Source organism: Balaenoptera physalus (genome assembly GCF_965194825.1).
Source record: "Balaenoptera physalus genome assembly, chromosome: 2".
Classification (NCBI taxonomy): Eukaryota; Metazoa; Chordata; class Mammalia; order Artiodactyla; family Balaenopteridae; genus Balaenoptera; species Balaenoptera physalus.
This window is the reverse complement of record NC_138883.1, coordinates 2,442,205-2,510,963: the sequence shown is the minus strand read 5'-3', so window position 1 is coordinate 2,510,963 and position 68,759 is coordinate 2,442,205. Positions and strand designations below refer to the sequence as shown.

The window sequence follows — 68,759 nt, the reverse complement described above, 5'->3', positions numbered from 1 at the left end:
GGCTCACTGTGGTTTCAGATGCATGCAGCAGTGTGCGTTAGCTTGCAGTAAGCAGCGACTGGAAGCAAGACCTTAGTTCCCTGACTGGGAATCAAACCCAGGTCACCTGGATGGAAACCAGGATCTTAACCGCTGGCCCACGGGGCCAGAGGCTAGAACCTAAGCCCCCAGTCCTTTGTCTACCTTGAAAGGAGGACTCTGATGAGGAGACGGAAGGTATAGAAGAAAATATAAGTGTTTATTAGAAAAGCCGAGTACATGTGGGAAGACACACAGGCGAACTCAGCGAGAGAGTCGTGACAGTATCACCATTGGGAAGTCTAAATCCTTTATAAGGGGGCAGTCTTCCATGTCTTTGTCTTCTTCCTGGCCAACTGTATTGTTTTGACCCCATGGCTAATCTGTCTCAGGACCCTCCCCTGTGTGCGCATGCACCCCTCAGGCAAGATAGATTTTATCCCAAAGGCTTCTGGGAGGAAGATAGCAAGACTCACTATGGTCTGGCCTCCTCTGCCTTTTTGACCCTGCAAAGCATTTTGCGCACTTGTGGTGTCTCTCTTGCCCCAAGGATGGGAAATGTATGACCTCTTGATCTTTTAACAGGGTTTAGCCCCTCTCTGTTCCTGCCATAAAAGTGTCCAATGTCTGGTTATCTACCCTATTCCTGTTGTTTCTTATATCGAAGTGCAGATCTCGAAATGTAGACAAGAGTCCAGTTATAAATACGTAGCCCGGAGCCCATTTGTCTCTTGCCTCAGGAAATGTGAATAGGGGGCTGGTAGTGAATGTCCGGGCTGGAGCCCATCTCTTCTCACCCCAGGAAGTGTGAACAGGAGGCCATTGTAAATGTCTAGGCTGGAGCCCATCTATCTCCTGTCTCAGCTCTTGAATTCTTTCCTGTGTGAAGCCAAGAACCCACACTTGGCAGCCCATCCCAGGGACTCGCCTGAGACCTGGGATGTGACCATCCTCTCGTGCCCCACTCTGCTTCCTGCAACAGCACCTCCTAGTACAAGAAAACAGCTCCAGCGTTTCCTGGAGATGGCTGGGTTCTGCTGCATATGGATTCCCAACTTTGGCTTAATTGCTAAGCCCTTGTATGAACAATTAAAAGGGAAGGACCTTGATCCTTTTGAGTGGACCCCTAGTTGTGACCAGGCATTCCTGGAACTGAAAAACCATCTCATGGGAGCCCCCGCATTAGATTCACCTGACCTGAGCCACCTCACCCATCTATATGTACATGAGAGAGGAGAAACTGCCCTAGGGGAGCTTCACAAAAAACTGGGACCTCGGACTCAGGTTGTAGCTTATTTTTCTAAGCAGTTAGACCCCATGCTCACGGGGGCTTTGCTGCTACTTCTCAGCTCCTCAAAGAGGCTAACAAATTAACCCGTGGGCAGCTCCTGACCATCTGGACCCTGCACCACTTCCAACCCCTCATAAAGGAAAGGGGGGCAGATTGGTTATCCCCTGGCCGAGCCCTCCAAGTCCAAGCCATGCTTCTACACAACTGGTCTGTGGATCTGATGCCCTGTAATGTCCTTAACCCTGCCTCCTTGCTACCCCAGACTGGTCCAAAATTAACTCACGATGGTGAGGAAGTTATGGAACAGGTTTATTCCAGCAGGCCTGACCTGAAGAGCTCCCCTGTAGAGAGTGCAGAATTGGAATGGTTCACTGATGGGAGTAGTGGAAGATAAAGCTTTGCCCTCTGGCTGTTCTGCTCTGAAGGCTGGATTAATTGCCTGGAGCGCTAGAACTGGGGAAAGAAAAAGTTGCCAATATCTACACTGACTCTTAATATGCCTGTACAATCCTACATGCCCGTGGGAAATTGAGTGGCTGCTAGAAGCTGCAGAGGCCATCAAAAGGGAGAAGCAGACATAATAAGAGGAAACAACTGGTGGACATGGCAACTAAACAAGAATACAAGGATGGGAACAGACTCCAAATGCCACTCCTGCTAGCTCCCCCAGACCCTGACTCCTATATGCACCCCAGGAGAAAGGAAATACCTGGGGTGCATGGTTAACGGTCATGGGCAACTGATCCTCCCATCGGCCCTTGCACGGCAGGCCATCCCGGAAGCTCACCAGAGCACACATTATGGGCAGGAGGCCCTATATCAATGGCTCATCAAGTCCATGACTACCCTCAGTTTCTGGAGTCTCCTTAAACGGGTGGTTGAAGCTTGAGCTATCTGCCTCCAGAATACCCCCAACACTCACCCCCCAAAGGTCAAGGGAGTGACCCCTAACCCCTATAAACGCACATATCCAGGTCAATATTGGCAAGTTGATTTTACAGCAACTCCCCAGGCACAAGGAAATTTTAGATATTTGCTGGTTTTAACTGATACTTTCTCCAGCTGGATGGAGGCGTTCCCAACTAAAACTGCCTTGGAAGTCTCTAAGGCCCTGCTCAGGGATTAATCCCTAAATGCATTCAACGTGACAATGGACCTGCCTTTGTTTCCCAAATTACTAAGGGACTCTCTGGAGCCCTAGGAATTACATGGAGTTTACACTCCAAGCTTGGAGGCCACAAACCTCAGGAAAACTAGAAAGAACAAATCAAACCCTCAAAAGAAACTTAGCCGAACTATGTCAAGAGACTCATCAACCCTGGATCTCCCTTCTCCCCATAGCACTTTTGAGAATGCGAATAGCCCCTAAAGGAAAGCTCTGATTAAGTCCATATGAGCTCATGCATGCGAGGCACTTTCCCGAAGGACCTGGCTACAAAGCCAACCTTAGGGATATGGACCGACTGAAATATACCTTACGGAGAGGGGAAATAGTCAAAGCTTTACATGCCTATGGGACTCAGGAATTGCCTTCCCCTTCTGACATGGTTTTACGTCCTTTCTCCCCTGGGGATTGGGTTTGTTTGAAAACTTAGGAGGCTGGAAACCCATAAGACCAGTTAGACCCCAAGTGGACAGGACCTTACCTAGTAATCTTTTTTTTTTTTTTTTTTTTCTTTTTTTTTTTTTTTTTAAGGCAGTGGCATTTATTGATTGATTGATTACTATGTTGGGTCTTCGTTTCTGTGCTAGGGCTTCCTGTAGTTGCGGCAAGCGGGGGCCACTCTTCATCGCGGTGCGCGGGCCTCTCACCATCGCGGCCTCCCCTGTTGCGGAGCACAGGCTCCAGACGCGCAGGCTCAGCAGTTGTGGCTCACGGGCCTAGTTGCTCCGTGGCATGTGGGATCTTCCCAGACCAGGGCGCGAACCCGTGTCCCCTGCATTAGCAGGCAGACTCCCAACCACTGTGCTACCAGGGAAGCCCTTACCTAGTAATCTTGACCATTCATTCTGCCTGACAATGACAGGGCACAAGCCCGTGGACCCACCATACCAGAGAGAAGACAACACCTACGCCTGAGGAAGAAGTTACTGAGCCACCCACTCAATACACCTGTGAACCTGTCATAGACCTTAAGTTACTCTTCAAAAGGATGAACTTACCCGTAGGTAAGTAATGTGGTGGACAGACTTAGCTGGCCTTGTCATTGCTCTTGTCTTACTTAGCTTCTGCTGTTCTGCCAAAGCCCCTCCCCTGGCAAACATCTCTTCTGTCCATGCTGGTTATAGGGAATACTATTATTGGAAGCAGGATGAGTGGTTATATTATCTATTCTTTTTAACACTCTCTGCTCTATCTCCTACAACTGTCCACGCAGAATGGGAATTCAATGCAATAGTAAATTTCTCGAGAATTATAGCCCATGGACAAAACCTTTCCCAGTGCTGGATCTGTCACCCCCACCCACAAAGTGACACCAGTGGATTAAAGGTATTACATTTTACCCCTCAGAATGACCACCTCACTCTCACCTTGGCTGACAGGTCTGCTAAACCCACTCCTCTTGAAGTGTACATCCCATCCCTAAGACAGCTTCCCAGCTTGGACCTCGCCCCCTACATTAACATCTCTGATGAACACAAAAGCATTCAGTCTAAAGTGCCATCGTTCTAACCAGTCTTGCTGCCACTGCCCCTATTAACAGCCCCTACCAAAGCGGGGGACTTGCAATAACACCCCGGGCTGCTCTGGACTCTGACCACTGCTTCTTCCATCACCCCACAGTTTAAGTGCCCCGGGATTGACTCCTGTGGAAATCTCACCCATTGGTGCCCTCTGTACCGACTCGATGGATACATACAGGGACAAGACGGGAGATGTACTTATTGGGGAGGGAAGATGCCGGTTGTCTGGCATTTAGTGTATGGCCCTCCTGAGGCCTGGGGAAAAGCCACTAGTCAAGAATCCCCCAGTGACCCCTACTATGCAGGTGGGCCTCTTTCCCCACACTGCAAGGGCACCCCCTCTTGGGCTAGCCTCTTATGAAGGTGATTCAGTTCCTCAGAAGTGCGCCAGGCATGCACTCCCCCTGGGTACCTATTGCTTTTTGGCCCAAGAGTAAACCAATTGTCCATCAGAACAACCCCAACTCCTCCTTCCCTTCTCCGGGGTGGGCTCTAGCCTATCCTTGTTTAGATAATGCCCAACTGGGGACAGTGCACACTAGGCCAGCTAAGTTCCCGGGACCTCGGTATGACCCTTCATAACATCACCCAACCCCGAGATTAAAGGGCAATAGGACTCATTCTGGCAGGAGTAGGGCTCGCTCTCAGACTGGCGGCCCCCTGGGGAGGTCTCCCATACCATGAAGTCACTTTACAAAGTCTCACATGGCCCTTGAGGAATTATCCAAAAATACAGGGGATGACTTACAAAGACTCCATACTTCTCTGGACTCACTAGCAAATGTTCTCAACAGTAGGCTAGCCTTTTACTATGGCCTGGCTGAGCAAGGGGGAGTTTTTGCAGTTATTAATAAAACCTGCTGCACATATGTCAATAACTCTTCAAACACAAAAGAGATACATGAGCAAGCTCAGCGGTTACATAGATATAACACACAAGGTCCAGATCCAAGCTCCATCTGGGATATGGTCACATAGAGCCTCCCCAGCTGAACCTGGTTTTTTCCATTTCTCAGCCCACTAATTGCTATCATTTTCCTGCTCATCTTCGGGCCTTACCTCCTTAACTGCCTTGTCAACTTCGATAGTAAACGGCTTGAAGCCATCAAACTTCCGAAGATACTAACGCAAGGGTATGAGCAACTGCGACTGCAGCCTGACAGCAATCAGACGTATTTTAGGCTTGTCAGGGAACAGTTCTGCTCCTCTAATCCAGGGAAAAACTATGCCCATGTTCAGCAGGAAGCAGCTTCGGAAGATAGACCTTCACCCTTCAGCACCCCTCAAGAATGAGGAGTAGTGGGACTTCCCTGGTGGTCCAGTGGTTAAGACTCCATGCTCCCAATGCAGGGGGCCTGGGTTCGATCCCTGGTCAGGGAACTAGATCCTGCATGCCACAACTAGAGATCCCGCATGCCACAACGAAGATCCTGCATGCCACAACTAAGACTCGTCACAGCCAAATAAATAAATACTAAAAAAAAAAAAAAAAAAAAAAATGAGGAGCAGTAACAAGAAAAGGGGGGAGTTTGTTGTCAGAGATGCTCCAGGTCCTTGCTCAAAACCCACAAACCCCCACCTTTAGCAGGAGTTAACATAAACCTTTAAGTCACAAGTTCTAGAGATAAGAAAGAAAACTATAGGGAGAAACAAACAAAAACCAGATGGAACCAGCTGGGACTAAGATGTCGATGAATCTGACCTCCAACAGACCCTCAGTCTCATTATATGCTGATTTTACTACATTAGCGTATTAAATGACACACCTATCGGCAGTCATGACTGGATATTAAGGACGAAAAAAGGATAAAAAGACAGTGGCCCCCCACTCCCCCAGAAAGCCCTGCCCTTTCCCCGTAGACTAATGCATATGCCTCCCCACCATTAGCCTCACTACTCCTCCCTTTGTCCTTACTCTTTAAAATCAAATGCCTCTCACCACGTGGGCGAGAACTTGATCTGTGAACTAAGTTCCCGCTTCTCCATTCTTTGGCCACTGAATAAAGCTTGTGCTGCATCAATCTCAACTTGGATTTCATTATTTAGCTATGCAAACCCAAACAGAAAAAGAGACTTTTCCCGCCAAGACAGAGGGCCTTGGCTGGGCTAGGGCCCAAGCAGGGTCCATATGACTTAATTAGGTAAAAAAACCAAGTGTTGACAAGGATGTGGAGGAACTGGAACTCTCATACGTTGCTCATGAGAATGTAAAATGGTTCAACCACCTTGGAAGACATCTTGTGAATTCTTTAACAGTCAAACATACACCTACCATACAATCCAGACACTCCACTCCTAGTTAATTACCCAGGAGAAAAGGAAATACATGTCCATACAAAGATTTGTACACTAAGATTCATAGCAGCTTTATGTGTAATAGCCAAAAACTGTAAACAACCCAAATGTCAATCAATGGCTGAATGGATAAACTGCGGTATATCCATGCAATGGAATGCAGCTCAGCAATCAAAGGAATGAACCATGGATACACACAACACGAATGAATCTCAAAGTAATTATTCCCAGTGAAAGAAGCCAAACAAAACCCTGGAAATTGTAGTGAGGTGGATGGACCTAGAGTCTGTCACACAGAGTGAAGTAAATCAGAAAGAGAAAAACAAATACCATATGCTAACGCATATATATGGAATCTAAAAAAAAAAAAAAAAGATGGTACTGATGAACCTAGTTGCAGGGCAGGGATAAAGAGGTAGACATAGAGAATGGACTTGAGGACATGGGGTGAGAGGGGGAAGCTGGGACGAAGTAAGAGTAGCATCGACATATATACACTACCGAATGTAAAATAGTTGGCTGGTGGGAAGCAGCAGCATAGCACAGGGAGATTGGCTCTGTGCTTTGCGATGACCTAGAGGGGTGGGATAGGGAGGACGGGAGGGAGGCTCAAGAGGGAGGAGATATGGGGACGTATATGCACATGGCAGATTCGCTTTGTTGTGCAACAGAAACTAACACAATATTGTGAAGCAATTATACTCCAATAAAGATCTATTAAAAAAAAAAAAACCCTGGAAAATACAAACTAATATTTAGTGACAGAAACCAGACTTTAGGAATAATGAAGCTTTTCACTATCTTGATCATGATGATGGTTTCACAGACATAGGATATGTCAAAACTTATCAAATTGTACACTTTATATATGTACAGTTTACTGTATGTCAGTTATACCTCAAGAAAGCTGCTTTTAAAAGGATGCAGAATCTGATTCCACAGGTCCAAGGTGAGGGCTGAAATTCTGTAATTCTAAAACACTCCCCAGTGAGGCCAATTCTGCTGGTCACACTTGCAGAGTATCAGATGTAGAGGAAGAGAATTAGTGAGCTGGTAGAAAGTACTGGATGCTCTTTTGACCAGGTGGGTGGTGACCTTGGCCTCAGGCACAAGGCACAGGACCACTGGAGAATAAAATGGAACAGGAGTGGAGGGAATTTTGTGCCTGCTTCTCCCTGCATTGCCTGGAGGCTGCCAGGGCCTGGCTGGCCTCACTCTCATAGCCACTCCGGGAGCCTCAAGAGCGAAATCAGGGCCAGCAGGAGCCCTGAGTATGAGATACACTAAGAAAAACTGAGGGGGACAAACAAACTCCCAGCAGTCCTTCTGCAGCCTCCCCACCGTCACCCCCACTCCACCCGCACCTCCCCCACAAAAGACCCATGGCTGGGAATTACAGTCTTAGGCCTGTCTGCTGCACACCCTGACCCACCGAGTTGTTCCAGGGTTTCTCATGCCCGGGGCTCTCCATCCGGGGTTCATCCACCCACCCGCCAAGCCCTCTGGCCTCCCCCCGTTATGGGAAGCCTGGCAGAGTATCTGATGCCCCCCGGGGGAAACTGAGCACAGAGAGCAAGATACCCAGGAGTCTAAGTAGTTGGAGTTGAGGAACTCAAGAAACTGACAGAGACTGTGTCTGACGGCAGACAAAGTTGGAGAACAAGACCCTGAGTCGAAATAACACTTTGCAAATTCGGTTGGGATTTTCTACAGAACAAGACCAAGAAATGTTTTGTACAATTTTGAATTATTTCCATGAAAAAAACAAGAACATCTTCTTAAAATTTCAAAAAAAAAGAGCAAGATATCCAGACACTTGAAGAACATGACTTTTCTAAAGGAAACCCACAGCCTGTGTTACAGATTCTACCAAAAACAGATTAGGAAAGATGGATCGAGAGTTTGAAATTAGTTACTACACTTAGCAAACGAGATAAAGAGAGACATTAGCAATGCAAAATAATAATTGGAAAACATTTTTTTAAAGAGCCAAGCAGAGAGATTAGGTATGAAAAACAGAGTTGAAATTAAGAACAAAATTAATGGAATGAAGAGCAGACCAGGTACAGATGAGGAGCAAATCAGCAGATGGTAAGATCAGATGGAGGAAATTTCCTAGGAGGAAGGAGGAATAGGAAGAGAAATGGTGAGTATGTACAGAATTGCTAACACTGGAATAGAGGAGATCCAAAAGGAGACAGAGATAAATATCTGAAAGAATAAGGGAGATAAATTATTTAGAAAAATAAATAAAAGACCTGACATTGAAGACTCAGAGAGGGTCAAAGGCCCATACCCAAAGACTTCCCTGGTGGCACAGTGGTTAAGAATCCACCTACCAATGCAGGGGACACGGGTTTGAGACCTGGTCCGGGAAGATCCCACATGCCGCAGAGCAACTAAGCCTGTGCGCCACAACTACTGAGCCTGCGCTCTAGAACCCACGAGCCACAACTACTGAGCCTGTGTGCCACAACTACTGAAGCCTGCACGCCTAGAGCACAAAGAACAAATAGCCAAGACTATTTCAATAAATATGGGAAAATATATACCTATAGCAATGCAAAAGTAAAAGGCAATCGTGATGAATTTGAGAGGAATCAAGGCTTTGGGTAGACCGAAGGATGTGAAGGATGTGAGTAGTTGGTCTGTCCTTGTCTGTTTAGGGCAGCACACAGACATCAATTCCAAAAAACCGAAAGGACTAAAAAGAATACAGAAAGGGACTTCCCTGGTGGTCCAGTGGGTGAGACTCCACGCTCCCAACGCAGAGGGTCTAGGTTCGATCGCTGGTTGGGGAACTAGATCCCGCATGTCGCATCTAAGAGTTCGCACGTGGCAACAAAGATCTCGCATGCCGCAACTAAGACCCAGCACAGCCAAAATAAATAAATACATAAATAAATATTTTTTAAAAAAAGAATACAGAAAAAGTGGGACAAACTGATCAAACTGATTAAAATGGTAGAAACTGGTCCCAATAGATCAATAATTACAGTAATAAAAAATGGACTAAACCTATCAATCAGAAGGACGGCACAGGGACTTCCCTGGTGGTCCAGTGGTAAAGAATCCGCCTTCGAAAATAGGAGAGGTGGGTTAGATCCCTGGTGGGGAAACTAAGATCCCACATGCTACGGGGCAACTAAGCCCGTGCGCCACAACTACTGAGCTCGTGCGCCTCAACTAGAGACCCCACGTACGGCAGCTACAGAGCCCACGTACTCCGGAGCCCGGGTCACAACTAGAGAAGAGAAAACCTGTGCGCCACAACTAGAGAGAAGCCTGCAAACCACAGCAAAGATCCCGCACGCCGCAATGAAGATCTGTGTGCTGCAACAAAGACCCAATGCAGCCAAATAAATAAATAAATGAACAAATATTAAAAAAAAAAAGGACAGGCACTGACACACTGGTCTTTAAAAAAATCAAGATAAATGCTGCTTGCCAAAGACACATAAAACCTAAGGGCACACAAAGACTGAAAATGAAAGGTGGAGATCAACACATCAGGCAAATGCTAACCAAAGAGCAGGTGTTAATATCAGACGAAACAGACTTCAAGATGAAGTTCTACTAGGAATAGAGATGGTCATTAAATAATGGAAAAAAGTTTCAAATCACCAAGACAGTACTGTGATTTTAAACAAGTGTGTACCTGTAGCACAGCCTCAAGATCTCTGAAGTGAAGGTTGGGAGAACTTCAGAGAGAAACAGACGGAGCCAAAATCTTAGGGAGAGATTTCAACACATCCTTCAAATACTGGTCCCTCAGATACTGACAAAAAAGCAGCAAGGAGTTAAAAGATCTGGACCCCAATGGACAACATATATAGAAAGAGAGTTTTGCAACCTGTAAAGAAAGAATGCACACAGGGACCGTTTATAAAAACCTGTCGGGCTTCCCTGGTGGCGCAGTGGTTGAGAGTCTGCCTGCCAATGCAGGGGACAGGGGTTCGAGCCCTGGTCTGGGAAGATCCCACATGCCGCGGAGCAGCTGGGCCCGTGAGCCACAACTACTGAGCCTGCGTATCTGGAGCCTGTGCTCCACAGCAAGAGGGGCCGCGACAGTGAGAGGCCCCCGCACCACGATGAAGAGTGGCCCCTGCTCGCCGCAACTAGAGAAAGCCCTCGCACAGAAACGAAGACCCAACACAACCAAAAATAAATAAATAAATAAATAAATTTATAAAAAACAAAACAAACAAACAAAAAAAACCTGTCATGGGCTGCCATGTACCTGCCTGTCTTCTGCCTGCCCTACACAAGGTCCAGGGTGGCTTCAGAGTCCCTCACAGACCACAGGTCCTGGGGGTGGGGACAGCAGCCGGTTTGCTGGGATTTCCCAGAGCCAGACGCTGGGGGAACGGTCACCCCACACCCTGTGCCTTCCCCGTGTCCACCCTCCTGCTCCCCTGCCACACCCTGACTAAGGCCTGTTTCCTCTTGTCACTGCTGTGGCCCCCTCCACATGCCCGGGAAGGGCGTAACCTGCCCGGGACACTGCTCCCCTGGGCCACCGCTCTGCTCGGAGCCTTCAAGAGCCCTCCCCTCCACTGGTTTCAGGCGCACACCTGCAGTCACACTTCAGGGGCGACACACCACTTCTTCCTCTCCCAGGGGCCCGTGTCCTCCTTCTTCATTCTGAGCCTTTACACCAGCTGTTCCTTCTGCCTGGAAAGTCCCCCACTCTGTTCATCTGGCCCTTTCCTGCTCAGAATGTGCGGCTCCGTGTAACTGCTCCCCAAGCCAGCGCTCTGGACTCCCCTTTTCGCTGACTCGTCAGGCTCACCCTGGCCTCTTGTTTACACCCGTCCATGTGCTAATCTGCCCGTACCCCGAGAGCAAGGACCGCAGCCGTCTAGGTCATCACTGTATCCCGGGGGCCTAGCACACGGCCTGCACTTAGGAGGTGGCCGATAAATATCAATTACTTAATCAAAAGCAGTGGCTACGACACAGCACACACGTCTCTCTTAGCCAGTGGGCACCCCACAAGCAAGTGGCCGCACCTTCCTTCCCGACACACTCTAAGACATGCCTGCCGCTGGCCGGGGCTACTCACATGTTCTCTAAATGCAGTCTCTGCTTTCACACCTCCACCTCCGCACATTTGTTCCTGCTCTTCCGCACTCTGAGACAGATGCCAACACCCCTCCTTCTCCCTCCGCTGCTGGCACTCCTTTCCTGCCCGCCCTAGCCCACAATGCACATTGCTTCTCTGAAGGCAAGGTATTCATGATTTACCAGTTGTCACGTCGCATCATACATAGATAGTCGGTTTTCTTGGAGGCACGGGGTCTGGCACCGCATGCACGGGGGAGGCACTCAGGACGTGTTGCAGGATTAATGGGAAGCCAAAGCCACTAGAGGATATCCTTGAAAATTAGCGTCAGACGCCGTCTTGGCCCGTTGCCCCTGCCTGACGCTTTCCTGAGGGGAAAGGCAGCTGGGGATGACTTTTTCGCAGCTGTGTGAGTAGGAAGTGTTACCACGTGCCATTCCCTAAGGCGATGGGGTCTCATCACTGACCCTGATACTCAGCACTCAGTAGCCGATGCGGCAGGACACTGCTCGGGGTGCCACGGCAGCGCAGACGTCAACTGTAGCATCCCGTCACCAAGAGTCTGGCTGGAGAGCAACAGAGTATCCAAAAGAGCGTCAGGAGGACGTGCTGAAGGCACAGATGGAGCTGTGCTCTCCTTGGTCCCCTGCTAGCCCTTGGGAGGATGAAGCGCGATAAACAGCTCTTTCTGTTTCAAAGTCTAGGTCTCTCAAAGCAGCAAATTCTGTTGTTCAGGCTGGGAGGGTCATTGCCAATGGTGTTTCCCAAAAGAACAGCAGGAAGCTACCAGGCAGATGTGGGGCTCCCTAAACAGGCCATAACAGTCTATAAACAGGCCCCAAAACTAGGGCTCATCAAGGGGGAGGGGGGGACACGGGTGTTCTCCAGGAGGGGCGTGGCAAGAGCAAGAGGGGGCGTCAGGGCAGAGCGAAAGCACATGGTGTCACTGGAAGAAGATGTGCTACCCAGGCCAGTCCAGGGGCAGCCGGGACCCTGAATTCAGGAGCACAGGCTCCAGCCGAGGTGACCAAGCTCGACCGGCCAGGAAGCGACATCACGAGGTCACTTTGTGTGAAAGAGAAAGTGGCCAAGGGCGGAGCCTGACTCCTGAAGGCATCCTGACCTGTGCTGGGACCACCCTGGGAATTCCAGCTGGGCAAGAGAAAGAGCCAGGAGTTCCTTAGTGGGAGGCCCGGGGCCCTGCAGGAGTCTCCACGGAGCCCCAAAAGTTTACAGTGCCCACCCCTCCCCTGCCCCGAGGTCAAACCTCCATGCCACGAACAAGTCAACACAATGAACACAGTGATACCGAGGACTCTGCCCCTTGAAGCAGAACATGAGAAAATGGCCTCCAGGACAGGCCTTTGGGCCCTCGGCATCCCCACCTGCACCGCACACGCGCCAGCCGCGTGGTCAGACGCCGTCTCTGCCTTCCCCCAGCGGTTCTGGGGTGGCCGCCCCGCGAATCTTCCTTAACGAAGCCTGACCGTAACAGTGGGTGTGTTACTGCCCACACTGCAGGCACTGCGCCACCTGACTCCTAACCCAGCCCACGCGGGGGGCACCATGACTACCCTCTTCTCACTGCTGAGAAGCAGAGGCCCGAGGGGTTCCGTGTGCGCTGGGGTCCCACATCAGTGAGCCGCAGAGCAGGGGTCGAACCCAAACCCTCCCAGCCTTCCGAGGCCCCGTGACGCCCCGCCCTCCACCCGCCCACCCGTCCTGCCGTCCTCCCTCCGGGTTCCTGGCTGTCTCTTCAGTCCCTGCTTCTCGCGGATGTCCTCCCTACCCCAGAGAGCCCTTCCAGGTTCTCCCCAGCCTCATGTGCCCTTGGCCCTTCAACTCCAAGCAGAGTATCTCGACCGTCTGTCACCACGACCCAGTTAGGGAAGAGGCTTACTTGACAGCGCGGCACATGCATGTGTGCGTGTAATGAAACGAGTGATCTATTCTACTTCCTTTCATTTTCTTTGAGATGCTCTTGTGCGTAGAATGTCCACCAAGAGTTAACCCCAAAGTAAACTATGGACTTTGGGTGCTAATGATGTGTCAGTGAAGTTTCACCGACTGGAACAAATGTCCCACTTGGTGGGGGTGAGCACGGGGTGGGGGGGGAGGCGGAGGGGGGAGGCTTGTGTGTGGGAGGGGCATAGGGGAATTCTCTGTACTTTCTGCTCAATTTACCGTGAGTCTAAAATGGATCTAAAAGATAAAAAGTAAACATTTAAACAAACACTCTTCTCACCCCTCCACATTGCTTTTACTCCTGGCCACCACCTGCAGTGTGACCAACATGTCCTCGTGAACTTGATCGTTCTTTTGGCCCACTTTTTTTTATTCCACATTATGTTATACCAAGTAATTTAGATAAAATGTGTGCCCCTCCCCAGGGTGACTAACTGTTGAGGTTGCCTGGGACTGAGAGGGTTCCCACGATGAGGGACTTTCAGTGGGAAAACTGGGAAAGTCCTGAGCAAATTGGGACGAGTTGGTCCCTGGAGTTCCCCTCGCAGCCAAAGCTCTGTTAGTGCTGTGGATTCTGACTTCTAACCCTCGAAAAGAACCTTGCTCAGAACCTGCAGGAGCTGAATAGATGTGGGCCACTGTTTTATGAAGATTATTCATGTCGATGGACCCCACAGGGCCTGACGATGGGGATGTTTCCATAAATGCTGCCTGGGCTGCACTGGACCGGAATGGTTTTAAATTCCATTCCTAAATAGGGGGTCTCCTTTGCAGCTCCTCAGGGCTCACCCCTTCCATGAGAGCGCGGCTTCCAATGTTCTGGCTGAAGGCCACATGGCACCCCTGAACATGGCCAGAGGCAGAGCAGGTAAATGGATCCGTACCCTGTCCAACGGGCCAAATCCAATGACCACACGTGAGGCTGTCCAGGCAAGGTCAGATGACACTCTTGACCTCTGAACACTTCTGGAGAATCTCAGTTTGATAGCACTGCACTGTGATCTCCCTTGAGTGAGACAGATCACAACCTCACCTGCCTTCAGGGGCCAGGGAGGGGCAGTGCATGTGTGAAAGAGTCCTTATTGGGAGAGTGGGGAGCATGCCAGACTTCCCAGAGCACACGATGACCTAAGGCATTTCATTCCCCTCCTCCCAAGAAATGGTAGCCAAACACGGCACATGTGCAGGGACCATATTCATTCTAGGTCTGCCAGCTCATGCCCCTGGTTCAGAGTTTTCTAAAAATAATCTAAATTCTCACAGCAGATGTTAATAACCTGAGAGCCAGAGAAAAATCTATCTTTCTCAAGACATGTTAAATCTCACAGAAGGCCAGCAGAATCAGAGACATGAAAATGTCCACCAATGAACTCCTTTGGCATTTTAATCCAAAGAACTGAATACAAATAATTGCAATTTTGAAAAGCTAGTAGGCATATAGAAAGCACATCAAAATTTCTGCCGACCCTTGAGCGTTGGATTTTGTTGGGAAGTGGTAGCTGTTATTAAGATAGAAAAATACTAGGGGCTGACTTGATCTGGGCAGTAAGATGAAATTAAATAAATTTACCTATGTTAAAATAAAGATTTGAATTCAAACTTGGAATGACATATTATCTGGAAAAAAAAAAAGTTTCTAGCCAGCAGTGAGGAAGAAGCCTGAAATGATTATCTAAGAAGTAGATTCTGGAGCAGTTCTTTCTAAAACAATCCATATCTTCGTCATGATTTCCTCTTCTGAAAAATTAAGTGTTGGGACCAAAAGGCCTCCCATGTCCTCCCAGATCTAGAGTCTCTCACTCCAAAGCAGAAATTGCAAACTGGTGGCCCACAGGCTAGACACAACCCCTTCATGTTTTGTTTGGTCTGCATGAAGTTTTTGGTCCTGTTTTGTTTTCTTTTGTTTTTGTTTTTTTAAATAATCTTTTAATTAATTTATTTATTAATTTATTTTTGGCTGCATTGGGTCTTCGTTGCTGTGTGCGGGCTTTCTCTAGTTGCAGCGCGAGCGGAGGCTACTCTTTGTTGCTGTGCACGAGCTTCTCATTGCGGTGGCTTCTCTTGTTGCAGATCATGGGCTCTAGGCGCGTGGACTCAGTAGTTGCAGCACGTGGGCTCAGTAGTTGTGGTGCACGGGCTTAGTTGCTTTGCAGCATGTGGGATATTCCCGGACCAGGGATCGAACTGGTGTCCCCTGCATTGGCAGGCGGATTCTTTTTTTTTAAATTTATTTATTTAATTTATTTATTTTTGGCTGCATTGGGTCTTTGTTGCTACGTGTGGGCTTTCTCTAGTTGCAGCGAGCAAGGGCTACTCTTCGTTGAGGTGTGTGGGCTTCTCATTGCGGTGGCTTCTCTTGATGCGGAGCACGGGCTTTAGGCATGTGGGCTTCAGTAGTTGTGGCACACGGGCTCAGTAGTTGTGGCACACGGGCTTAGTTGCTCTGCAGGATGTGGGATCTTCCCGGACCAGGGCTTGAACCCTTGTTCCCTGCATTGGCAGGCAGATTCTTAACCACTGTGCCACCAGGGAAGCCCCTGTTTTGTTTTTTTAATTGAGTGTGAATGCCTTTATACAAGAGATCTCCAGTTTGCCACAGTCCCTACCATTCCTTATTGCCTGCTTCACACTATGCTATCACCTGCCAGGCCCTTGAAAGATTTAGGTTTACAACTCTTGCTCTATGGGACTAAGAAATTTCCAGAATTACACTTGATTCCATTACACCTTAAACCCTACTGAGGGGTGATCTCAGTTTACTTTGGTTTCTACTTGTGTTGCAGAGTAAATTTCATGTCTTTAAATCTTCATCGCCCCTTGGTAGCCCTGTAGATTTAACACTCCTAGCTTACAGGATAATAACAGCACGAAATGCTAAAAAGACTTGCACTAAGTCAAAGAGTCAGTAAGTCAGAGAGCTAAAATTATTTGTATTTGCCAAGGAAGTTTTTGACTTAAAAAATGTAGGAAAACACAAAACAGTAAACAAACTCTATAAAACTCTATGTGTGATTGTTAGTAATATTTACAATGTATGTCATATTTAGTTGCAGGAATGGGAGTTTTTAAATATTTTGTATATATTTAGATATGTTAGAAGTATATTATATATATTTAGAGTGGCTTAGGTTACTGTAGGGTTTTTTTCTTCTTGTGGTAAAATATACATAACATAAAAGGTACCATTTTACCCATTTTTAAGTGTATCATTCAGTGGCATTAAGTAACATACATTGTGTGTAGCCATCACCATCATCCATCTCCAGGACTTTTTCATCTTCCCAAACTGAAATTCTGTCCCTTTTATTTATTTATTTATTTATTTTTAACATCTTTATTGGAGTATAACTGCTTTACAGTGTTGTGTTAGTTTCTGCTGTATAACAAAATGAATCAGCTATATGCATACGTATATCCCCATATCACCACCCTCTTGCATCTCCCTCCCACCCTCCTTATCGCCCCCCCTCTAGGTGGTTGCAAAGCACCGAGCTGATCTCCCTGTGCTATGGGAGCTGATCTCCCTGTGCTATGCTGCTGCTTCCCACTAGCTATCTATTTTACATTTGGTAGTGTATATATGTCAATGTTACACTCTCACCTCATCCCAGCTTACCCTTCCCCCTCCCTGTGTCCTCAAGTCCATCCTCTATGTCTGTGTCTTTTTTCCTGTCCTTCCCCTAGGTTCATCAGAACCATTTTTGTTTTTAGATTCCATGTATATGTGTTAGCATACGGTATTTGTTTTTCTCCTTCTGACTTACTTCACTCTGTATGACAGACTCTAGGTCCATCCACTTCACTACAAATAACTCAATTTCGTTTCCTTTTATGACTGAGTAATATTCCATTGTCTATATGTGCCACATCTTCTTTATCTATTCATCTGTTGATGGACACTTAGGTTGCTTCCATGTCCTGGCTATTGTAAATAGTGCTGCAATGAATTCTGTCCCTTATTAGACACTAACTCTCTACTACTCCTTCCCTTCAGCCCCTGGCAACCACCCTTCTACTTTCTGTCTCCATGAATCTGCCTACTCTAGGGACCTAATGTAAGTGGACTTATGCAGTATTTGTCCTTTTATGACCGGCTTATTTCACTTAGCATGATGGATGAAACTTGAAGACATTATGTTAAGTGAAATAGGCCAGTCATGGCTTTAAATTCTGACTGTGGTTTTAAGGTAGCAAAAGTGTGTGTTAAAAATAGCCATGAACTTTGTAAATACCTAGCAAGAGGGTATGGAATGTAAAGACCTAGCCTGAAAGACTTCTTTCTGCATGAAATACCCAAACATACAAGCAGCCTTTATGAGCCAAACTAAAAAAGGAACTCTGAGCACAGGCTCCTTGCACATAAAGCTCAGAATAGCTAAGCCTACTTACCAAGTATAACAGTACAAAATGTCATGCTGGGAATATTGAATGTGGGAGTTGATCACCCAAGGAAAAAATCTCTCACCTAATTTAAGGAAACTCAAAATGAATCAATTCTTTCGTTCAGAACTCTGCATTGCAAAAGTCCCATCCGGTACTAACTATATGTACTTAGATAGATCAGTACCACAAAATAAACGTTATTTAGAGCATACTGTTATGGTTTCTGAATGATTCTTCCATCTGCGAGAGAATGCAACAGAGACACAGGAAATTTACACTAAATATGGACTAAATCTTGTTTAAATATAAGTGTAGAAACATCACTCTCTGGGTGAAGAAAATAATCAGACCTTTTATACATCATACACACAGTCCCTGCAATTGCCCTGGGAAGTCCACAGAGCAGCAGGGCAGCCTGCTTCACCTCACAGGGGGACTGTAAACGAGATAAGTACTAAGTTTCATGATGGTGGCCGAGATAAAGGCTAGCTTCAAACTGTCTGATGTCCGTATCACAAGGGGAAAAGCCTGATGGGGAAGGGAAAGTAGCTTGCTGAGCTTCACCCGCCCACTGGAACTCGCTGTTCTGTTTCCACGCATGAGCTCTGCTCCCTTGGTGACCTTGACCATACAGTGTAACCTCTCTGTGCCTCAATTTCCTCATCTACAGTGTAGAGTCACAACACAATCTATCTTGGAGGACTGTCTGAGGATTAGATGCATCAGTGTGTCTGAAACACTGAGACCACAGAGCTGTCTCACTGTACATGCTCCAGAAAGGTTAAATTGTCACTGGGGTGATTTGCTGACATTTTAGGAGTCTTGTCTCCCCAAGTGGATGATGAGCAAGGGCCATGTTGTAAATTTTGGGTTGTTTGAGGTTTTTTTTTTAATGTCTGTTGTGAGTTGAATTGCATCCCCTCAAAAGAGATGTTGAAGTCCTAACCCTGAACAAGGTGAATGAGGCTTTATTTGGAGCTACTGCTTTTCAGATGTAATAGTTAAGATGAGTTCATACTGAATTGAGGAGTAGGGTGGGCCCTTAATCTGTTACATCTGCTGTCCTAAGAAGAGAGGAGACACAGAGACAGGCACACATAGAGAGGAAATACCATGTGAAGACAGAGACACTCAGAGGGAAGAAGGTCACATGATGGAGGCAGAGACTGGAGTGATGCAGCTGCCAGCCAAGGAATGCCAAGGACTGCTGGCCACTACCAGAAGCTAGGAGAGAGGGCATGGCCCTGCCAACACCTCTGGCCTCCAGAACTATGAGAGATTAAACCTCTGTTGTTTAAGCCAAGCAGTCTGTGATACTTTGTTACAGCAGCCCTAGGAAACTACTGCAATGTCTTAAATGTTTAAATTCCCTAGAGCTGGCACATAGAGGGCATTTGATATATATTGGTTGAATGGATGAATAAATGAATAGATGAGTGAAGACCAACAGAGGTGAGGCAGGCAATGGGAGTAACAGGACAGGTATAGGTGCACATGCACACCTGGATGGGGGAGGGGACAGTGGCTCTCACCCATGAACACTCACACCCCATCTTGGGCTTTGAATGACAGATACTTTGTTCCTGGAAGAGCTGCCACATGGGAATATGTTCCAGTATGCCAGGGCTTCCAACTTTCCAAAGAACCAGAAATCTGGATTTTTAGGTGAAATCTCCCAAGTTCTTAGGTGTCAGTTCACAAAGAAAACAAGTGTACGAGCAGATACAGCACCTCCAGAAGCCCATCTGCATCTCTCATGTCTGAATCAGCCTTGGGCAGGAGGCACAGTGGTTGCCTGATGAAAATCAGTGGCATAAGATAGGCATCATTCATAGCCTGGCAGGACTTTCGGGAACAGACAGGGACCTAAAGATAAGTGTGTCCTTCCTTTCTTCCTTCCTTCCTTCTTCCTACTGTCAATGAAAATAATCAATAAGCAACCTATAATAGGTATTAAAAAAGAGGTTTATTTGAGCCAAACTGAGGACTATAGCCCAGAAGCCAGTCCCAGATTACTCTGAGAAACTGCTCCAGAGAAGCATGGTTTTCAGCATAGTTTTATGTGTTGTCAGAACAAATAACATCAAACAAGTCAAAGATATCTTCCTTCAAGGTTTCAAAAAAACAGATCAGCACATACCCAGTGAGTCAGTATGGCCTTGGCACCTGGGGAGGGAGTCTTATCACTGAAAGAGTACAAGTACTGGTGTTCCAGAAAGGGAGGCAGTTAATCTTTATTCTTAACATGGACGTTCTTTACTTCTGGTCAATGCACCCTTTTCTTTAATAACTAAAGTAGATGCAGAAGTATGTTTGATAGGCCACAAACAGGCTGTTCTAGTCAGCATAAAATTGAAGTTAACTCGTGTATAAGCCAGAATGACTTCCCCGTACCTCAAAATGTAAAATTCTCTTTATCATTTCTCCCATTTTGATTGTAAATCTTTCAATAGAAAGCACTGATGATCAAAATATTTGTCCCTCAATGCCAGGGTGGTTGCTGCCTGCCCTGGGTCTATCATGTCCCTTGGTCCTAGGTCTACCTCTTTCCTTTATTTTTATTTATTTATTTATTTACAGGAATAGAGATGCCTAGTTATCCTCACTGGGGGGTAATCAAGTGTAATGGATAAACCCAGAGCCATATATTGACACGGGAAGAATTTTATAAGCTATACATATTATCAACCATATTGAATTGTCACACAAACATAGTACATGTGCTTTTATTTTTTATTTTTTTAAAGATTTTTTTGATGTGGACCAAAAAAGACTTTTTAAAGTCTTTATTGAATTTGTTACAATATTGCTTCTGTTTTATATTTTAGTTTTTTGGCCATGAGGCACATGGGATCTCAGCTCCCCGACCAGGGATTGAACCAACACCCCCTGCACTGGAAGGTGAAGTCTTAACCACTGAACCACCAGGAAAGTCCCTACATGTGCCTTTAGCAGTAGACTTAAAGCAAGCAGTGATACATGTCATGAGTAGCTGATAGTTAGGAAAAGAATGATAACATATATTATGAAAATAATAATCATTTGTAAAGCAGAGTGAAAAAAATAGCTTATTCCTGAAGGGTACCAATTAAACAGGTCACTTAAAGGGTCAGTTTTTCTTACATCTTGTAACCACCTTGCCTTTGGGGAAGTTATTTCTAGGCACGTCTCAACTTCTCCAGTGGTATTGATATAATTACAACCAGTAGTATGAGCAATAGCAGAAACACCTCCTTGTTTAGCCAGTAGAACATCTAAGGCAAGGCAACCCTGTTATCTAACACAACTTTGGCTAAGGAATTTAGGGATGTCTGTTGTGCTGCAGTGTTTTTTGCAGTCTCTTCAGCTATTTGATGAATGGTAGCTGATAGATTTCTAATCATCTCTTTGTTTACATATATTCCTGCATTAGGAACCAAAGGATTGTGCCACCAGATATCTTGGTATCTTGCTAACATGGATCTCTTGCTTCTGTAATGAAGAGAGAAAGGAGATTCATCTATTTCCTGATGTATAGACAATGAAGTAACATAATGTCCTAATAAACATAAACCTTCTATTTGTCAGCTATTAAGACATTTATGAACCCATCCTTGGGAAGGTACGTCAGTTCCAATACCACATATGAAGACAAAACCTGGGGGAGCACAAGTGATCCCTCCCAGAGTGCTATCATTGATAGCCTCATGAATTGGGAGTTTTGTCAAAACAATTTTAAACTATGGATCACTTCTCTTGTAGGCTTTCCAAAAGTCAACTAAGTATTTGACATAAGGGCATTGCTGGCACAATTTACTCACATTTTTCTCTTTGAGACATTTTTCTTTTTTTTTTTAAGACATGTTTCAATTAAATAGGGAACAGAATGAGGGCATCCTGGGGTAAATTGTGTCCAGTCTCTAAGAACAGAGGATAGTAACAGAGAATGGATGGACATATTAATATGTTGAGGAATCTGAACCTGAAAGATTAGGTCAGAGGGAGGTTGGTCTGGGTGAGTGGTAACATTAGGAACATCTGAAAAGTCAGTGATAGATATTATGAGGGGATTATCCCAGTAGCTATACTTTATGACAACTTTACAAAACAATTTTCTTTCCATCATGAATACTGGGGCAAATGTATAGCTATAAGTAAAACAATAACTTTCAATTTTGATAGGGAGACAAACATTTGGTAAACAGTTCAATTAAACTAGTAGGATGGGTCTTACAGGTCTGGCCCAGATTCTTGGGTCAGCTGTCTACCACTGTTGTCATCTTCTCATCCTGGTGAGGGTGTCATTTGATATTAGTTAGTTGAAGCCAGGTGTCAGAAATAGGGGACAAAGTCCATTCAGGTGGAGAGGGCTTTTGTGTGTGTGTGTAAGTACAAAATTCTTTTTTTTTTTAATTGAAGTATAGTTGATTTACAATGTTGTTTTAGTTTCTGGTGTACAGCAAAGTGATTCAGTTATACATATATATTTTTTTCATACTCTTTTTCATTATGGTTTATTACAGGATATCAAATATAGTTCCCTGTGCTACACAGTACGACCTTGTTGCTTATTCATCCTAGATATAATTGTTTGCATCTGCTAACCCCAAACTCCCAATCCATCCCTCCCCCCTCCCCCTCCCCCTTGGCAACCATGAGTCTTTTCTCTATGCCTGTGAGTCTGCTTCTATTTTGTAAATAAGTTCACGTTTGTCATATTTTAGATTCCACATATAAGTGATATTGTATGATATTTGTCTTTCTCTTTCTGACTTACTTCACTTAATGTGATAATCTCTAGGTCCATCCATGTTGCTGCAAATGGCATTATTTCATTTCTTATGGCTGAGTAACACTCCAGTGTACATATATATATATATATATACCACATCTGCTTTATCCATTCATCTGTCCATGGATATTCAGGTTGCTTTCATGTCTTGGCTATTGTAAATAGTGCTGCTATGAACATAGGGGCGCATGTGTCTTTTTGAAATAGAATTTTGTCCGCATATATACCCAGGAGTGGAATTGCTGGATCATATGACAACTCTGTTTTCAGGATTTTAAGGAACCTTCATACTGTTTTCTATAGTGGCTGCACCAATTTACATTCCCACCAACAGTGTAGGAGGGTTCCCTTTATTATTATTATTATTATTATTATTATATATAAATATATTTTTTGGCTATGTCAAGTCTTAGTTGCGACAAGTGGGATCTTCGTTTTGGCACACAGGCTTCTCTCTAGTTGTGGTGTGTCGGTTTTTTGTGGGTTTTTTTTTTCCCCCTCTCTCTCTAGTTGTGGCGCATGGGCTTCAGGGCGCAAGGGCTCTGTACTTGTGGCGCGCAGGTTTAGTTGCCCTGAGGCGTGCAGGATCTTAGTTCCCCAACCAGAGATCGAACCCTCATCCCCTGCACTGGAAGGTGGATTCTTTACCACTGGACCACCAGGGAAGTCCCCAGGAGGGTTCCCTTTTAGAGAAGGCTTTTTAAAATGAGAGATGTGGATCCCCGAATCTGTGCCTTCTACTTTGGCAGCACATGGATTAGTTAATAATACCTGGTAAGGTCCTTTTTAATGTGGCTTCCATGAATCTTTTATATCTTTTCCAATAAACAAAATCTGCAGGTTGTAATCCATGATCCTTAAGGTTTTCATCTCCCAGGATCTCACTGTGAAAGAAGTTAGCTACTAATTTTTCATTTTCCTTAAGTGTTTTAATAAGACTTTGACAATACTGTAATGTAATATATCTCCTTGGAGTGAGGTTGGTTCATAATTCACTCATCTAATCACATAGGCCATCCTGTTATTATTTCAAAAGGACCAGCCAGTGTTTACCAAAAGGCACAGATCTAAGGTTGAGAAGCACTAGCAGAAGAGCTTTTGGCCATGAGAGATGAAATGCTTCTGAAAATTTTCCCAGTTGCATTTTGATAGCACCATTAGTCCTTTCTACGAATCCTGAAGATTGGGGATAATAAGCACAGTGAAAATGCCACATTATTGGTCAAATGTCACAAATAGATTTAATTATTTGTCCAGTAAAATGAGTTCCTCAGTCTGTGTAGTTCAGAAGGAATTCCCCAAATAGGAATTATCTTTTCTAATAACAATTTACCTACTGTTAAAGCCATTGCTCTCCTGCATGGAAAAGCTTCAACTCAGTGTGAAAACATGCAGATCATTACCAAGCTATATTTCTTTCCTTGAGAGGGTGGCATTTGGACAAAATCCAATTGCCATACCTCAAAGGGTCCCTTAGGAAGGGGAAAGTGGCCTTGTGACCCACGAAGTGACTTTCCAGGATTATATTTAGGACATATATTACAGCGAGCATATACATTAGAAACCATTGTGGGAGAAAGTTTCCAAACGTACTGTTTTCCCCATAGAATCATTTTCTCAGGTGCCCAGTGAGTTAAAGAATGTATATGCTGGAGCAATGACAATGGGGCTCCAGCAGGTGCTATAGGTTTCTTAACAGGTCCAAGCCATATTTGTGTGATGGGGTTAAAAATTCCCCCTTTTTATTGCTATATCTGTTTCTCTTCTTCAGTGGCAATTTCTTGAGCCTGTAGAAGGAAATCCTTCATTGAGTTGGCAGGGTTAACAGAGAGCAGTGGACATTCTCGAGACTGGAGAGAATGATTATTTAGAGCTGCTTGCTTTGTGACATCATCAGCAAGCTGATTTCCTTTATCATCCATAGTCTTAGATTTGGAATGTTCTGGTGTTTTAATAATTGCTAACTCTTTTGGTAATTGTATAGCATTTAATAACGCTGCAATCTGTTTTCCATTTTTTATAGGCTGTCTTAAAGAGGTTAAAAACCTCATTGTTGCCATAACATCCCAAAGTCATGTGCCACTCCAAAGGCATAACGACTATCAGTACAAATATTTGCTATCTGGTCTTTAGCTACTTGACAAGCTCAGGTTAAAGCAATTAATTTGGCTGATTGTGCTGACTTAATTTCTGGTAAATAAGAGCTTTCAATTACGTTCACTGTGGATGTTACTGCATATACAGCTCAGTTATGTCCTTGTTCATCTTTTAAGAAGGACTCATCTGTAAACCAAATTAGATCAGCATTGTCAATGGGAATTTCTTGTAAATCATTCCTAGACGCAAGAAGATAATCCATCATTGGAATGTAGTCATGGGTTTTTGATCAGCAGTCCTTTCTATAGACCAAGTCTAGTGCAGAGGCCCTTCTTAAGTAGAAGGTATAAATTTGAGTCAATTCCCCTCAGTTTTATTGTGCACGTGTTACTTAAGAGTATCTGAGAAGGGTCCTACCATCTAAGTTGGAGAAAGAGTCCTTTAAATGATGTATTTTCCAGTCTGCATAATCTCCCGGGTGCAGGTCATGGTGCATCTGATCTTCATCCAAAGATAGGTTACTGCGATCAGCTTCAGAAACAAGTTTAGAATATCCTCTTAAAGATTCAATTAAATACAAAACCTCAGTAGGTAGTATATACAAAACCTCAGCAGGTAGTATATACAAAACCTCAGCATATATAAAACCTCAATACCCATAAAGATATATTATCGAAACATAATTTTTTCTCTCTAAATTATCCTCTTTTTTACCAAATAGAGTCAAATTAAGACTAATTTGTTTAGTCTGGTTTCAATACACTTTGCCTGGTTATTTACATAGGTGTAATTGATTATATAGACTCTTTTAAATTTGGCTTTGTTGGAACTTTTCATAATTGATCTCAGATTGAGCTTTTTTTTTTTTTTTTTTTTTTTTTGGCCACACCACACAGCTTGCTTGCAGGATCTTAGTTCCCCAACCAGGGATCAAACCCGTGTCCCCCGCAGTGAAAGTATGGAGTCTTAACCACTGGACTGTCAGGGAAGTCCCACAGATTGAACTTTTAAAAGGTCTCACAAGGCCAGGAAAGCCATGCCAAGGATTTGCCATTAGAATCCACCTGCAATACCTACAGATTTAGGTGGGTCCCTCTCTTCTCAAGTTCCAAAATATCTTGAGGTTCTTTTTCATAAGCTTTTTAAAAAAGCTTATTTATTTAATTTATTTATTTTTTGCTGTGTTGGGTCTTCATTGCTGAGTGCGGGCTTTCTCTAGTTGCAATGAGAGTGGGGGCTACTCTTCTTTGCGTTGTGTAGGCTTCTCATTGTGGTGGCTTCTCTTGTTGCAGAGCACGAGCTCTAGGTGTGCAGGCTTCGGTAGTTGTGTCATGAGAGCTCAGTAGTTGTGGCATACAACTTAAGCTTAGTTGCTCAGCGGCATGTGGGGTCTTCCCAGACCAGGGCTCGAACCCGTGTCCCCTGCATTGGCAGGCGGATTCTTAACCACTGTGCCACCAGGGAAGCCCTATCTTAAGGTTCTTATATCTGCCAGGAGGTGGCCTTCCCTATTCACCTGGAAAGGCCACTGGGAACCTAAGAGTTTACAAATTCTGGAGGGATCAGGTAGAGGGAAAAGATAAATGCTTCAAATCTGTTTACAAATGTGTAATTTACCAAATTGATGTAAGTCATAATTAGCTTAAAGGGAAAGATTCCCTTATCTGGAAAATAAAGATTAAAAGTCAGTAATATTTCAGACAAAAGGTCATAAAAATTATAATCATATTTATCAGTTCATTCAATCCCATGTAATTAATTTTTGTTCTGCTTGAGTCCAGCTTTTCCATTAGTTTTTTTTTTTTTTGACCTTGCCTGATAATTGAGGATCATAGTGACAGTGATAATTTTAAGAAGTTTGTGAGGTTTTTGTTAAGGCTCATATGATTTGCCCAGTGACGTGGGTGCCTTGATCACTGGAGATTGTGGAAAGTATACCCCAAGTGGAAAAGCACATTTTTCTAACAGTTTGTCATTGGAGGGTATCAGCCTTGCAGCAAGGGAAGGCTTTAACCCACCAAATAAAACACAGTGTTTTCCAGGGAGCCAGGAAGAGCCAAGCGGCCATCTTGGGTTTCCCACAGCCCCAACTACTTAATTCACAGCTATCCTTTACCCATTTAATTTCTGATTTAGGAGCAGACTGTTGCCATGTTAAAAGCACATCAGGATGGCAAAAGCCTGACAAGGAGGGGTTAATTTTTTGTAGAAGCAGAATGGACTTTATCTACATGTGCCATGATCTTTACAGATTCTGTTGTTGTTGCCGTGGTGTGAAAGTCAGCTAGGGCGTTTCCCTAATACTTGGGTTTAGTCCCTTTAGTGGGGGCCTCAATTTTGATGACAGATAGCATTTTACGTCAGGACATATAAGATTTCCAGGAATTTCATATAATTTCTGGAATACTTATAATACGTATACTTATATAGATATAACATAAAGAAGGCTTAATGTCATCTCTTATTTGACAATGCTTCCCACATAATTTAATCTACAAAATAATCCTAGTTAAATATTTTTCTGAGATGCCTCAGGGGCCCTCTGAAGCATCCCAAAGTTAGCTGGAGGTCAAAAGAACTTTAATTAGAATTTGATATTTTGGAAGTTTGTCAAAAATATCAAAAAGTTTCAAAACACTTGGTCAAACAGGATCATAGGTCACTGTGAAACAAAACTTATTTACTTAACCAAAGTGACAAAAAATTTCAAAATCAAATACAGATCACTTAAAGGCAAAGAAATTCACATAATCTGTTATCAAAAGCAGCATTCCAAGAAAACTTTGTTCTCTTAACAGAGAGAGAAAACCAAATCCAGTCTTGCTTCAGCTTACTTTTAATAACAAATTTTATTTATCTAATTAAATTCAATCTAATCTTAATCAATTCTGACCATGTACAAAACTCTTTTCTCGTTTCCTTTTCCATAACCTTCCATCACTGTCTGTATCAATATTCGCTTGTTCCCCCCCCCCTTTTTTTTTCCATCCAGAAACAACCAGCTCTAGGAAAAAATTATTCTCCTTTTTTTCTCTAAACAAAGATATTTACATTTTTTATATCTTCTATCACTGACAATATATAGCCTACTTTTTAATACCTGAAATGCTTACTTTATTATTTTAGTATCTTTAATTACATATAATTTTTAACCCTTAAAAAATTTAATCTCTAGTGAAAATCAAGAAGCAAGTAATTTACTCTGTCATATCAGTATTTCCTGATTAGCAAACTTAAGAACATATTTCATAACCTTTAAAAACATACCTTTTCCTCATAGCATAATTTCTTTTTCCAATGTGGTACAAGACATGTGTCTAATAAACCCAAATATCTTCAGTTTTTCTCTTTCATAAGAAGACAAAGTGGGGACTTCCCTGGTGGTCTAGTGGTTAAGAATCCTCCTTCCAATGCAGGGGACGCGGGTTTGATCCCTGGTTGGGGAATTAAGATCCCACATGCCGTGGGGCAACTAAGCCCGCGTGCTCTAGAGCCCACGTGCCACACTTAGAGATCCCTCGCGCTGCAACGAAGAGCCCATGTGCTGCAACTAAGACCTGACGCAGCCAAATAAATAAATTAATTAATTTAAAAAAACAGAAGACAAAGTAGGTAAATTTAAACATGTTTAGTAATGAATGTTTCAGTATTTTTATCTTAATTGGAAATGATCTCGATATTCAATGAATTCCCATCATTTATCTCAATTGTACAAAACTCTAGAGTTTCAATTACCAAAAATCTGGAGAAACTGTTTTTAGGTATGTATACTATCAAACATAACCATTCTTTAAGAGTTCACCTAAAACTTTTATCCCATTTATCTCTACTTCATTACTTGTGAAAATATCATCATACCAAGTTAATTTTCTTGCTGACAAATTTTGTAACAGAGACAACATGAACTTATTGACTTTTAGTAAACCTAGGTACAATAAAAGTATTACACTTAATGTTGATGACACTAAAAACATGTCTGTATTAATCAAACCAACAACTTAAACTTGTTTCCCTTTATTCAAGAGTAATCCTAGATCACATCATCCTTTAAGCATTTGGATTCGTTTTTTCTACATTTAGAAATATTTGAGGGCTTCCCTGGTGGCGCAGTGGTTGAGAATCTGCCTGCTAATGCAGGGGACACGGGTTCGAGTCCTGATCTGGGAAGATCCCACATGCAGCGGAGCAACTGGGCCCGTGAGCCACAACTACTGAGCCTGCGCGTCTGGAGCCTGTGCTCCGCAACAAGAGAGGCCACGATACTGGGAGGCCCGCACACCACGAGGAAGAGTGGCCCCCACTTGCCGCAACTAGAGAAAGCCCTAGCACAGAAACGAAGACCCAACATAGCAATCAATCAATAAAATAAATAAAGCTTTAAAAAAAAAAAAGAAATATTTGATTTTTAAGTGCTTACTTTTTTAAAATTGAGGTATTGTCGATTTACAACGTTGTGTTAGTTTCTGGTGTACAGCAAAGTGATTCAAAGATAGATAGATACAGAGCTACATAGATATAGGGATAAAGAGATACATAGATAGAGATATAGGTATATAGGTATAGATATAGCATATATTCTTTTTCAGATTCTTTTCCATCATATTTTATTACAAAATATGGAATATAGTTCCCTGTGCTATACAGTAGGACCTTGTTGTTTATCTGTTCTATATATAGTAATTTGTATCTGCTAATCCCAAACTCCTAATTTATCCCTCCCCCATTTCGCCCTTTGGTAACCATAAGTTTGTTTTCTATGTCTGTGAGTCTGTTTCTGTTTTGTATATAAGTTCATTTGTATCTTCTTTTAGATTCCACATATAAATGGTAACATATGATGGTTGTCTTTCTCTGTCTGACTTATTTCAGCTGCACCAGATCTTAGTTGCAGCATATGGGATCTTCGTTGCGGCATGTTTTTAGTTGTGGCACGCGGGATCTTTAGTTGCGGCATGCGGACTTGTTTGCAGCATGCGGACTCTAAGTTGCTGCATGCATGTAGGATCTAGTTCTCCAAGCAGGGATCAATCCCAGGCCCCCTGCATTGGGAGGGCAGAGTCTTAGCCACTGAACCACCAGGGAAGTCCCGACCATCCTGCTTGAATTTTAAAAGGCTTTCCCCCCTCCTTTTTTTTCCCCCTTTGATTTTGGCTTCTACTATTTGAGCCAAGGCTGTAGTCTCTGGCAGTGTGGGCTGTGTTTGCATTTCAAGGACATGATGGGAGTTATAACTTTAAGCTTTCTCCTAGGAGTACTTATATTCTCTCAGGGTCAGAATTTTGAACAGATGTTTTATCAAGCTAGCTTTCTTTAATTGTGCATGTAAAAATCAGTTTTGGAATGTCAAAAAAGTTTCCTCCTGGCCATTTTAGGGTTAGAAAAGTACTTGCAAGTATTGGTTCCATACCAACTGTGGAAGCCAGCTGGAGTTCCAGTGGGTGGCTCCCTGTCTGGGAGTTGATAGGCTTTAGAAACACAATTTCCCCCTTTCTTTTAGATTCATTTTATTATAAAGTGCAAGTCTAAAATTAAATTTAAATTTCCAGTTTTAAGCCACATTAAAAAAAAAAAAAAAAACAGTCAGCCAACACACTTCACTCCAAAATTCCTTCCAGGCCTTCCTGTATGGAAATTTTCTCTAGATCCCTTGCCTAGAAATTCCCTCTAGGTCTTCTTCATGTAGGAGATGTACTGGTACCCCCTTAAGACTCCAAGTTGTGCAGTAGAGGCTAACACAACATTTTAAAGCAACCATACTCCAATAAAAATTAATTAGAAAAAAACAAGTTGTGGACCATCACTTAATACAAGGAGATCCAGGGGACTTCCCTGATGGTCCAGTGGTTAAGACTGGGCACTTCCACTGCAGGGGGCACAGTTCGATCCCTGGTAGGGGAACTAGATCCCACATGCCGCATGGTGTGGCAAAAAAAAAAAAAAAAAATACAAGGAGGTCCAGATATCAGGAAAAACTCACCGAATCACTTAAAGGGTGCTGTGAAGATGCAGGGGCTCAAGGGACCGTGATTGGTACCAAGTGCTAGTCCAAAGTAGACTCCAGGTGACCTCAGGTGTGTTTTTCTGATATCCTGCTGACTATGCCAGGTAACATCGACAAAAATAACCAATAAACAACCAGAGGCATAGAAAAATGTTTCATTTGAGCCAAACTGAGGACCACAGCTCAGAAGCCAGCTTCCCAGATTATTCTGACAAACTGCTCTGGAGAAGCATGGTTTTCAGCACAGATTTTTATGCCCTGTCAGAACAAAGAACATCATACAAGTCAGGGATACACTCCTTCAAGGTTTCAGAAAAGACCAGATAGCACGTACACAGTGAGTCAGCATGGCCTTGGCACCTGGGGAGGGAGTCTTATAATCACAAGTGGACCAGCATTGGCGTCCAGGGAAGAGAGGCATTTCATCTTTATTTTTAACATGGACATTCATTACTTCCGGTCAGTGTACACTTTTCTTTAATAATTAAAGCAGATATACAGTGTATGTTTGATAGGCCACAAACAGGCTGTTCTACTCAGCATAAAATTCAAGTTAACTCAAGTATAAGCCAGAATGACTTCTCATACCTCAATATGTGAAAATTTCTTTTCTTTCTTTTTCTTATTTTTTCTTTACTTAGCCCTGCACTGAGTATACAGCTGGTACTTAATAAGTACTTGCACAATAGAATAAATATTTTTAAAATATTCAAAACTATAGAGAATGATACATTAAATATCAATGTATCCCCACGTAGAGTTAACATATTTCAATATCCTGTTGTCTTTGCTCCAGATCTTTTACATTACTCATGAAAGAACAAAGACAATATTCAGTTGAATCATTTTTTAATATGTAATGACATTGTTATCTTCTTTAATCTCAAAGGCAGCCACAATCATGGGTGTTATGTTTATTCACACACATGCATTATATTTAAATTAGACATTATGTATTTATTACATTTACATAATGTTTTGCATATATATATATATGCATTTTGTTTTTTATTCCACATTGTTTTTGATTTAGGCATATTCATATCATGTAAATTCTTTTAACTGCCATATAGTACTTCAATACATACACATACACCAATTTAATTAGCTCAAACTGTATTGATGGATATTTTAGATTAGAACTTCATTTTTAGTTTTGTTTTATTTATTTATTTAGTTATTTTTGGCTGTGTTGGGTCTTCGTTGCTGCGCGCAGGCTTTCTCTAGTTGCGGCGAGCAGGGGTTACTCTTCGCTGTGGTGCACAGGCCTCTCATTGCGGTGACTTCTCTTGTTGCGGAGCACAGGCTCTAGGTGCACAGGCTTCAGTAGTTGTGGCGCACGGGCTTAGTTGCTCCATGGCATGTGGGATCTTCCTGGACCAGGGCTCGAACCCGTGTCCCCTGCATTGGCAGGCAGATTCTTAACAACTGCGTCACCAGGGAAATCCCATTTTTAGTTTTAGAAACAATGAGGCAATGAACTTTTTTTTTAATGTTTATTTATTTATTTATTTATTTATTTATTTTATTTTTGGCTGTGTCGGGTCTTAGTTGCGGCTCGCGAGATCTTCATTGCTGCACACAGGATCTTTTGTTGTGGTGCTCAGGCTTCTCTCTAGTTGTGGTGTGCAGGCTCCAGAGCATGTGGGCTCTGTAGTTGTGGCACACAGGCTCTCAAGTTGTGGCTCACGTGCTCAGTAGTTGTGGCACACAGGTTTAGTTGCCCTGCAGCATGTGGGACCTTAGTTCCCCGACCAGGGATCGAACCTGCATCCCCTGCATTGGAAGGCAGATTCTTAAACACTGGACCACCAGGGAAGTCCCACAATGAACTTTTTGTTCTGTACATTTGCCATATTTCTGGAATATATACCTAGAAGTGGAATTTCTGGATTACAGATAGTCATTGCTAGAATAATCTCCAATGTCATTCAGTAGCTTTATACACTTATTGATGTCTTATAATAGTTTGTACTTTTCCATGATCTGGTCAACACCTGACAAAGCCAGAGTTTAAAATTCTGCTGATAGTTGGGCAAAGTGGACAGTCCATTTTAGTGAGACTGAATATTTTCTCCTATTTTTATTAGCCATTTAGATTTCTTCTCTTGTAAACCTACTGTTAGTATTCTCTGTCCATTTTTCAATTTGGTTGTTTGGCTTTTTCTTATTGATTTGTAGAAGATTCTTTGTATATTTTGAATCCTTTCCTATCTCTTTAGACTGTGTGTGTGTATGTGTGTGTGTGTTATTATGTGTGTGTAACAGTCCGTTGTTTTTCTTTGTTTATTTTGTGTATGGTGACTTTTACTGAACAGAATTAAAAATTTTAATATAGTAAAAAAGAAAAGAAAATGAGTGGCAAAAGGAAAATGTATCCTCAGCCCTCAGATCCCACCTCCTCGCTGAAGTGTCTGAAGAAGAGCATTAGAGCCACTGAAATCCGACTAAAAGAGGAGAAGCAAACTGCTAGAATCTGGATGCACCAAGCAGGATAAGTAGTCCCTACAATGTGGGAAAAGCCCTAAAGCTGGGAGTAAGGACACCTGACCCCAACCTTGGGGTAAATCTTCTCTCCAAGGCTCGCTCTATCCATCCACCAGAGGAGGGGGTAACATGCATACTTGCCACCCCCCTGAGGTGTCAGGATGCCTATAAGAGAACTCAGGTGACAGGGCTCCGGCAGCAAGGCAATGTCATTGGGACCATTATCATAATTCTAATGGGCGTGGTCAGTATAACGCAAAGTCTCCCGACAGCCAGTCCCATAACTTCACCATTAGGCCTGGTGACCACTGCTGCAATGCAGGCATGGGGCATCAATTTTGTTCTTCTTTACTTATTTTAATTCACAGACAGCCTGCCTGAATTACGGCATGTGGACTATCTCAAAAGAAAGCTACTGAGACTCTGGTGAGGGGAAAAGAGGTCCCTGGACTCCGAAGTCACACGGTCCCCTGGCTTTACGGCAAAGTGTTTCCTGGAACCAGCAGCACCTGCAGCACCTGGGAATCTGATAGGAATCTAAATTCTGGGCCCACCCAGACCTACTGAATCCCAGTCTGGGGAGGGCCCAGCAATCTATGTCTTTCTAAGCCCTCCGGGGATTCTAACGCTCACCCACATTTGAGAACCACTGGCTTAGGAAAACCAGGCCACGCACAGAGAAGCAGGATAGGCCCCCTGTAAGAAACACAGAGCCCAGAAGGTAACCATACATATTTGCTGTCAAAAACTAGACCTAGGGACTTCCCTGGTGGTCCAGTAGTTAAGACTCTATGCTTCCACTGCAACGGGCACGGGTTCGACCCCTGTCCCGGGAACTAAGATCCCACATGCCACAGGGTGAGGCCAAAAAAACCCAAAACACAAACAAAACAAAAACTAGACGTAGATGGCAAGTCTACCCAAAGTGGCAGCTGACTCAGCCGAGAATGTGCTTCCTGGGGCGTGGGGCTAGTGCTTGATTACAAGGCCTAGGCCACGGCCCATCCGCACTCAGTGAGCTAACTGGCTGGCACTGTGCCAGACTCCCAGCTGAAGAGGCCAGTGTGTGGCAGAGATGGGGACACGTTAATGTTCTCTCACAAAGGTTTGCAAATGGCTGTCAGGAATCAGAGCGGGAACCCAGGGTCTCAGCGGGAGAGCCAGCTGCAGGGCACTCCTGGGCCCCTTCCAGCCCTCTGAGCGCACACGCCTCATAGGGCCACAACAGCACACTGCCACTAGAATCATGCAGGTGAGGGTCCAGTTCGGCACACACCCACCTTGCTTCCCTGAAGAAAGGACCTGCGGCGAGCCAGAAGCCACCAGTGTGGCCACTGTCCCATCCTGAGGTGTTGTGTGTGACCAGGACACCACCAGTTCAAGAGCAGGGCCTGCTCTCCGAGTCACCCACATTTTTCCATCATCTACTGAATCGATACCACTTTGCACTTTTTTCTCTCTTTCAAGGAATGACACATGAGAGACGCTGGTCAGAGTTATATACTTGGGAGGCAGAAGATGTCACATCTCTGTCCCCAGTGACACCTCGCCTGGATACCTCTTTTCCTCAGAGGCACCTGTCCCCTTTGCAACTGAAGGTCCCTAGTCCTCAGCCAAAGTTCAAATTCCTTGGTTCTCCTCAAGGATAAGTTTCCTGTCTGCCAGTTACTTACCCTAATGAGGAACATGCACAAGTGAACTGGCAACTACAGTGAAGCGCCGTGAATGCCAGCGGTTCGGGGTGGGGGTGGCGCCAGGCACAAAGGCAGGGAGACACCCGCCCAGAGGGTCAGCGATTCCGCGGAGCGGGACGAGGTTCACTTGGGTGTCCACCAGGAAGATATTGGCCACTGCTTGTTGACACATGGTCTCCCTGGGCAGGGCCTGCGATGTAGGCAGAGCCTATATCCTCGCTGCCTAGCAATTCAGAAATATTTACTGATATGGTGCACTAGATTACCATGGTTTAGGACACTAGTCCTCAACACAGCCAACACCCTTCACCACCTCTGTGCTCACCAGATAACCTTCAGTTCCCTTCCAGCAGCTTCAAATGTTTGCCTATGCGTACACTTACAGGCTTGTGCTAGAAAGAGAACGGGGCATATCCCCTGTAGCCCATCCTCAAGTAGGGGAGACAGGAGCTTAAGTAACTAATAGCGCGCAGCTTTAAAAGTATGCTAGAGGTCAGAGAGAGCTGAGAGAGGGATGTCATAGAGGGAGGCCCATTACAGAGGGCAATGTCTTGGTCCCCTCAGTGGCCCTCAGCTCAGAAGCACAAGGTTCTCAGTCCACACAGACTTGATCTTGCTTATGGGGGCTAATTCATGCTAAAGAGACTCACAGACACCAGTAACTAAACAATCTTAAAGCCAATTTAATAACTTACCTTTTCGGTAGATATTCATATCTGCCGTCCAGGACGTTGCCTGAAATGCATTAATTCGGGTACTCATTCGACAAGGATTTCATAAGCACCAAGTACCCATTATTTAGCAAACTGTGAGCACCTGGTTGGGGGGAAATAACGCAGCCAAAGGTGGTGGAGACCCAGAAATGGGAGGTGGAATTGTGCAATGAGCTTGGCGTCAAGCTAGTGTTCAAACGCGGTCAACTATTTACTAGACAGGTGACTTTGGGAAAATTACTTAACCTTCCTGAGTCTCTTTCCTCACCTGTAAAATGGGCATAACAACACTCCCTCACATGATTGTTAAAGAATTAAATGGGATTACACATGCAAATTGCCTAGTTTTATTTATGGCTATATTCATCTGGAGAGGCTGTGTCATACAATGGTTAAGGGAACAGACTTTGGGATCAGACAGATCTGGGTTTAAATTCTAGCTCTACCACTTACTAGTGTATGATCTTGTGCAAGTTGCTTAATTTTTTCCGGAAGCCTCAGTTTGCTCATTTGTAAAATGGGAATAAAAATTCCTCATGGGGCAAAGAAGTAAATAAGGTAGTGTATTCAAAGGACTTAGAAAATCCTAGGTTATGAGAAGCATTCAACAAATGGTTATGTTTAAGAGTAGTTTTTAAACGTTGTCCGTGATTAGACACAATGAATGGTACACATACTAAAAATTAAAGTTAAAATTAGTACAAGCTTCTTTAAAGAAATTAAATATGGGGCCATCAAACATTACCCAAAAACGTGATCACTTTGTATTTAGTTGTTAAAAAAAAACTTTTCTGTGGAAGCAGGCCTCTAACCTCAGGTAGTTTCATGTCCATATTTTCAAGTTTCTAAAATAATGTCATTTGTGTGCAGCCATGCAAAAATTCAAAGTTTCAGTACTGCTAAGTCAAGCCCCAGCGAGAACCAGAGAGGCACGTTTGGTATCTACCTTTCTAGTTTGTCTGATGGGAACCCTGATACCCATAAAGCATTACGCACTTGGTTTAACGATTACACACCAACGTATGCACTGTGCGATTACAGCAAAAGCCCCTGCAGCAATGAACAAATCGCTTCTCTCAATTCTGGACCATCCCTTTGATTTATTCTCCCCACTGACAGTGTCAATTTTTCTTTTAATTAATTCATTTATTTTTGGCTGCATTGGGTCTGCGTTGCTGCGTGCAGGCTTTCTCTAGTTGCGGCGAGCGGGGGCTACTCTTCGTTGCGGTGCCCGGGCTTCTCATTGCGGTGGCTTCTCTTGTTGCGGAGCACGGGCTCTAGGCACGAGGGCTTCAGTAGTTGTGGCGCACGGGCTCAGTATTGGTGGCTCGCGGGCTCTAGGCCGCAGGCTCAGTAGTTGTGGCGCACGGGCTTAATTGCTCCGCGGCATGTGGGATCTTCCTGGACCAGGGCTCGAACCCGTGTCCCCTGCGTTGGCAGGCGGATTCCCAACCACGGCGCCACCAGGGAAGCCGACACTGTCAATTTTTAAATGGTTTACAAAGCTTATAAAGCCATGGAAGAGTAATCTTCAACTTTGATAAAAATCAAAACATCTTTCAATTCTAACCTTGCAAATTCGAATGGTGTAAAACAAAGGTCAGCCCCTTATCCACCTCACCCTGTCCTCAGTAACATCGCTATTTCATCCAGATCCGGGAAACCACACTGCCGCCCAGGACACTGCTCCAACCGCTCAGTTATTTGGCTCTTGCTCTAAAGTCAAGTATGTTTTCACATTTCAGAGTGGACTCAGTGCATTTTTACAGTCGCAACCGAAATTTTGCACAAAATGTAAGTATCTGAAAGAACTGGCGAGTTTCTGTGATCACCTCAACAGAACTAAAATATGAGAGGCTCTTTGTAAATAGTAACCGTTTTCAAGCGAATACACTGGAATCTCGTTAGGAGCACCTGCTTTCGGCTATCCTTTGCCCGGCAAGGAAGTCAATTTGTAAACACTGGAGAGGAGGATCCCACAAACGGTAACCTGATGTGAGGCTTATTTTCAGCAAAGTGACGGTGGAGCACGAGAACATGGAGGACACCCCCCCCCCCTAGAGCCCCAAGATCGCAATCAGGAGGCCCCGGAGTTACGAACTAATTTGGTGTTCTCCTTTTCAGAAAACGGGTGGAAGTGAGCGACCAGCCAAGCTAGGCTTGCAGGCCGGGCACCGGGGAGGGAGCGAGGCGGGCGGTTGAGTCACGATCGCCGCGGCCACGCACACCTGAGCTTCGGACGATAAAAGGCGGCACCTGGGACGAAACACCCAGGCCCTCCAACCTTCGCCCTCTGCCCAGGCCTAGGGGAGTGGGGTGGAAAAGCAACTTCTTTCTCAAGACTCGACGGCGGGCGTCCCCAAGGAACGGAAGGGGCAGAGAGAAACCCCCAAGAGCTCCCCCGCCCGGCGCGGGAACTCGTGCGGGAACGCGGCCTCGGGAGCCGCAACACCGCGGCCGAGCAGGCGGGGTAGGCGGAGCCAACCGCCATCTTCCCCGAGCGCCCAAACCGACAAAGCGCGGGGCAGCGGCACAGCTTCGCGCCGCGGCCCGCCCACTCTCGCGAGACCGCGAAGGCCTCTGGGAAAAGCGGGGGAGGGGAAAGCGAGAGAAGGAAGCCGGGATGCGAGGCTAGAGGAGGACCCAGGCGGCGAGCGGAGCCTCAGGAAGCAGAAGGGGCGGGGAAAGACGCGACTGACGCGGCATGCGGGCCAATGACGAGCGAGCTCGGGTGGACAGCCAGCCAATGGGCTGTGCGGCCTGGCGCAGGGGGCGGGCGCCGGGGCCGAGGGTAGCTTGAGCGCGGCGGCGGCGTTGTTCAGTCACAAGGAGAACATTCCAGAGGTGAGTCCAGTGGAGGGGCGGGAGCCCCGCGCCCCGTCCCCCGTTCTCCCCGCCCCCTTGACTCCCGCGGGCCGCTGGCTGGCGGGGAAGGCACCCCGACGCCCGCGGCTCACTGCGCCTTCTCTCCGCGCCAGGTCGCCAGGCCCCGGGCGCTGAAGGGTGTGGACCCCGGACGTCGCTGGGACAGCCCCTCCCCGCTGCTCGGCGGCGCCTGGCCCGGCCGCTGCTCGCTGCGCTGCCTCCGCCGCCTCCGCCGCCGCTTCTCGGACTCGGGTTCGCGCGCGCCTCACTTCATCCCAGTCCCGGGCGAGCAGCGTTGGGTTTATGTCTTTATTTGACGAAAACGGTGAGTCGGCGGGCCGGCGGGGAGATGGCGGCCGCACAAGATGGCGGCGCGCCGCGTGACCCGCGCGCGCGCGCGCGTGTGTGTGAGCGCGCGTGTGTGGCGCAGTTTGGGCGGGCGGGGCCGGGCGCCGCGTCTCCTCCTGTTCTCTCACCGCCCCCCGCGCCCGCCTGTACCCCACCCCCACCCCGGCCTCGCGGGAGCGCGCCGCGCGGGCCCGCCGCCGCCCGGGGCTGACTCAGGCCTAATTGCTGCATTCCTGAGTCATCGCCGCGGCGGGGCGGGGGCGGCCGGGCCGGCGCCCCTCGGCCGGTTTCGTTTCCCCCGCCGGGCGGCGCACATGGCGGGGCTGCCGCAGGCGCCGGGGAAGCTGGCGACGTTGCGCCTCTGCCGCGCCCGGCTCGCGGGGGCCGCCGGCTCAGCCCTGACAGCCCCGGAGGGAACGACGGGCGCGGGGACGGGAGCGAAGGTTGCCGGTGCGTGTGCGTAGAGAACAGGAAGGGACAGGAGGTCGCGGTCGGGGCCGGGCGTCCGCGCACGCTCCGCTGCGTCCCGCGAGGCCGCGTTCCGTGGGTGTCGTCGGGGACGGGTGCCTCTGGAGTGGGCCCTGGCTGCCGAAGGCGCAGCTTGGCCGTGAAGAACGGTTGCACAGCCTTGCGTCGTCGAGGGACGTGTCACAAGTTTGTTGCCCGCACGGGTTGCGCTGGGGGGAGGAGAGGCCTGGGTTCGCTCCTCGGCGGTGGTTAAAACACGGCCCCTCGGCCGAAGCCCACCGTCGACGTGGTGACTGACTGGTCGGGTAAAAACCCAGAGCCGCTGAAGCGCCGTAGTTGGTTGTCGTTTCAGTCTGGTGTCTCCCAGAATCACATCTTCGTCCAAATGGAGGCCTTTTATGTTGCTGCAGGTGTCCCGTGTTACGTGAGTCTGTGAGCTGGTTTGTGCATAACACAGATGCTTTTACCGTTGGAGCCTTAGGCGTGATTAAACGGAACGGACAGGGAGGTGTCTTAATGCAGGCTTCGCGTTAAACGTGGGGGATTTGTTTGTTCTCTCTTCTCTCTTTCAGAGCTGTTGCGCAGCCATTGGTACCTGTATTGGGGAAACATAGCATACAAGCAAGAAGCTTACAGCCTCAGTGGCGAAAAATTTTTCATGTCAGAGACCGAGAACTCTTGCAGTCGTTTATGTCATCCCTTCTTCTCCAGACAGAGGATACCAAAAAGTTGCAATCAAAGATCTCTTCATCTTATTGATAAAGCCACTAATAAGCCAAAATGTCTGTCAACGTCAACCGCAGCGTGTCAGACCAGTTCTATCGCTACAAGATGCCCCGTTTGATTGCCAAGGTAATGTTCATCTTCATTTTAGTAGCAAGTCCTAAGCTTTTTTTCATAGATTATTGAAGATTGCTTCTCCCAGGGTAGACGCGCAAAATTAAACTTCTTACTTCCTTTAGGTTGAGGGCAAAGGAAATGGAATCAAGACAGTTATAGTCAACATGGTTGACGTAGCCAAAGCGCTTAATCGGCCTCCAACGTGTAAGTAATGCCTCTTGAAAGAAGTCTAAAGAGGCATTTTATTGACGTAAACGTGATAGTTTCTGGTTTGCAAAATCTTGCCTGGATTGTATGTTGATTAACTTCTGGGTCGAGTGGAAATTTGGGCTTAAAACTCATTGATGTGTTAGTTGTTACTGATACAAAAAACTATCTGGGCAACACATTTTTTGAACCTAGCAACTTAAAAATACAGAGTGATGTTTGTATAAATGAGGGTGAGCAGCCAAAGATTAATTTAGTTAACTCTAATGAATCAGAGTTTCTTCCCCCAAATAGATCCCACCAAATATTTTGGTTGTGAACTGGGAGCACAGACCCAGTTTGATGTTAAGAATGACCGTTACATTGTCAATGGATCTCATGAGGCGAATAAGCTGCAAGACATGTTGGATGGATTCATTAAAAAATTTGTTCTCTGTCCTGAGTGTGAGAATCCTGAAACGGATCTGGTGAGTGCCTGCCTTTGAGGTTTTTGTCAGTAAAAGAAAAAAAGTGTATCTGTTTCTGTGATGTCAGCAAATTATGTTCCCGGGAAGGCAGAGCAAACATCAAATTTTGCAGGTATTTCCATACTGACTTCATGTTAAAAAAAAAAAAAAAAAAACTTTTGATATTAGACTTGTGTTTTAGATGCCGTTTGATGGTTAGACGCTTTCATATTTTGTTCCTCACAGAATATTCATCATATATTATGGTTGACATATTTATCTTTGCTTTTTTGGCAGCATGTCAATCCAAAGAAACAAACAATAGGTAATTCTTGTAAAGCCTGTGGCTATCGAGGCATGCTTGACACCCATCATAAACTCTGCACATTCATTCTCAAAAACCCACCTGGTAAGTGCTTATGATAACTTCTAAAATCTTAGCATGAAGCACCTGATTGTTGGAAACAATGGAAGTTTCTTTGCTGCTGTAAAACTGGAGTGAGGTTGACCTTTGAATACCTGCACAAGTGAATATTTGCCTATAACAATAGGTTCAGCCCTCTACATCTAAGGTTCAACCAACTGTGGATGGTGTGATACTGCAGTGTGTATTTATTGGGGGGGGGGGGCGACTCCATATAAATGGACCTGTGTTGTCCAAAGGTCAACTGTTTAAGAAATTTCTAGTTATTGTGCCCTATTTTACTGAATTTAGAACTTTTTTTGTTAAATGTACCGTTGTATGTATTGTTAAAGGTGAAGTACAGGCTGCCAATTAAACTCTACCACATTCTCGATTTTCAAGACCTGTCTTAGGATGTATGAAATACTGTAAAACAAATTGTGATGGGATCCTAGTAAAGGATTGACTTCTGGAAAACTTTTTTAAATGCAGGTCTTTGCTCATTAAGCTAAAGTGGTTTTAGAGCATGCAAGCAACACTCTGTGGCAGATGATCAAAACTCTGACACAATTTGAGCTTGCTATAGCAAGAAAGTCTAACCTATTCCGGTGTTCTCTTCTCTGTGAGACAAGCCGTTATATAGACTTAAACAGTGTTCCAGCTGTTGGCTAAAGTGCAGTTACGAAATACCCTTGTTGGGGCTTCCCTGGTGGCGCAGTGGTTGAGAATTTGCCTGCCAATGCAGGGCACACGGGTTCGAGCCCTGGTCTGGGAAGATCCCACATGCCGCGGAGCAACTAGACCCATGAGCCACAATTACTGAGCCTGCGCGTCTGGAGCCTGTGCTTTGCAATGGGAGAGGCCACGATAGAGGCCCGCGCACCGCGATGAAGAGTGGCCCCCACTTGCCACAACTAGAGAAAGCCCTCGCACAGAAACGAAGACCCAACACAGCCAAAAATAAATAATAAATTAATTAATTTTTTAAAACTACCCTTGTTTAAGTTCATGAGGGATGGAAGGAGAGGGCCGTGAGTGCCACTTTAACTGCCTGGTCTTCTGAGGTACTACCACTCGGTCTTAATTTTACCCAATAGTTAATACCACTGATAGATAGGGACATTCCATTCGCAGCTTGAGTTGCTTACCTATGAAATACAGTGGATGAATTTGATTTGTGAATTCTTTTAGAATTATAGGTAGCATTTTGTGTGTGGTTTTCTGAGGGGAGGGTTTCAAAGCAAAAGGGCAAGATTTTAAATGTTCATGATGGGCGATAAAGTGTAATATAAGTTATGGTACTAAACTTTATTTTCTTTTTGTCCCTGTAGAGAATAGTGACAGTGGTACAGGAAAGAAAGAGAAGGAAAAGAAAAATAGAAAGGGCAAAGACAAGGAAAATGGCTCCGTGTCCAGCAGTGAGACACCACCACCACCGCCACCCCCCAATGAAATCAGTCCTCCACATGCTGTGGTCAGTGCAAGGTTGATGGGTGTGGTGGGCACTAAAATTGTGTACACTGTGACCTTTGGTTGAGGTGAGCAGAAATGAACTGCTCTTCGGTGAACAATACATCAGTATATTGGGTTCCAGGTGCTGTTCGTTGACTAAGCTAATGTGAACACAAGTTTAGTGGGAAGTTGATGTTGTTAACTTGACTAGAAATCTGGGATTTCTTTTTATTACCTATAAGGTCTTTTTTTTTGGCCAAGCATTTTTGTTCTTAAAAACAGGAAGAAGAGGAAGATGATGACTGGGGGGAGGATACAACAGAGGAAGCTCAAAGGCGAAGAATGGACGAAATCAGTGACCACGCGAAAGTTTTAACCCTCAGTGATGATTTGGAAAGGACTGTTGAAGAGCGTGTCAATATCCTGTTTGATTTTGTTAAGGTAAGATACTTGCTTCAAGAGCAGTTAAACATTTTGTGATCACACTAAATCAGCTTCTACCCATCCTTGAGCTTTGTTAGATATTAGTTTAAGCTGGGTATTTGGCAGGTAGTTTGTTGTGTTTTTTTCTTGCTTTCCTTTGAAATACTCAAATACAAGTCTCACGTTTACTACTTCTATTCAGAAATTTTTTTGAGGGTGGTTCCAGACACTGTTTTTGGCAGGTGTGTATTGTTTAGAAGTCCTAGAACCTCCTTGAATTAGGGGAGGAGTTCATAAGAGCAGGGACTATGGTATCTCTAGAGCAAAATGTGCCTCCGTCTCACTGAATTGCTTCCTTTCATTTGCAGAAAAAGAAAGAAGAGGGTGTTATTGACTCATCTGACAAAGAAATTGTAGCTGAAGCAGAAAGACTGGATGTAAAAGCCATGGGCCCTCTTGTTTTGACTGAAGTTCTTTTTAATGAGAAAATTAGAGAACAAATTAAGAAATACAGGCGCCATTTCTTACGAGTAAGCGAATCATTCTAGATTCATAAGATTTTACAGCTGTGTGACCTTGGAAATACTCATTTAACCTCGTTTATTTGTTCTGTCATCCTGAAAATGGAGATAATTGACCTACCTTAACAGGAATGGGAGTACCTGGGAAATGGTGCATGTAGTCCCTTACACGTGAAGTAGAGATCTTTAAGCATTGACGACCGCTGTAGGGCCATGGCTTTAAAGAACAATTCTAAGGCAATAAGTATATTTAGAACATATATTAGAATTGTCAACTTAGAACATCTAAGAAACCTTGTTAATGCCGAGATATTTATTTGCAGTTTTGTCACAACAACAAAAAAGCTCAACGGTACCTTCTTCATGGCTTGGAGTGTGTGGTAGCAATGCATCAAGCTCAGCTCATCTCCAAGATTCCACATATCTTGAAGGAGATGTATGATGCAGACCTTTTGGAGGAAGAAGTCATCATTAGCTGGTCAGAAAAGGTGGGGAATATTTAAATGGCTCTTTAAGATTAGAAGTATTGGGGCTTTTTTGGAAGAAGTAGTTAACTACTAATACCTAGTCTTTACATGCTTGACTGGTATAACCTGTAGGGTGATTCTCATCATGGTAGCTTTCTAGTAAGGTTTCTAGAAAACCTTACATACGCTAATACTTTGTGCTGAATACGTTTATTCTGTTGAGGGGTCAAGATTAGGATGTGGCCCAGTCCCCTCAAGGAGATGGGTGTGGGCAATTATATAAATGACTTGCATTATTTTAAAATCCTTTAACTAAGAAAATCATGCTGAACACTTTTTAGGCCTCTAAGAAATATGTCTCAAAAGAACTTGCCAAAGAGATTCGTGTCAAAGCGGAACCTTTTATAAAATGGTTGAAGGAAGCAGAGGAAGAATCTTCCGGTGGCGAAGATGATGATGAAGATGAGAACATTGAGGTAAGCGCTGGGGAAATTGTTAAATACGGTGTTCGTGGTGGGTGTTTGAGAATTATAAAATGCCAGTATCGGGTAATTGTACAGCCTCTTAATTTGGAAAGTAATCACATTAATAGAAAAGGTGCTGGAAATCTCTCCTACCCCCAGACATTGATTCCAAATAAACATTGTCTGAATTTCCAAAGGGCGAGTTTATTTAACCTAAGTATAGGGGTGCTGATTGTCCATAAAAATAAGGTACTGTTAGGCTGTGGAAGGTTAGCTTAGTTTTTACATACGCACAAATTTTCATGAAAAATAATGGCTGTCTCTGGGTAGTTTTTGTCCTTTGTTGACCATTGACTTATTACTGTTTTTATTTTATAAGGAGGTTTACTGGGATAAAGGTTTACCATCAAAAATCTTCGTTTTATCAGGTGGTGTATTCAAAGACTGCCAGTGTACCGAAAGTTGAAGCTGTGAAGTCTGACAACAAGGACGATGACATTGATATTGATGCCATTTAAAGGGGTGGGTGCAGCCCAGCTTAACAGTGTAATGCTGAGAATCTTTCTGCATCATCAGCCAGAAGTGCAACATGTATGTGCAAAAGCTAAAATGGCTTAATGTCATGCTACACTTTCTACTAAAAATGTATTGCTGTGAGTGGTCTGTATTTAAACCCAACAAGACATCTAGGGAGTCCATACACATATCAGTGAGCAGATGTAGTTTGCTTATTTACAGCATGTTTCTTTTTGAAAATTTAGTGGTGGACACATTTGGATCACATTTTTACAGTTATAAAAACAAAGATTTGATTTTGGTCGTTCTTCACATTTTTGGCTCTGATTGACTTAAGTAAGCTAAAATAATTGACTCCTTTAAAAAATGTTGCACCATCATTTAATCTGATAGGATTATTAGAGCCTGTTAGGTATTGTTAGGTGCTGAGACTGTAAAGAGGTCTCAGCAGAAGGTGAACATGAACTTACCAATACCTCACTCAGTCATTAAGAAATGTAGTACTTTTAAGTCTTATTTCTAGTCCCTCAGATGGGCATCTGGTAATGCACATTCTTCCCATGCTAAGGTGGACGGATGATCAAATGACAGTGCAACGCCTTTATCTCACTGAGATGTTAAAATGACCCGAGTGTCCTATAGATAATTCTAAGAACAGGTTTTGAAACTTGAATTGGTTTTTTTTTTCCATTTCTTCTATACTTGCCCCAAATTGTAGTCTTTGAAGTCATGTGCATTGCACGTTGGATGAGCCAGGGGAATTACTACATTAACATAAGCATTTTATTATGTGTATGTAGCTCTTGCTTTATACTGAGAGAAAACTGAAACTTTGGGGAGTGATTAGTAAGCTCTACGATTTTATTTGGGGGAAGCAGGAAAAGGTAAACTTAATCTCTAGCAAAAACTGAGCATAATTTTTCAGCATTTACTCTTGATTCAAATTACAATTTCAAAATATTTAGACATACTGTATCTTTTGTTCAGTGTGGATTTTTCCCTTGATAAACTGGTTCTTTGATGATTTCTGCATTTGGACACATAGCTTATACTTCTTTGGTTTTTGTTGCTATCTTGCCAAAATAAGTGTTAACTATATCTCAAATTCCCCCCACCCCCCAAAATGTCTTATTTTTTAAAAAAGCTAAAAGCATACTTCTGAGAGCCTATATTTTGGTGTAAGACTTGGGGTGTTTTTTATTTTCACAATGAATATTGTGAGATACCCGGGAAGTCTGTGATGATGGCAACTGAAAGCAGGTGACGAGGGCCTGACCCAGCCCATCCTGGGCTTTAGATTTGGAAATAACTTGCTTGTGATTTGCTTACCCAATTTGCTGATGGAAACTCACTTGATAGAAGGGCTTATGCCTACATCTGAGAAATCATCTTGAGGAAGCAAATTTACACAAAAAGTACACTGTGGGAATCAAAATGCATGGAGTGAATTTTTTTGGAGCACTGGCTTATATCATTCACCTCTTTGTGATCCATCTCACAGATTACAATGAGACCTTAACAAATGTATGTAAGTTTTTTTCACATTGAAATTATATAAACATTTGGTATAATAAAACCTTGTTAGCTTGATATTTTAAGAAATTAAACCCTGGCGGTCTTACTGGAGAGGTACAAATTGGTCTCCAGCTGCCTTTCTTGATAGATTTTGATGAGATTGAAGGAGAGCCATATACCTACCTGGAGGGAATGTGCTTTGTCGCACCAAAGAGAAGAGGTCTTTGCAAATTCATGTCTCACCTAGGTTTTAAATTTTTACCATTATCTGAAATTGTTTAGGGGGGATCAAGTTGCATTCAGCATACCCATTATCAAGCTAATGAGGTTCTGTTATAGAGGGTTTTTTTTCCCTTTTTCTTCCTTTTTTTTTTTTTTTTCTTTCCCCCTTAAATCTGAAGGAAAATTTTCAAGGCTTCTAAACACTAAAAAGAAAATTTTGGCTTAGACCACTGTTCAGTCTAGTGCCAAACTTTCAGTGGAATTCAAATCCACATAGTAAGGAGTTTATTCATAGCGGCTATCCTAATAGAGTGATCTTTCACTTTGCTGTATTCGACTGTCTTAAAACTTCCTGTTTGAAACAGCTATGTTACGTGATTAAAACAATGTTAAAATTATTTTTTGTCTCTGCTTTAATATTAACCTAAATTTTTGTTTTTAAAATTGAAGCAATGAAATCTCTTTTTTGTAGCTGTTGCTTCAGATTCGTGTTGGATGTTTCCTTCTGCAGTTGCCCCCCTACTCTCAGAACAGATGTGGCTCATTACAGTGGCTTTCCTTAGATCTCATGTTCTTACTCTGTACCTCAAGTTGATTACAAACCGAAAAGGTCTGCTTTCATCTGGTTTCTTAAAATCTTGCCTAGGTGTTGATGAGGGACTTTAGATGTGTCAGGTATATAGTTAAATAAGTGGCTATAGCATTTAGCCTTAGTTAAGAAAGGAATGTTTCTGAAGTTCTCTCAGGTTAATGAACTTGCAAGGTACTATTTGGGCTCCTGAAGGTTTGAGAGAGAATGGGCGTTCATCTAGTGAATTGCTACAGCTTCACCTGCCAGTATTGAGTAACCCCAAAATGCAAAAATTTTGCCCAATCTCTGCATTGTCAGTTTTGATGGTTTTTCAGATTCCAGCCTATTTGACCACTCCAAAGCTTCAAAGCGCTGTCGGTACCAGGAACAGTATTGCACTTGAATCTCTGCCCTCTCCAACTATCATGTGGTTTGTGTTCTGTCTTTCCTGAATGGACAGAGTCATGTTTACATCTTCTCTGTCCCCAGTACTCTGTATAGACTTTTACTCCTCCAAGGATGACACTCCATAAGACTTGCCAAAGTTGTCACGTCTGACCTGTGCACAGCGTCCAGAATTTGTCCCTTTGAGCCTTTGTAGGAGGTTGGGAGCTCAAGCATTGTGGCCACCTGTCTCGGTTCTATATTCCAGCCCTAGCCCAACAAAGAGGTCTTCAGAAAGATTGCTAGTTCTTCACAGCCGGAAAATTGAACCATTCCTATGTACTAGGATGTGGAAATATCACGGAGAGGTTCTTTCCTCAGAACCGAAACCAGGACTTGTACATTGTTCTCAATGACTGGCATTCGGTTATGCGTTCTGTGAGTTTAAGGGGCGTATTCACCTGGGCTCTGGAGTCATCTAGGTTTTGGCAGGCCCTCTGTGTAAAACTGGAAGCCCATCTTTCTGTGTCTAATGGGGATGGTAATGCCTGTGTACAGCAATTAGAATACTGCAAGCAGGAGAGAATGCCTAACTGGGGCAGCTAGGGAAAACTGCCCTGTGTGGAAGAGAGACAAAAGGGAAGAAGAGCTCATGCTGGTACCTCCAGACATTCAGAACAGGGGTTACAGTAGATTGAGAGCAGTGGGTAGTTGAAAGGGCTATTATTTTTGGCTGGAGCAGTTTCAGGGTGGTACAGTTTTTGCCTCAAGCAGCCCTTAATGTGCAGTGATGTTCAGACCAGTCTAGAGCAGAGGCAGAGGGCAGGCCATGGCCCCACCTGGGACCCATAACATAATGTAAATAGCAGCACGAACCAGAAGCCAGCCCAACCTGAGATAAGGATTGATGAGTGCAGGGCCAGTGTATGAGGCTGGGTTGAGTCTGGTCCCAGTGGTCCTCTAACATCCAGGGAAGGAATCCTTCCAAAGTACCCAGTGAGGTCGGTGGCATAAAGATTAGGTAACATGTACTTCACAAGGAAGGAACAAGTCCTGAGGAGGAGGAGACTGGCCTAAGGTTCCACAGCACACCCACATATAGCCCAGACCCCATGGCTTCTGCTGTGTAAACTTACACCTTGTCCCACCCTACAGTTTTCAGGTCCTGTTAAACTGGGAAGTACCTAGGGCAAGGATAAGGAGTAACTTTTTGGTCCTTAGGGTGGTTGGTGGAGGGAGGGCCAGATAGCAGCTCTCAGGGTCCAGGGTTGACTTGGGTGAAGCTCCAGACAGAATCTGAGGTGGGGTGCCAACCTCATGCACCGCATCTGTACTCCTGTCCCGCGTCTCACACTTGCTCCAGCCTTGCCCCACCTTAAAGGAGCTCACAGACCAAAGCAGACACAGGGCAGAGGGGTGGAACTTCGGAGGAGGGAGGAAATGATTGGGGACTTGGGAGGAATGTCTTTGAGAAGAGGTAGCATTTCAAAGGAGAAGCAGGAATTTACCTGGGAGGAAGAAGTAGGGGAGCACATCTGGAAAGTAGAAGCTACTCCCTTTAGTTGAGTGCAGTGCATGTGGGGATGAGGCTGGAGGAGGTGGCAGGACTTACCTGCAAACTGAACCCTGGAGGACTGAATCTTCACAAGTTGCAGGAATGGAATTACATTTGTATCCTGCTGCCAGGAATGCTGAGCCACTGGGGGAATCGAGGAGGGCTGTTAATCCCATGGCTGACAAAGCCAGCAGCTGCCATGAGGGTGGAGTGGTCAGACAAGGATGCACTCTGGCCTGGGAATGTCAGGGTCCCCTGGCTGTCCTGAGGGCACAGACCCCTGTCCCACAGGCAGCAGAACCTGAGCACCCAGGAGTGCTGGAACCTTCCCTGCAGACCAAGATCTGCCATCTGGGGTTAGGGCAGCACCCTGGAGGGGATTCCAGGAGGTTCAGGGCCTGAGTGAACACAGGGTTTTTCTGTAATGACTTCCAAACTAGGAACAGCCCTCTGTAGTTGCAGGGTTGGATTCCTCAAAGAGCAAAGAGAAGCATTCTCAAATGTGATCACAGATCTTATGTGTTAGTCAAGTTCTTTTGGTGACAAATAACTCATGGAGTCAGTTGGGGGTAAGGGTTTCCCAAGGATTCACATTATGACGGAATCATTGGGAGCCCCACTGCACAAACCTGGCCTTGAAAGGACCCAGAGACACCAGCAGGTCCAGCCTTGTGGACACAGGTTGTACCAGCTAGCACTCCAGGTGCCTGGGCAAGAAAGAACATTCCTCCAGGGCGCTCGCCCATATGTCTACTTCTCTCTAGGTTTCTCCAATTCTCCGTCCACTACTCGTGAACTTCCTGGCCCTGTGAAGCTACACGGAGCCTCCTCATGACTTGGCTTTCTCGTGCCCCCCCGGGACCATCAAGCTTCTGTTCCTGCTGGTTAATGCTCGGTTCTCCAGACTTACCAGTTCAGATTCCTAAGAAGGCATGTCTGATAGGCTCCACTGGTCTTTCAACATTTCTATCGGGTTGATTTTTTTTCACTTCCAGCACCATGAGCTCCACTGGCAGCTCCAGTCAAATGTGGCCAAAGGTGCGGGGGGGGGGGGGGGCACCGCAGGGTGTTAACAAGGGATTTGAAACGTGGCTGCCAAAGGCTACCTCACAATAGGGATTTGTGATTGGAGCAAGAGAAACCCTGGCGCTTGGAAACATCTAGGACAGGGTGCTTTCACTGGAACCTATTTGCTGTGTAAAGGACATCTGCTCAGCAGCCTCCTTGTATAACCAGGCAGTCAAATAGCAAGTGGACTCTGCCCTTCTGTGAGCACCCAGCACTTCAGTTACCCTGTGTGGGAGGCAAGAGGACAGGACATGGACCCTGCTGAAGAGATCTTGGGGTCTAACAGGGGAGGCACAATTTGCCTTCAGGAAGCTACCGGAGGTTACCTGATAACGAGGTGGCCTTGCACAGTTGTGGTTAGAATCTGTGTGAAAGGCTGTTAGTGAAGGTTTCCTGGGAGGATGCAGAGTGGACGAGTTCCTGAGTTAAATAATATCCTCTGGGCCACAGGGAGACCCGAATGCTGGAGCCAGATGCAGACTGAAGAGGAACATTTTGTGTGAAAGAAAAATCAAGACTGTGGTGACCAGGCTATAGATACAACACAAGGGACGTCAAGGAACTAAAGATGTGGAGAAAGTCAAGAAGATGATGTCTGAACAAAATGTAAACGTCAATAAAGAGAAAACCTAAAAAGAAAACAAAAACTATGGAGTTGAAAAGTACAATAACTGAAATGAAAAATTCACTAGAGGGATTCAAAGGCAGCCTTTGAACACACAGAAGAATCGGTGAACTTAAAGATAGGACAAGGGAAGAATAGAAAAAAAAAAAAAGATTGAAGAAAAATGAACAGAACCTAAGTGACCTGTGGAACACCATGAAGAGGAACAACATATACATTGTGGGAGTCTCAGAAGAGAGAGAGGGAGAGAAAAGGGCAGGGAGAATATTTGAAGAAATAATGGCTGAAAACGTCCCGAAGTAAATGAATGAAGCTCCACGAACAACCAAGAGGCTTAACAAGTTCCAAGTAAAATAAACACAAAGAGACCCACCAGAGACACATAATCAAATTTTCAAAAGGTAAAGAGAACTTGAAATCATCAAGAGAAGCAATTCATAACATACAGGGCCCCAATAACCTAGCAGGTTTCTCATCAGAAACCTTGGAGGTCCTGCAAGAAATGCTCAAGAGACTCCTGCAGGGTGAAATGAACACTATACAATAACTCAAAGCCATAAGAAAAAAGATCTCAATAAAGGTAAATACATGGAAAATTATAAAAGCTAGTATTATTGTAACATGGTTTGTAACTCAGTTTTCTACATGATTTAAGAGAATAATACATTAAAAACAATCTAAGAGCTAGTATTATAACTTTTTGTGTTATCTTTTGGGGCACTGCACTGTATAAAGATGTAATTTTGTGACATCAACAGATACGGGTAGGGATAGAGCTGTAAAGGAGCAGAGATTATGTTAGTGGAGAGCGTATAAATTCAAATCAGAGTGTTAAAACTTTAGGATGTTAAATGTAGTGCCCATGATGACTACAAAGAAAACAGCTCTAGAATATATACAAAAGGAAATGAGGACTTCCCTGGCGTTCCAGTAGTTAAGACTCCATGCTTCCAATGCAGGGGGTACGGGTTCGATCCCTGGTCGGGAAACTAAGATCCCACATGCCACACCATGCAGCCAAAAAATAAAAAATTAATTAAAAAAAAAAAAAAAGCATTTAACCTCAAAAAAAAATCCACTAAATGCGAAAGACATCAGTAATGCAAGAAATGAAAGACAAAAAGCTATGAGGCATGCAGAAAGAAAACAAATAGCACAATGACAGAAGTCCCTACTTAACAGTAATATTTTAAATGTAAATGGATTAAACTGCCCAATCAAAAGACAGAGATTGGCAGAATGGATAAAAACACGTGACCCAACAACAAGCTGTCTACAGGAGACTCACCTGAGATTCAAACACAAATAGATTGAAAGTGAAAGGATGGAAAAAGATATTCCATGCAAATAGTAACCAGTAGAGATAGGGGTGGCTATACTAATATCAGACAAAATAGAGTTTAAATCAAAAGAGTTTACAAGAGAGTTTACAAACTTGTTTACAACAAGTTTAAATCAAAAGAGTTTACAAGAGTTTAAGAGACAAAGACACAATATGTTAATAAAAGTTTAAATGCATCAAGAAGATATAACAATTATAAATATTTACACACCTAATAACAGACCAGCAAAATATATGAAGGAAAAACTGACAGAATTGAAAGGAGAAATAGATGGTTCTACAGTAGTAGTTGGAGATTTTGATACCCCACTCTCAATAATGGATAAAACAACCAGACGGAAGGTAAGTAAGGAAATAGAGCACTTAATACGATAAACCAACTAGGTATAACAAATATACGTAACACCCTGCCCAACAACAGCTATACACATTTTTCTCAAGTGCACATAGAACATTTTCCCCAATAAACCATATATTAGGACACAAATTAAGTCTTAATACATTTCAAAAGATATCATACAAAGTGTCTTCTCTGACCACAGTGGAATGAAGTTAGAAATCAACAACAGAAGTAAAACTAGGAGACAAAAATTGTAGAAATTAAGCAAAATTCTCTTACACAATTGATGGATCAAAGAAGAAATCAAAGGAAATTAGAAAACGCTTAGAGATGAATAATAATTTAAAAAAACAGGAATTCCCTGGTGGTCTAGTAGTTAGGGTTCTGTGCTTTCACTACAGGGGGGCATGGGTTCGATCCCTGGTCGGGGAGCTAAGATCCTGCATGCCACATGGTGTGGCCAAAATAAATAAATAAAATAAACCACACACATCATACCAAAACTTAAGAGACACAGTAAAAGCAATGCTAAGAAGGAAATTTATAGCTATACGTGCTTATGTTAAAAAAAAAATCTCAAATCAACAACCTAACAACAATTTAAGGGACTGTAAAAAGAACAAACTAAAAGCTAGTGGAAGGGAGGAAATAAAGACTAGAGCAGAGATAAACAAAATAGAGAATAGGAAAATAATAGAAAAAATAAATGAAGCCAAAAGTTTGTTCTTTGAAAACATCAGGAAAACTGACAGACTTTTAGCTGGATGGAATAAGAAAAAAGAAAAAAAAGTCTCAAATTACTAAAATCAGAAAAGAAAATGGGGAGATTACTATTGAGTCCATAGAAATAAAAAGGGTCATAAGTGCAGTATGCACAATTGTACACCAACAAATTGGATAAACTAGATGAAATGGACATTCCTAGAAACACAAACCCTGCCAAGACTAAATCACCAAGAAATAAAAACTAGTATAACTAGTAAGGAGATTGAATCAGAAATGTAAAATTTCCAGACAATAAAAGCCACAGACCTGATGGCTTTACTGGTTAACTACCAAATATTTAAATAAGAATACAATCCTCAAACTTTTCCAAAAAAATTGAAGAGGGAACACTACCTAACTCATTCTACAAGGCCACTATAACCCTGATACCAAAGGCAGACAAAGACACTACAAGAAAACTATCTCTTATGTACATTGAAGCTAAAGTCCCCAATAAAGTACTAACAAACTAAGTTAGAAACATATTGAAAGGATTATACATCAGGCCTACGTGAGATTTCTTCCTGGAGTGAAATGATGCATCAACACAAAAATTGGTCAGTGTAATATACCATATTAACAGAATGAAGGAAAAATCTACATGATACATCTTGAGTAATGCAGAAAAAGCATTTGACAAAATTGAACACTTTTTCATGATAAAAACATGCAACAACTTGTAATAGAAGGAAACTACCTCAACATAATAAAAGCTATAAATGAAAAGCTCACAGGGAACATCATACTCAATGGTGAAAGACGGAAAGGTTTTCCTCTAAGATCATGAACAAGGCAAGGATGTCTGCTTTCAACACTTCTATTCATCATAATACTGGAAGTTCTAGCCAGAGCATTTAGGTAAGAAAAAGAAAAAAAAGTATCCAAATAAGAAAGGAAGAAGTAAAACTATCTCTTTGTGCAGATGACCTGATCTTATATGTAGAAAACCGTAAGAATTCCACCAAAAAACCCAAAAAACTAAAACAAACCAAAAGGGCTTCCCTGGTGGCGCAGTGGTTAAGAATCTGCCTGCCAATGCAGGGGACATGGGGTCAAGCCCTGGTTGAGGAAGATCCCACATGCTGCGGAGCAACTAAGCCCGTGTGCCACAACTACTGAGCCTGTGCTCTAGAGCCCGTGAACCACAACTACTGAGCCCATGTGCCGCAACTACTGAAGCCCACACACCTAGAGCCTGTGCTCTGCAACTGCGACAAGAGAAGACACCGAAATGAGAAGCCGGCGCACTGCAATGAAGAGTAGTCCCAGCTCGCCTCAGCTAGAGAAAGCCTGCAAACAGCAACGAAGACCCAACGCAGCCAAAAATAAATAAATAAATAAATAAATGTTTTTAAAAACCAAAAAAACTATTAGAACTAATAAATAAATTCAGCAAAGTAGCAGACTACAAAGTCAAACACAAAAATCTGTTGCATTTCTATACACTAACAATGAACAATCTGTAAAGGAAATAAAGAACAATTCCATTTACAGTATCATAAAAAAAAAACTTAGGAATTAACTTAACCAAGGAGATGAAAGACTTGTACAATGAAAACTACAAAGCATTGCTGAAAGTAATTAAAGAATACACAAATAAATGGAAACACATCCCATGTTCATGGATTGGAAGACTTAATATTGTTAAAATGTCAGTACTACCCAAAACAATTAGGGATATTTAGGATTGCATCCCAAAGTTAAAAAACTCATTCACATTTATACCATTTTAATTTCAATAGCATCCTCTACTCCTATCAAGCTTTTTTACCACCCCTTTCATTACTGCTGTTAGAAATTATATCTTTATGCATTGTGTGTCCAAAAACAGGTTAACAATTGTTTATGCATTAGCTTTTAAAATCACATGGAAGATAAAAAGTGGAGTTACAAACCAAAATTCCAACAATACTATATGTTTTTATAATTGCCTGTGCATTTACCTTTACCAGAGATCTTTATTTCTTCATATGGTTTTGAGGTACTGTCTAGTGTCCTTTCATTTCAGCCAGAAGGACTCCCTTTAACATTTCTTGGAAGGCTGATCTAGTGGTGATGAACTCTTTCAGCTTTTGTTTATCTAGGAATATCTTAATTCCGCCCTCATTTTTTTTTTTTTTTTTGCCTCACGGCATGTGGGATCTTTGTTCCCCAATCAGAGATCAAACCCACGCCCCCTGCATTGGAAGCACAGAGTCTTAACCACTGAACTGCCGGGGAAGTCCCCCACTCTCATTTTTGAAGGATAGTTTTCCCAGATACAGGATTCTTCACTGACAGTGTGTTTTTTTTTTTTTTTTCTTTCATCACTTTGGATATATCAACCCACTGCCTTCTGGCTTCTGAGGTTTCTGATGAGAAATCTTAGTGGGCATTCCTATATGTGATGACTTGCTTCTCTTGCTGCTTTCAAGATTCTTTTTGTCTTTGTGTTTTGAAATTTTGAAAATAATATGTCTTGGTGAGGGTCTTCTTGAGTGTTTCCAATCATGTCTGTCATCAAAGTTGAGAAGTTTTCAGCCATTATTTCTTTAATTAATCCCTCTGCCCCCTTTTCTGTCTTTTTTTCCTTCTGAGACACCCACAATGCATATTTTGGTCCCTTAGGCTCCATTTACTCTTCTCCAATCTTTTTCTTTTTGCTCCTCAGACTCAATAATTTCCATTTTCCTATCTTCAGGGGTGCTGATTCTTTCTGCTGCCTGCTCAAATTCACTTTTGAAATCCTCTAGTGAATTCTTCATTTCAGTTATTGTACTTTTCAGATACAGAATTTCCTTTTGGTTCCTTTTTATGCTTTCTGTCTCTTTACTGATATTTTCCTTTTGTTCAAGTATTATTTTCTTGATTCTGTCCTTGTCTTCCTTTATCTCTGAATATTTTTAAGACAGTTGTTTTAAAGTCTTCTAGAAACTCCACCATATGCTCTTTCTTAGACAAAGTTTCTGTCAGTTTATATTTTCCTTTGAATGGGCCAGATTTTCCTGTATCTTTATATGTCTTATGATTTGTTATTTTTGTTGAAAACCAGACATTTGAATTTTGTAATGTGGTAACTCTCAAAATTTTGTAATGTGGTAATTCTCAGACACCCCCCCCCTTCCCCAGAGTTTCCTTCCTTCCTTCTTTCCCTCCTTCTTTCCTTCTTTTTTTTTTCTCTCTTTTTCTTTTTCTTTTTATTTTTTTTTAAATAATTGTTGTAGGGTGTCTCTGTGCTGGGTATCAGCCTGAGGTACAAACTTAAGGTCTTCTCAGGTTTTTTCTGAGACTATGTCTTTTCCTGGGCATGTGCAGTGACTTTCTAGATTCCCCTGTATATGTGGTTGCTTTCAAATGTCCCCATCCTTAGGAATTCCCTGGCGGTCCAGTGGTTAGGACTCAGCACTTTCACTGCCGAGGGCCTGGGTTCAATCCCTGGTCGGGGAACTAGTATCCCATAAGGTGTGGGGCACAGCCAAAAAACAAAAACCCCCAAAAATCAAATGTCCCCTTTCTAATTGTCTGGCTTTCAAAAGGAGAAAAGGGAAAAACAAAAGGGGGTGGGGGACAACAGACTCTGTCTCTTTAGATTCTCTGGAAGCCACTTCAGCCAGTGGCTATAATATGACTATAATGATGACTGCCCGCCTCTGTATCTGCACGTCTGTGATCAGAAGAAGCAATCAGCAATCAGTGCACAGATCCCTGGTATTCAGAGAACTGGGTCCTTCTTACTTACCTACCCTGGCTCCCATAAACCACTCCAGCAACATGGGCACGGCTTCCTGCTGTTGGGCTGAGGGGACTGGGAAATGGGTACCTGCTACCATGTATGCTAAGAGATAAATTGCCTGGAATTAACCAGGACTTACCATCTAAGCCCTCCCTGGAAACTGAAAGCTTTCCTGTAGACTCCAGAGTTCCAAAATAGTTACTTCAGTCAAATTCTGCCAGTACAATTGTTGTCTGGGTGGGAAGACAGATTCCTGGCACTTCCTACTCCATCATCTTCCCTGATGTCACTGCTATATAAAGAACTCTTATATAAAATTAAGTAACCCAGTTTATAAATCACAAAGACAAATATCCCAATTAAAAATTGGGCAAAGGATCTCTATAGACATTTCTCCAAAGAAAATGTACAAGTGGCTAATAAACACATGAAAAGACGCTCAGCACTATTAGCCATCAGGAAAATTCAAATCGAAACAACAATAAGATACAACCTCACACCCGCTAGGATGGTGTGCTAGGTCGGAAAATGGCATCTCAAAAGATAGAGCCATATCGAATCCCTGGAACCTGTAAATGCCATCTTATGTGGCAATAGATGTGATTAAGCTCTCCCTTGAGAGGGAAAGCTTACCCTGCATTATTTGAGCTGACAGTAAGTGCAATCACATGTATTCTTACAAGAAAGAGACAGGGAGTTTTGAGAGAGACACACACAATAGAGAAGGATATGTAAGGACAGAAACAAAGATTGGAATGATGCAGCCACAAGCCTAGGAATGTCAACAGCCACCAGAAGCTGGAGGAGACAAGGAACAGAATCTCCACTAGAACCTTCAGAGAAAGCACAGCCCTGCTGACACCTTGATTTCAAACTTCTGGCCTTTAGCACTGCCAAAAAATAAATGTCTGTTGTTTTAAACCACCAAGTTTGTGGTAATTTGTTATGGCAGTCCCAGGACACAAATGCAGATGGCTATAATAAAAAAGACAGATAACAAATGTTGGTGAGGATGTAGAGATATTGGAATTCTCACACACATGCACTGCTGGTGGGAATGTAAAATGGTCCAGCAACTTTAGAAAATAGGCTTGCAGTTCCTCAAAATATAGAGTTACCATATGATCTAGCAGTTCCACTCAGGTATAAACTCGAGAGAAATGAAAATATGTTCTCACAAAACCTTGTCCATGAATATTATAGCAGTATTATTCATGAGTCAAAAAGTGGAAACAATCCAAATACCCATCAGCTGATGAATGGATCAATAAAACGTGGTATACACATACAGTGGATTATTATTTTGCATTGTACTGTTTGCTTTTCTTAGTGCCTTACAGGAATTCCTTATATTCAAGATCTAATCTTTTGTTGATGATGTGCATGAAAATATCTTCTCCAAGTTTGTAGCACGTCTTTTCCTTTCTTGATATTTTAATGTAAAGTGGATTTAACTTGTATTTTCCTGATTGCTGACAAAATTAAGTATCTTTTTTTTTTTTAATAATCAGTTTTATTTATTTATTTATGGTTGCGTTGGGTCTTCATTGCTGCACGCGGGCTTTCTCTAGTTGTGGCGAGCAGGGGCTACTCTTTGTTGCGGTGCACGGGCTTCTCATTGCGGTAGCTTCTCTTGTTGTGGAGCACGGGGTCTAGGCACACGGGCTTCAGTAATTGTGGCTCAGTAGTTGTGGCTCATGGGCTCTAGAGCGCAGGCTCAGTAGTTGTGGCGCATGGGCTTAGTTGCTCTGTGGCATGCGGGATCTTCCTGGACCAGGGCTCGAACCTGTGTCCCCTGAACTGGCAGGCGGATTCTTAACCACTGGGCCACCAGGGAAGTCCCAAATTAAGTATCTTTATGTATGTTTACTGCCCATTTGCCAGCCTATTTGGGAAGTGCCTTTTCAAGTCTTTTGCCTATTTTTCTACTGGGTTGTTTGACTATTTCTTAAGGATTTGTAGAAGTTCTTTATATATTCTGAATATGAGCCTTTGTCAGTTATATGTGCTACAAATATTTTCTCCAAGGTATTTGCTTGATTTTGTTTGTTTACTCCTTGAATGATGTATTTTAGTGAACAGAAGTTCTTAATTTTACTGTAATCAAATTTATCAGTCTTCCCTACCTGAAATTCCTGAAGATATTATATTATCTATGTTGTATTCTACAAACTTTATATTTTGTCTCTCATATTTAGACCTACAATTAATTTTTGTGTATGGTGTGAAGGGGGAATCACGCGTTTTGTTTTGTTTTTCTCATATGGGAATATCCACTTGTTCAGAACCATTTACTTAAAAGACTGTTCTTCCCCTACCGCTCTACAATCCCCACTTTGTTGTAAATCAGGTGTCCATTTATGTGTTGGTTGGCTGCTGAGTTTTCTTTGCTATTCCACTGAAGTATTTTTGTATTTATACACTAATACCACAGTGCCTTAATTACCAGACCTTATAATAAGCCTTGATCTCCAGTGACACCATCCTCCTACCTTGCTCTTCTGACCTAAAAGGGTTTTGGATATTCTTGGTCCTTTGCATTTCTATATAAATTTAGAATCAGCTTGCCAAGTTACACAGACACGTACACACACACACACATACACACAACCCTTCTGGCATGTTTGTTTCGTTGTTTTGTTTTTGTTTTTTTTTTTGGCTGTGTTGGGTCTTTGTTTCTGTGCGTGGGCTTTCTCTAGTTGCGGCAAGCGGGGACCACTCTTCATCGCGGTGAGCGGGCCTCTCACTATCGCGGCCTCTCTTGTTGCGGAGCACAGGCTCCAGACGCGCAGGCTCAGTAGTTGTGTCTCACGGGCCTAGTTGCTCCGCGGCATGTGGGATCTTCCCAGACCAGGGCTCGAACCCGTGTCTCCTGCATTGGCAGGCAGATTCTCAACCACTGCGCCACCAAGGAAGCCCCTGGCATGTTTTATGAGATAGCACTGAATATGTAGATTAATTTCATCAAAGAGTTAATGTGCTTATAATAATGAGTCTTCTGATATGTAAAAATAGTACTATTCCACCTTTTATTTAGATATTCTTTCATTTCTCTCAGTTCTCTCTAGTTTTCTATGCAGATGCCTTGTGTACCCTTTATATAATAGTATATCTATTTATTTTTTATTTGTTTATTTTTTGGCCGCGTGGGGGCTTAGTTGCAGCACGGGCTCTTTGTTGTGGCACGCGGGCTTCCCTCTAGTTGTGGTGTGCAGGTTTTTTTCTCTCTCTGGTTAAGGCATGCGAGCTCAGTAGTTGTGGCGCACGGCCTTAGTTGCCCCAGGGCATATGGGATCTTAGTTCCCTGACCAGGGGTCAAACCCGTGTCGCCTGCATTGGAAGGCAATTCTTTACCACTGGACCACTGGGGAAGTCCCTATATAATAGTATATCTTTTCACAAAAATTCATTCTCTAGCTCTTTGTGACTACTTTATAGAAATACAATTTCTTTTCATATTTTGATCTTTTTTTCAATTTTTTTTTATTAATTATTTTATTTATTTATTTTTGGCTATGTTGGGTCTTTGTTGCTGCACGCAGGCTTTCTCTAGTTGTGGCGAGCGGGGGCTACTCTTCATTGTGGTGCACAGGCTTCTCGTTGCGGTGGTTTCTCTTGTTTGTTGCAGAGCAAGGGCTGTAGGCGCGTGGGTTTCAGTAGTTGTGACACGTGGGCTCAGTAGTTGTGGCTCGTGGGCTCTAGAGCACAGGCTCAGTAGTTGTGGCGCACGGGCTTAGTTGCTCTGCGGCATGTGGGATCTTCCCGGACCAGAGCTCGAATCCGTGTCCCCTGCATTGGCAGGTGGATTCTTAACCGCTGCACCACCAGGGAAGCCCCGATATTTTGATCTTATATCCAGCAGCCTTACTAAAGTCATCTATTAATTCTAATAATTTATCCACGTATTATTTTAGATTTTCTATGTACATATTCTGTCATCTGCAAATAATGACAGTTTTATTTGTCCCTTCCCAATCCTTTTATCTCTTATTTCTCTATTCTTCCTGCACTTACTAGGAGCTCCAGTGCAATCTTGAGTTAAAGCAGCCCTTGTGTTTTCTTGACGACAAGGGTAAAAGCTGGGAACATTTCAACATTAGGGATGATAATGTTTGCTGCAGATTTTTGTTTAGATATATTTTTTTTAGCTTATTTTATTTTATTTTTAACATCTTTATTGGAGTATAATTGCTTTACAATGGTGTGTTAGTTTCTGTTTAGATATTCTTAACAGATCAAGGAAGTCCCAATCTATTCCTAGTTTGCTAGGGATATTTAAACAATTGTTTTTCTGCATGTATTGGGATGTTCATATGATTTTATTTTCTCCTTTATTCTACTATTTTGGTGAATTACATTGACTGATTTTTTAATGTTAAACCAAACTTGCCTTCCTAGAATAAACCCAACTTGGTTGTGATATACTATGTTTTCTATAATCACTGGACTTGGCTTATTAATATTTTATTTAGAATTTTTTTAATCCATGTTCATAAACAATGTAACATTGGCATGTAATTTTCTTTTCTCATAATGTCCTCGTCAGATTTAGGAAAAAGGCTACAATGTCCAACTAAAACCAACTTGTGAGTGTCTCCTTTCTTTTTTTAAAAAAAGTTATTTTATTCAAGTACAGTTGATTTACAACGTTGTGTTAATTTCTGCTGTACAGTATCCTCTCCTTCTTTTCTTTGGAAGAGTTTGTGTCAGATTAGTGTTACTTCTTTTCAAAAGTTTGGTAGGACAGGGAATTCCATGGCGGTCAAGTGGTTAGGACTCCGTGCTCTTGCTGCTGAGGGCCTGGATTCCAACCCTGGTCGGGGAACTAAGACCCCACAAGCCATGTGGTGTGGCCAAAAAAAAAAAAAAGTTGGTAGGACACCTAATAAAGTCATCAGGGCCTAGAATTTTCTTTGTGGGAAGGTTTTGAGTTACAAGTTTATTTCTTTGTTGGTTATAGGACTATTTAGATTTTCTATTTATCCTCACACAGTTTGGTAAGGTGTATTTTTCTAGAAATTTGTCCATAGTATCTACATTTCTAAATGTATTGTTATAGGGACTTCCTTGGTGGTGCAGTGGTTAAGAATCCACCTGCCAGTGCAGGGGATATGGGTTCGATCCCTGGTCTGGGAAGATCCCACATGCCGTGGAGCAGCTAAGCCCATGCGCCACAACTACTGAGCCCGAGTGCCACAACTACTGAAGCCTGCTTGCCTAGAGCCCATGCTCTGCAACAAGAGAAGCCACCACAATGAGAAGCCTGAGCACCGCAACGAAGAGTAGCCCCTGCTCGTGGCAACTAGAGAAAGCCCACGCGCAGCAACGAGGACCCAACGTAGCCAAAAATAAATAAATAAATTTATTTTAAAATAAATAAACAAATAAAGATTGTGAAATAAATAAATAAATAAATAAATAAATAAATGTATTGCTATAAAGTTGTTCATAATACCCTCTTATTGCCACTTTAATGTTTGAAGGAGTTCTAACAATGTCTTTTTTTTTACTCTTGACGTTGTTATCTGTGCTACTCTCTTTTACCGTGATCAATCTCACCAGAGCTGAGACTTGTAGCTCCATTCATTCTTTCTATTATGTTTGTTTTCTCCTCTGTGTTATTTCCTTTCTTCTAGTTTCTTTGGGTTTAGTTCACTGTTCCTTTTAAAGCTTCTTGAGATGCTTGCTTAGGTTATGCATTTTCAGTCTTTCTTCTTCTTGTCTGAAAGAATGTGTATAAAGCTGAAATAATGTGCTCTTTTGACCATTTGGTACAACTTACCTGTAAAACTGTTTGGGCTTGCTTCAATTTCTTTAATAGTTATAGAGCTATTCATTTTCTGTTTCTTCTTCAGTAGTGATGATGTTTTAGTTTTCTAGCAATTAATTTCTTTCATATAAGCTTTAGAATTATTGACACAGTTTGTTGATAGTAGTCCCTTAATTTTTTTAAAATAAATTTATTTATTTATCTATCTATTTATTTATTTATGGCTGTGTTGGGTCTTCGTTGCTGTGCGTGGGCTTTTCTCTAATTGCAGTGAGCCGGGGCTACTCTTCGTTGCGGTGCGCCCTTAATTTTTTTTAGTATCTTATTATTTATTTATTTATTTATTTATTTATTTATTTATTTTGGCTGTGCTGGGTCTTATTTGCAGCACATGGGATCTTCGTTGCTGCATGCAGGATGTTTAGTTGCAGCATGTGGACTCTTAGCTGTGGCATGCATGTGGAATCTAGTTCCCTGACCAGGGGTGGAACCTGGGTCCCCTGCATTGCAAGCGCAGAGTCTTACTCACTGGACCACCAGGGAAGTCCCAGTAGTCCCTTAATTTTTTAATCCGTGCAACACTCGTGGTCATACCCTCCTTTATATTTTCTAGTGTGCTATTCATGCTTTCTCTCCTTTATTCTTAGTTAACCAGGCTAGAGTTTTGCCTTTTTTCCTAGTTTTTTCAAAGAACTATTTCTTGGTTTTGTCAATTTCATTTTACCTTTGTTCTCTATTTCAGTAATTTCTGCTTTTCATTATGATCGTTTTACTTTCTTTGGGTATACTGTGTTATTTTTCTAACTACGTAATATTAACACATAGCTCATTAATTTTTAGCTCTTCCTCTTTTCTTATTTAAGCATATAAAGCTATAATTTTCTCTCTAAATGCCTCTTTTGTTGTACCCCACAAGTTTTGATGTGTAAAATTTTCATTATCATTCAGTTCTACTGTTTTCTCTTGATTTCTTCGAACTATAAATTATCCCTGTGTATGTGTGTGTAGGCTTCTGTGTTTAGGGGAGTTTTAGGAAATTTGGGGTTTTGTTGTTGTTTGTATGTTTGTTTGCCTGCATTAGGTCTAGATTCAAGAGTTTACTTTAACAGAATCTCTTTTGGGGCTTCCCTGGCCACAGAAACCCGTTCCTACTTATTAATATTCAAGCGCATCTATTATTCATCTGAGCTTGGACACATTACACACTCCGAGTCATCCATGCCCCTGCCCTCTTTGTGAAAGGAGGCTTTGAGTCTGGTGGTCCCACAGGGAGGGCGTGTAGGTGGGACTCAGGGCTGACTCAGAAGGCCAGCCCTGGACAGCTCATGTCTGAGGTCGCAAGAGCTGGAACAGAATTTTGTCTAACAGCTTGGCAGGCTCCAAGCTGCCTCGCCATACCAGCTCCTGAGCTGTCCATGTGAAGTCAGGGATTTATCAAGATGAAATGCTAGACCTTTGAGGGTTTCACTCCTTCAATTCTGCCCTTGTTTTTGAGCTGGAATCGAAATGACAGCAAATATTTTCCAAATGCAATAGTGACAACTGCTTTCCCGGCTGACACGTGCTGAGGAATATGATGAACCATCAGAATCGCTGTGATCAGCAGATGGGGAAACAGGAGTGAGGGAGGGCAGGAAGGGTCTTAGGCAGGGCCACTCACCAGTCAGGTGCAAGGGTGGGGTGAACTTCGTCTCCTGACAGCTACTCTCTGTCAGCTTCCCACATCGAATCCATAATGAGGGATGGAAAGGTGGTCAGTCAAGTACTAATTACGCCCTCGTGCACTGACTTCAAGACGAAGTTAAATCCATTACCAGCAAGTGAAGAATTACCTTCCTTTCTTTCAAAACCACAAAAATAGTCAATATAAACTGCCTGCATATTTTAGCCACACTTTCTTGGTCATTTTGTCATTTCAAGTTGGTGACCTTGGGCAAGTTAGTTAGTCCCACTAAGCCCGAGTATATTAGGCTTAGTAATGGCCCTCAAAATGTCAGGTCCTGGGCTTTCCTGGTGGTGCAGTGGTTAAGAATCCACCTGCCAATGCAGGGTACGCAGGTTCGATCCCTGGTTGGGGAACTAAGATCCCACATGCAGGGGACGGGGGAGGTGTCAACTAAGCCCACACGCCACAACTACTGAGCTCCCGCGCCGCAACGAGAGAGCCCATGGGCCACAAACAACAGAGCCTACGCGCCCTGGAGCCCGTGCCACAACTACAGAGAGAGAAAACCCGCATGCCGCAACTAGAGAGAAGCCCGCGCACCACAAAGAAAAATCCCTTGTGCCTCAACGAAGATCCTGCGTGCTGCAACTAAGACCTGACGCAGCCAAAAAAGAAAGAAAGAAGGAAGGAAGGAAGGGAAAGAAAGAGAGAAAGAGAGAAAGAAAGAGAAAGAAAAAGAAAGGAAGGAAGGAAGGAAGAAAGAAAGGAAGAAAGGAAGGAAATAAAGATACTAAAGATTCAAATCACCCAGATATAAAAAAAAGTTTAAAAAATAAACAAATAATAAGCATTTATTTAGCTCAGGGATGCGTAGGTAAGCTGGTCCCTCTGCTGATCTGGGTGGCTCTGGTTGATCTCAGCTGGGTTCGTCCACTCATGCACCTGCAGTCAGCTGTGGACTGTCTGAGGGCTCCCTAGTTTAGCATGGCCTCAGCTGTGACAAGTGTCCTTTTAAGAGAAAAGCGGTGGGACGTTAGACGCACAGAGAGAAGAGGAGATGGCACTGTGACTGGAGACTGAAGTGATGTGTCCACAAGGCAAGGAACACCAGCAGCCGCCAGAAGCTGGAAGAGGCCAGGAACAGATTCTCCCCTAAAGCCCCCAGAGGGAGTGTGGCCCTGCCAACACCTTGATTTGGGTCTTCTGGCCTCCAGAACTGTAAGAGAATAAAGGCATGTTGTTTCAAGCCACTGTCTGTGGTCATAGGAAACTGACACGCCGAGCCCAGGGAGACCAGGGAGGATGCCGCGTGGGGCACTGTGGAGATGCTGTGGGTGCTGCACACTGGTCCCCAGGGGAACCCACTGTCCTGCTCGGTGGACGTGGGCCGCTGGGGTTTTCTCCTGTCCAGACCCAGCTGGTGCCCCTTCCTGCACCAGAGTGAGCCCAGGCCTGGCAGGCCCCAGGCAGCCCCTGGGAGGTCAGAGGTGGAAGGGCTGCCATCTCTCCAGCACCTCTCACTGGCGAGTCCCTGGCGAGTCCCTGGCGAGTCCCTGGCGAGTCCCTGGCTTCTGCTTCCTCCTGGTCCGCTGAGGGGTTAACCACGTGAGCAAACTCAGGCTCCTTCCTCTGAGCTCTGAGGAATAAGTCAACTACTCATCACTCATTTTCATTTTCATTTTCTCACTGCCCAAATTCAGGAGCCCCAGATCCTTAAGTCTGTAAAAGTCCACTGGAGCCCAGGGCTGGCTGCTGCTGGGGGTGTAATCTGGGGCAGGAGACCCACCCCCAAGTGAGCTCAGGCACAGATGGAGTCGAGTTCTGGTATCAGCGTTTACCAGCTGGGGGAGCTCGGCAAACTGCTTAACCTTTAGGAGTATCAGTTTTCTCATCTGTAAAATGGGAATTCATTCGCTGCAGGAGAGGCCAGGAAGATAAGAGGGAAGGCAGGCAGGCTGATGGGCCTTCCCAGATACCACAGACAGTTGATGGAGGCTGAGGTTGGGAATACCTGTAGGAGGGGCCAACCTGGGAGTCACTGCGGCCTTGCGTGGGGATGGTGGGGACAGTCTGACCTCAGCAAAAATGCAAGAGAAGGGAACCGAAGGCTGGGGGCAGGGGACAAACAAGGGTCCCCTGTTTTATTTTATTTTATTTTTAAAATATTTTTTGCCGCACGTGGGATCTTCGTTGCGGCATGCGGGATCTTTAGTTGCGGCATGTGGGCTCTTAGTTGAGGCATGCAGGATCTAGTTCCCTAACCAGGGATCGAACCGGGACCCCCTGCGTCGGGAGCGTGGAGTCTTAACCACTGGACCACCAGGGAAGTCCCGAGGGTCCCCTGTTTTAGAACATGGAGAAAGGCATCGGTTGGTGCCTGAGGGGAAGGGTCTGTAGGGAGGGAGAGGGTACAGAGGAAAGAGGGGCCGAGGATCCAGGGAGGGTCCAAGGAAGGTTTGAGGGGGCCGGAAGGATTTAGGCCCAGACTCCCCAGATATGCAGGGAAGCAGAAGGAAAAGGTGGCCCTCCATAGGGCCCAGGGCTATGTGTGGGGTCTCCCAGCCATGAGGCATTAAACAGGTGAACGGTGCAGGCTGGTGGGCGGGCTGCTGCTTCTCTGACTCTCAGTGTCCTCTGGGGCAGGCACGGCTCTGCCCTTCCCCTACTGCCCCAAGGAGCTCCAACCCAGAGAGGGGAGGAGGTGTGCAAAGGCCAGGGGCCACCCCCTTCCTCCTCTGGGGGCTCACCAGCCGCCTGGGGTGGGATGAATCCCACCCTTACAACGAGTTTGATCTGGCAGCTTTAAACTGGGCCAGACTTTCAACAACTGAAAATGTCCAGAAAGTTAGGAATTCAACAGTACTCTGCTGAAAACAGGGAGCAGAGAAAAACAGGTGTATAGTCATGCCTCCTACTGAGTTTATATTCCTGAATAAATGTAGTTACAATAATAAGGAATTCCCTGGCGGTCCAGTGGTTAGGACTCGGTTCTTTCACTGCCCGGGGCCCGGGTTCAGTCCCTGGTCGGGGAACTAAGATCCCGGAAAAAAAATCAACCAACCAACCAACCAAGACGTAGTTACAATAATAATAATGTTGCAAGAGGTATTATTGTCTTTCTTCCCCCTACTCCATTTTTATTAGATGGAAATGATGACACAAAATAGGTCCCGGGTTATTGCATTTGATGTCTGACAGCGATCTTAGAAGTAACATGTCCAAAACTGAACCGGATGTATTTCTGTTGCCATCCCCCAGCGCCCCTGCCTCAACCCGGTCTCCCGCATCTCAGGAAATGCTACTGGGAGCCAGCCTCAGTCCCTCTTTTTCTCTCTCCCCAAAGCATCCGGTCCATCAGCAAGTCCTGCAGTCCTGACAGGGATAAGCTCTCCCAAATCTGACCTGGCACGAAGCCCCCCGGCCCCAGCCCCCTCTTCACTCCTGGCTGTACAGCAGCTTCCTCACCAGGCCTGCAGCTTCCCTCTCAGCCCCTCCACACCCGCCGGAGGGTCGTTTTATTTTCTTTTTAGCCAATGTTTGTTCATGATTTTTATTTTTTAATAAAAACTGAATAGAACTGCAATTCCCCTCCTAGATGTATACCTAAAAGAATTGAAAACGGGTACTCACGCAGGTACGTGGGTACACACGCAGGTACGTGGGTACACATGGCTGTTGCAGCCCTATTCACAGTAAAAAAGTAGCCAAATGGCTATGAATGGATGAACGGATAAACACAATGTGGTCTATCTGTACAATGGACTACCATTCAGCCGCGAAAAAGAAGGACGTACTGATACGTACCACAATGCGGCTGAACCTTGAAAACATTATCCTTAATGAAAGAGGCAAGACACAGAGGATCAAATTGTGTCTGGTTCCATTGATTTCTGAAATATCCAGAACAGGCAAATCCAGAGACAGAACACAGATTGGTGGCTGTCAGGGGTTGGGGGGAGGGGATGAGAGAAACTGCTTAACAGGTGTGGGTGTTATTTTGGGGTGATGGAGATGTTTTGGAACTAGACAGACATGGTGGTTGCACAGCCTTGCCAGTGTACTAAATGCCCCTGAATTGTTCACTTGAAAATTGTTCATTTTATGTTCTGTGAATTTCACATCAATAAGTTATTATTTTTAATTGATAGGTACATCTCAAGTATTGGTCAGGAGTTGTGATACACAAACGCTCCTGTATTTGCTTCTCGTTTCCCTCTTCTTCCCCTAAAGGTAACCACCGTACCACTACCCTGATTTTTGGGTTTATCACCCCCTTAATGTTTATTTCAATTGTTTTACCCCCTATGTTTGCATCCTTAAACAATATGTTGGTTTTACA

General features: G+C 43.9%; 1 protein-coding gene and 1 long non-coding RNA gene across 3 annotated transcripts; one reads left to right on the top strand and one right to left on the bottom strand.

Annotated features, from left to right (window-relative positions):
• Positions 1 to 38,064: 38,064 nt before the first annotated feature.
• Positions 38,065 to 47,020, top strand: EIF5 (eukaryotic translation initiation factor 5). 2 transcript variants are annotated; one of them, XM_082451093.1, is made up of 12 exons: positions 38,065 to 38,309; positions 38,444 to 38,655; positions 39,719 to 39,998; positions 40,109 to 40,190; positions 40,488 to 40,660; positions 40,937 to 41,048; positions 42,374 to 42,516; positions 42,777 to 42,935; positions 43,286 to 43,447; positions 43,762 to 43,926; positions 44,247 to 44,381; positions 44,798 to 47,020. In XM_082451093.1, exons 3-12 carry the CDS (start codon positions 39,927 to 39,929, stop codon positions 44,885 to 44,887), a joined length of 1,293 nt encoding a protein of 430 aa, XP_082307219.1. In that variant the 5' UTR covers positions 38,065 to 38,309; positions 38,444 to 38,655; positions 39,719 to 39,926; the 3' UTR covers positions 44,888 to 47,020. The 2 variants fall into 2 exon arrangements, with proteins under 2 accessions (XP_082307219.1, XP_082307220.1); XM_082451094.1 differs by lacking the exons at positions 38,065 to 38,309; positions 38,444 to 38,655 and adding an exon at positions 38,924 to 39,128.
• Positions 46,699 to 66,220, bottom strand: LOC309655688. Its single transcript, XR_014260938.1, has 2 exons — positions 52,318 to 66,220; positions 46,699 to 52,259 (listed from the first exon to the last, which is right to left on the bottom strand). It is a non-coding gene; the product is annotated as an uncharacterized lncRNA (long non-coding RNA).
• Between the last annotated feature and the right edge of the window lie 2,539 nt (positions 66,221 to 68,759).

Coding starts and splice junctions, on each gene's coding strand:
- EIF5 (XM_082451093.1), top strand. CDS start 39,927: ATGTCTGTCAACGTCAACCGCAGCGTGTCAGACCAGTTCTATCGCTAC. Junction 40,191..40,487: donor GCTTAATCGGCCTCCAACGT/GTAAGTAATGCC, acceptor TCCCCCAAATAG/ATCCCACCAAATATTTTGGT. Junction 41,049..42,373: donor CATTCTCAAAAACCCACCTG/GTAAGTGCTTAT, acceptor TTGTCCCTGTAG/AGAATAGTGACAGTGGTACA.